Below are 72,089 nucleotides of genomic sequence, written 5' to 3'. Positions count from 1 at the left end.
AACTATTGACTCCATTTTAGAATAAGGCTGTAACGTAACAAAATTTAATAAAACAATAAACCTTTCAATGTAGTTTTTATGACGTGCACGGTGCACCCATAAAGACTGGTAGCCTTAGTGTGTAGCTTCTTGTTTATGTTAGCCAATCAAAGCGACAAAGAGGCTCAATGTGTAGCAAGTGGAGTGAGAGTTCACTAATGCAATGCAAGATGGAATAAATTACAGAATTAAAAGTTAGCGAAATGAGAGAGTAGGCTACAACGAGCAACCAACCGGTAGGTAGTTGTTTTATTGGAATGGGGTTGGGGAGAAAGCGCGGCATGTGGCCTCAATTAGCCTAGCTAGCTATAGCTACTCCAGTCAAGACAGGCACTGTTATATGGGATGATAAATAACGTCGCTGCTACAAGTCTTGGCTGTAGCCGAGTAGCCTTGGCATCTCTCTCTCCCTCCATCTGTTTGCTCCCATCTCACCCCCTCCGTAGCGGCAGCATTAGAGCGCCAGAGACTCTCCCTCGCGCAGCAGTGCTCAGGTAAAAAAATATATATAATTGCCCAAGTAAAAATAAAAATATATACTAATAACATATTTCGAATATCCGGATATCCTACAAAAATGAAGGTAATTTTGGGGGGAAATGGATGTCTGTCTATTCACTCTTTGTGTATCACACCATTTTTGGGGTGTTTAGTGTTAAAGTAATGATCATATGACACATGCTGTAGTAGGCTACATCCAAGCTCGAGTCAGTCAAATCTGCAGTGGCATATAAACGAGCTGTTTCTCCAATACATCCCTACCTGAAATTTGCAATGCCAACATTCTGTTTACATGGCATGTGAAATGACTTGATAACCTTTTTCCAATACATTTGTATTGTATTTAGGAACAAAAAATGCACCTCCAAACTAGCTTTTCAGGTGTTTGTGAAAGGAATGACAGGCGGAGTGCATTGTTAATGTGTTGCAATTCTATTTGTGTTACAATAGAATTTGTTATTGTGTAATTATTGTGTATCCAACACGTGTTTAACATGTACATTTCCGTTATAGGGATTTTGTAAAGGTTTTGTGAACTGTAAATAGCAGGGAGCCTCACTCCCCACACAGGTTGTTTTCACACCTAGCTTTCACTGGTTTTTAGAAGAAAACATACCTGTTCTCAGGCAGTAGTTTCAACAAAGATACAACATTTATACTGCCATATGAATAAGTATGTTTGAATATGGAATATGTTTGAAAGCAATAGTAATCACTTTCTGCTTCTCCTGTTCCAGGAATGAGGACCGCATGGAGGGTTCCGAACGGACATGCACTAAAATGGATAGTATTGAAGCCACGGAGGAGCAGTACGTTGCCAGCTATGCCTTTTTCCGTAGGATGTCTCTGAGAAAATACCAAATTGTTTTTGATATCATTTCACATTTTGGTCATTTAGCAGACACACTTATCCAGAGCAACTTACAGTCAGTGCATTGAACTGAAGGTAGCTGGGTGAGACAACCATGTGACAGTCAGGAAAATACAAGTTAAAGACTGGGGCGGCAGGTAACTTAGTGGTTAAGAGCGTTATGCCAGTAACCGAAAGGTCGCTGGTTGTAATCCCAGAGCCGACTAGGTGAAAAATCGATGTGCCCTTGAGCAAGGCACTTAACCCTAGTTGCTCTGGATAAGAGCGTCTGCTAAATGACTAAAATGTAAAGTGTTAGTGCCAGACAGGAAAATACAAGTTAAAGTGTTAGTGCCAGACAGGGAAGGAAAATACAAGTTAAAGTGTTAGTGCCAGACAGGGAAGGAAAATACAAGTTAAAGTGTTAGTGCCAGACAGGGAAGGAAAATACAAGTTAAAGTGTTAGTGCCAGACAGGGAAGGAAAATACAAGTTAAAGTGTTAGTGCCAGACAGGGAAGGAAAATACAAGTTAAAGTGTTAGTGCCAGACAGGGAAGGAAAATACAAGTTAAAGTGTTAGTGCCAGACAGGGAAGGAAAATACAAGTTAAAGTGTTAGTGCCAGACAGGGAAGGAAAATACAAGTTAAAGTGTTAGTGCCAGACAGGGAAGGAAAATACAAGTTAAAGTGTTAGTGCCAGACAGGGAAGGAAAATACAAGTTAAAGTGTTAGTGCCAGACAGGGAAGGAAAATACAAGTTAAAGTGTTAGTGCCAGACAGGGAAGGAAAACAGTTAGTTTTGTTTTCCTGTTGTCACATAAGCTAATGGCCATTGGTCACGTCCGTTCTTCATTGTACATAGACATTATACAATCGGACATCTTACCTCAAGAAAGGATGCCAGAATCCATGCCAGTAATGTAGTCTAATTATGTTACCCAATTTACTGCTTTGACCCATTCATTTTCTCTCCTTACGTTGCTGCTGTGTCAATATCTATTCCTGTGTTCAAATCAAATCAAATTGTATTTGCCACATGCGCCGAATACAATAGGTGTAGACATTACAGTGAAATGCTTACTTACAAGCCCTTAACCAACAATGCATTTTTTAAAGTAAAAAAAAAAGTGTTAAGTAAAAAAGATAAAAGCAAATAACTAAAGAGCAGCAGTAAAATATAATAACAGTAGGGAGGCTATATACAGGGAGGTACCGGTGCAGAGTCAATGTGCGGGGGCACCGGCTAGTCGAGGTAATTGAGGTAATATGTACATGTGGGTAGGGTTAAAGTGACTATGCATAAATAATCAACAGAGTAGCAGCAGCGTAAAAGAGGGGGGGTGGGGCAGTGCAAATAGTCCGGGTAGCAATGATTAGCAGTTCAGGAGTCTTATGGCTTGAGGATAGAAGCTGTTGAGAAGCCTTTTGGACCTAGACTTCGCGCTCCGGTACCGCTTGCCGTGCGGTAGCAGAGAGAACAGTCTACGACTAGGGTGGCTGGAGGCTTTGACAATTTTGAGGGCCTTCCTCTGACACCGCCTGGTATAGAGCTCCTGGATGGCAGGAAGCTTGGCCCCAGTGATGTACTGGGCCGTACGCACTACCCTCTGTAGTGCCTTGCGGTCGGAGGCCGAGCAGTTGCCATATCAGGCAGTGATGCAACCAGTCAGGATGCTGTCGATGGTGCAGCTGCAGAACCTTTTGAGGATCTGAGGACCCATGCCAAATCTTTTCAGTCTCCTGAGGGGGAATAGGCTTTGTCGTGCCCTCTTCACAACTGTCTTGGTGTGTTTGGACCATGATAGTTCGTTGGTGATGTGCACACCAAGGAACTTGAAGCTCTCAACATGTTCCACTACAGCCCCGTCGATGAGAATGGGGGCGTGCTCAGTCCTCTTTTTTTTCCTGTAGTCCACAATCATCTCCTTTGTCTTGATCACGTTGAAGGAGAGGTTGTTATCCTGGCACCACATGGCCAGGTCTCTGACCTCCTCCCTATAGGCTGTCTCATCATTGTCGGTGATCAGGCCTACCACTGTTGTGTCGTCAGCAAACTTAATGATGGTGTTGGAGTCGTGCCTGGCCATGCAGTCATGGGTGAACAGGAGGGGACTGAGCACGCACCTTTGAGGGGCCCCCGTGGTGAGGATCAGTGTGGCAGATGTGTTGTTACCTACCCTTACCACCTGGGGGCGGCCCGTCAGGAAGTCCAGGATCCAGTTTCAGAGGGAGGTGTTTAGTCCCAGGGTCCTTTGCTTAGTGATGAGCTTTGAGGGCACTATGGTGTTGAGCTGAGCTGTAGTCAATGAACAGCATTCTCACATAGGTGTTCCTCTTGTCCAGGTGGGAAAGGGCAGTGTGGAGTGTAATAGAGATTGCATCATCTGTGGATCTGTTGGGGTAGTATGCAAATTGGAGTGGGTCTAGTGTTTCTGGGATAATGGTGTTGATGTGAGCCATGACCAGCCTTTCAAAGCACTTCATGGCTACAGACGTCAGTGCTACGGATCGGTAGTCATTTAGGCAGGTTATCTTAGTGTCCTTGGGCACAGGGACTATGGTGGTCTGCTTGAAACATGTTTGAATTACAGACTCAGTCAGGGACATGTTGAAAATGTCAGTGAAGACACTTACCAGTTGGTCAGCACATGCTCAGAGTACACGTCCTGGTAATCCGTCTGGCCCTGCTGCCTTTTTGAATGTTGACCTGCTTAAAAGTCTTACCCACATCGGCTACGGAGAGCGTGATCACATAGTCATCCGGAACAGCTGGTGCTCTCATGCATGCTTCAGTGTTGCTTGCCTCGAAGCGAGCATAGAAGTGATTTAGCTCGTCTGGTAGGCTTGTGTCACTCGGCAGCTCGTGGCTGTGCTTCCTTTTGTAGTCTGTAATAATTTTCAAGCCCTGCCACATCCGACGAGTGTCAGAGCCGGTGTAGTACGATTAAATCTTAGTCCGGTATTGACTCTTTGCCTCTTTGATGGTTCATCAGAGGGCATAGCGGGATTTCTTATAAGCGTCCGGGTTAGAGTCCCGCTCCTTGAAAGCGGCAGCTTTCAGTTGCTCACTCGTTTGCTGTATTAGCCAATTAGAGCATGAGTTTTATTTTCTCTCCACCTCTCCCACAATTTCAGTTATTTGACTGAAACAGCTGTTAACTGAGTACACATGAGGACATCATTTCCAACCACCCCATAGGAGAATGTCCATTATAGAGTATAGGGTTCAGCTCTGCAGTATATTGTGTGCTTATTATTTGCGTGATATGTAATATTGTTGGATTTCAGCATTCAACCGGATTTACATAATATAGCCTGTCTGGCTGCTCAAACAATTGTAAGCCAAATACTGTTCTCACACGGTTGTGGCCATGACACCGGGTTCCACCTGAGGCTCTACCTTGGAACACTCATTCTTCATGTTGTTCTTGTTCTAGCCAGATGGATTTATGTCCCGATCACCTGGTCCTACTGTAATAATGGAAACACTTCAGAATGTTTTGTCGATTAAGACATGAAAATAACAGAAAGGCCTGCACATGATTCCTAATTACCACCTTTAATGACACCATTTCAATGGGTCCCTGTAGCCATGACTCTCAGGTCAAATAAGTCCTGACAAAGATGCTCCCGTTCAAACTGTTGTCATGGTAATTAGTAGGGCTGGGGCTGCCAGGGACTTCACGATACGATATTATCACCATACTCAGGTGCCGATAGGATATGTACTGCGATTGTCACGATTCTATATGTATTGCGATTCGATACTGCGAGTTTTGATCAGTCATGGAAATGAAAGTGCTGAAAACATGTTGGCTCACTATTTTAAAAGAAGATGGAGAACAAGCTATTGGATGAAAAATACCAGTGTTTCGTATTTATTGTAATTTTGTTTTTACAAATGCATACTTGGAGTCAAATATCGTCCCAAAATAATATTGCGAGATGTAACTGTATCAAATAAATGTTTTACCCCATCACTAGTAATTACCAAGGTGTTCCACTAGTATATAGTCAGCCAAATGGAATGGTTGGTTGGTTGCAGTGGCTAACCAAAGTATGGATTGCAGTCTCTTCATGTCTGCTTAGACTGATATATGTTTGCCAAGTGCTAGCCATTTGAAAATGTTCACGCTATAACAATGAATTTCTCCAAATCACTCCACCTGGCTATCAATCTTCAGGTGGTTGAGAATGACTACTTGCAGACGTGTCATCATCTTACAGTATGTAACCCTGGATTGTAAACTGTCATGGTGAAAACATATTGATGCAACGGTAGCTAAGATGGGGAGAGGACTGGCCATAATAAAGCGCTGCTCTGCCTTCGTCATACTGCTATCAATAAAACAAGTCCTACAAGCCCTAGTTCTCTCACACCTGGACTACTGCCCAGTCGTATAATCAAGTGCCACAAAGAGGGACATAGGCAAATTACAATTGGCCCAGAAGAGAGCAGCACGGCTGGTCCTTAAATCTAAACAGCACTGACATCAATGACATGCATGTCAATCTCTCCTGTCTCAAAGTAGAGGAGAGATTGACTTCATCACTACGTGTCTTTATGAAAGGTATTGACATGTTGAAAGTACCAAAATTGGGAAGAAGTGAAATAATAAAAGAAGTATGGGGAATAACAGTTCTGACACTGGTGCTGACAAGCACACTAATTACCCTGTTCCATTTTAAACCATATTGGTGCCCGTCAAGTTGCCAGGTTGTTCCCACCTAGCTAATATGGTAACATAACATGACTGATCAAGGTTGTTTGTTATCAAACAAATGATTAGGCTAGTTGGCGCCCCGTGACATGGTTTATAGCCTATCAAATGATTAGGCTAGTTAGCGTCCCGCAACATGGTTTATAGCCTATCAAATGATTAGACTAGTTAGCGCCTCACAACATGGTTTATAGCCTATCAAATGATTAGACTAGTTAGCGCCCCGTGACATAGTTTATAGCCTATCAAATGATTAGGCTAGTTAGCGCCTCACAACATGGTTTATAGCCTATCAAATGATTAGACTAGTTAGCGCCTCACAACATGGTTTATAGCCTATCAAATGATTAGGCTAGTTAGCGCCTCACAACATGGTTTATAGCCTATCAAATGATTAGACTAGTTGGCGCCCCGTGACATGGTTTATAGCCTATCAAATGATTAGACTAGTTAGCGCCTCACAACATGGTTTATAGCCTATCAAATGATTAGACTAGTTGGCGCCCCGTGACATGGTTTATAGCCTATCAAATGATTAGACTAGTTAGCGCCCCGTGACATAGTTTATAGCCTATCAAATGATTAGGCTAGTTAGCGCCTCACAACATGGTTTATAGCCTATCAAATGATTAGACTAGTTAGCGCCTCACAACATGGTTTATAGCCTATCAAATGATTAGACTAGTTAGCGCCCCGTGACATAGTTTATAGCCTATCAAATGATTAGGCTAGTTAGCGCCTCACAACATGGTTTATAGCCTATCAAATGATTAGACTAGTTGGCGCCCCGTGACATAGTTTATAGCCTATCAAATGATTAGACTAGTTGGCGCCCCGTGACATAGTTTATAGCCTATCAAATGATTAGACTAGTTAGCGCCTCACAACATGGTTTATAGCCTATCAAATGATTAGACTAGTTGGCGCCCCGTGACATAGTTTATAGCCTATCAAATGATTAGACTAGTTGGCGCCCCGTGACATAGTTTATAGCCTATCAAATGATTAGACTAGTTAGCGCCTCACAACATGGTTTATAGCCTATCAAATGATTAGGCTAGTTGGCGCCCCGTGACATAGTTTATAGCCTATCAAATGATTAGGCTAGTTAGCGCCCCGTGACATAGTTTATAGCCTATCAAATGATTAGACTAGTTGGCGCCCCGTGACATAGTTTATAGCCTATCAAATGATTAGACTAGTTGGCGCCCCGTGACATAGTTTATAGCCTATCAAATGATTAGGCTAGTTAGCGCCTCACAACATGGTTTATAGCCTATCAAATGATTAGACTAGTTAGCGCCTCACAACATGGTTTATAGCCTATCAAATGATTAGACTAGTTGGCGCCCCGTGACATAGTTTATAGCCTATCAAATGATTAGACTAGTTGGCGCCCCGTGACATAGTTTATAGCCTATCAAATGATTAGGCTAGTTAGCGCCTCACAACATGGTTTATAGCCTATCAAATGATTAGACTAGTTAGCGCCTCACAACATGGTTTATAGCCTATCAAATGATTAGGCTAGTTGGCGCCCCGTGACATAGTTTATAGCCTATCAAATGATTAGACTAGTTAGCGCCCCGTGACATAGTTTATAGCCTATCAAATGATTAGGCTAGTTGGCGCCCCGTGACATAGTTTATAGCCTATCAAATGATTAGACTAGTTGGCGCCCCGTGACATGGTTTATAGCCTATCAAATGATTAGGCTAGTTAGCGCCTCACAACATAGTTTATAGCCTATCAAATGATTAGACTAGTTGGCGCCCCGTGACATAGTTTATAGCCTATCAAATGATTAGGCTAGTTAGCGCCTCACAACATAGTTTATAGCCTATCAAATGATTAGGCTAGTTAGCGCCTCACAACATAGTTTATAGCCTATCAAATGATTAGACTAGTTGGCGCCCCGTGACATAGTTTATAGCCTATCAAATGATTAGGCTAGTTGGCGCCCCGTGACATAGTTTATAGCCTATCAAATGATTAGACTAGTTAGCGCCTCACAACATAGTTTATAGCCTATCAAATGATTAGGCTAGTTGGCGCCCCGTGACATAGTTTATAGCCTATCAAATGATTAGACTAGTTGGCGCCCCGTGACATAGTTTATAGCCTATCAAATGATTAGACTAGTTGGCGCCTCACAACATAGTTTATAGCCTATCAAATGATTAGACTAGTTGGCGCCCCGTGACATAGTTTATAGCCTATCAAATGATTAGACTAGTTAGCGCCTCACAACATAGTTTATAGCCTATCAAATGATTAGACTAGTTGGCGCCCCGTGACATAGTTTATAGCCTATCAAATGATTAGGCTAGTTGGCGCCCCGTGACATAGTTTATAGCCTATCAAATGATTAGACTAGTTAGCGCCTCACAACATAGTTTATAGCCTATCAAATGATTAGGCTAGTTAGCGCCCCGTGACATAGTTTATAGCCTATCAAATGATTAGACTAGTTAGCGCCTCACAACATGGTTTATAGCCTATCAAATGATTAGACTAGTTGGCGCCCCGTGACATAGTTTATAGCCTATCAAATGATTAGGCTAGTTAGCGCCTCACAACATGGTTTATAGCCTATCAAATGATTAGACTAGTTGGCGCCCCGTGACATAGTTTATAGCCTATCAAATGTGTCCCGCAATCCGCGATAGAAAAAACAACAACATACCTCCGGTAATATGGGCCATGAATAGAAATAAGCTGTTTTCTCCATAGTAATGGTGGAACCATGAGGGTCATGAAGCTTATGGAACCTCATACAGTGTGTAGGCTTTTGTTCTTTTCATGTTTGTCATTAACCCAGTACCTACGTTTTTCAAGGATGTGTGTATGACCTATGACCACTACTATTTCTGTTGCCAATTGAAACAGCCGGTGGAAACCGTGTTATGCATCTCTGGAGAAAATAAATTCATCTGTTGTGTGTTTTGTTTTGTATTGTGAGAGTCCAGACTGCTAACACTGGGTTCCTGGTATCCTGTGTTTAGGCAACCCACTCTAGACGAGGTGGTGGCCTGGGCCCGTAGCTTCGAGCTGGTGATGCGCTCCTCAGAAGGCAGGGAGATTTTCAGAGAATTTCTGCGCTCTGAGTACAGCGAAGAGAACCTGTTGTTCTGGCTGGCCTGTGAGGAGCTGAAGAAGGAGACGGACCCGACAGCGATCGATGAGAAAGCCAGGATCATCTACGAGGACTATGTCTCCATTCTATCGCCGAAAGAGGTAGGAGGCATCAGGTTGGAAGCAGGAGTTTGACTGGTACCTAGTATTACTCAGTATCACATTGTTGCTTGATTTAGCTTTAGAGTTACTTTAGAGTAGCACTTTCGGGACTTCCATTGGTTCCGTTGTGGAAAATGAAAGCAAGTACACCAAGTATTTTGACTATATTTGACATGCATGTATTTGACCCAGGTCTGATTCCAAGACTTATTGAAACCCCCATCTCAAAGTGGGTGAGGAGGAGGTGGGAGGTGAGCTTATCTCCATTGATAACATGACCGAGTGGCTCTTTGTGTGATAGCATTGTCACTGTTCTCTTCCCCTCCTCTGCCCCCAGGTGAGCCTGGATTCACGGGTGAGGGAAGGCATCAACCTGAGCCTGGCGGAGCCCAGCAACATGATGTACGAGGAGGCCCAGCTGCAGATCTACACCCTGATGCACAGAGACTCCTACCCCCGTTTCCTCAACTCCTCTGTTTACAGAGACCTTCTGGACAGCAAGAGAAGCTCCTGCCTTGACACCTAAAGTAACCCTCCCCCAACAAACAAACAAAACAGAAAGACAATCAGGGGCCAGAACTGGGTTAGATATTTTCCTTTTTTGAAAACCAGAAAATAAGAAATAGTTTAAGCAATTTCAAGTGTCTGCTCGCGGGCGGTCCTGAGGGTTAGTTCCTGGTTTAACTGCAGATCAGAGCTCCTCAGGCTACTGTTACAAAGAGAAACAAAAGGAAGGGTAGACCCATTGTTCCTGTACTGGACTTTTGAGAGTTCTCCTTTTGCTCTGTCTCTTTCGCTCTCTCTCTTGGTCTGTATTTTTCTCTCTCAAATTCTGTCCCATGCCTCAGACTTTTTTACAGTCCAAAAACAATGCCCTTTTTAAGATGGCTGTAGAGCTGACCGTAGTGAGCAGGAAAATCACTGACTTTGCATGTAACAAGGTAATGGAATTCGCTCTACAGTAGCTTGGTATGTTAGCAGTGGACAACAAAGGCTCTTGAATATGAGATGTATTTTCTTCTGTTCTAGGGATTACCTTGTCAAGCTCTTTATGTGTTATGTGAAGGGAATATTGATATTTGCCAATTAGCTTGCAGTCTTTGATTTTGAGAAGGTTGAACGTTTTACAGCAGTGTTAATTTCAAAGCACTTGCCTTCTTTCCAACTCTAAAAGAGAAGGCAACTAAATGTCTAATGAACATGACTTTCCACGGGAAATCACAATGCCTTGACGTGAAAAAGGCGGCACAAGAGCTGCTTGTTATGGCAACAACCACAGTTTAGTAAACACAGTACTACCTGTCCTACCCTCACCATCTCACCCTGAGAGAAGCACAGGTTATGTCAGAGGTTGGAATCATTGCTGGAGAAAAAAGAAATAGAACATTCAATTCGCTTCAGTCAATAAATCATGAAGACTTTAAAGCTCTCGAGAATGAAAGAGAACCGTTTACTTTGTAGTTTTTCTACGTCGTATAATATAAATGGTAGTAATCAAGCCTTGGTTCAGAAGGTCAAGTATGAGATGGTGGTATGTCTGATGCATAGCCATGAGGTCTAAGAGGGGTCTGCATTGCAGAGACATGGAATGATGAAGTAAGCCTAAACGACTTCTGGTTTTAAAGCTGTAGCTAGTCCTAGACTGAAGGAACAGCCCTACCGAGAGCAGAAGAGGCCTGGTGGAATCATGGGTTTTCTATAGAGGTGGTTTGGAGGTTTGCAGTCCTGTTCACCAGATGTGCGTCTGTCTTTAAAGGGGCAATCAGCAGTTACTACATCAATGTTTTGACTTATAAATTACTGATATATACCCATTGATAGCCTATCAAAATATAACTTCTAAATGCCTCATGAGCTTAGTCCAACTGTCGTACCCCATCAGAACCCAAAATAGAAGGTTGTTTTACTCAAATGTTTGCAAACAAAGTAAACAAACACTGTATAGCCTCAAAACATGGTTCAATCTATAATGTTGATATCATGGATGGTCAGTCCTTGCATCCATAGCTCTGTTTATGAATTTGAGAGTGGTTACATTCCTCCAGCCCCATCCCTCAGCTTTTTACAAAACGGGTGGGGAGATTGCTTTGCTATTATATCTACTGCTGATTGTCCCTTTCAGCCTGGCTAGCGAGGCACCAGTAAGATGCTTGGAACTTCAGTGAGCCCCATGCCTTTAACAGTCTCTGCTTTCCAGGGATGGCAAAGTGAGGTGAATAGAGATTTTGGAGACGAGTCGTTCTTTTTCCTACAATTGCCGGCATGCCGTCCAGATACACACGTATCAAAACATTTAAAATATGGTATAGTTAAAGGTAGACTCAGCGACATGACATTGCCACCGTAGATATTGCGATGAGCGTGATGCAAGACGTTCTCCCACACAGTCACACACAGTATCTGTGCATGTGCACGGGTTCACTTCACGCTCTTACAGTGTGGTAGCCAGGGGACCAAAACAGTGGGGAAGTTTATCCTCGCGCTTCAACGCTCTTAGTTGTTGCGGACATTGACCCACTATGTTGTTTACTTTCTCCGTCTACATCATATCACTGAGTCTACCTTTAACGTTCCATGAACATATAGGTCTAAAATATATATATTTAATTCACATTTTGTGCCAAAAAAAGTTTTACATGGACAAATTATTGCAGGCCTTTGTCACCTGTTGATGTGCAGAGGTCAGTGAGTAAAGTATATTGTGAGTTGTGTGTATTATCACCACTGGTGGGTAATGATATTCAGGTGTCATGGAAACCACTCTTCTATAAGAACATCATTCTGCGATCAGGTTTTCATACCTGAAGTTCATGTGCCAAGGCCAGTTTTAATAAAGCCCATATACTGTAGGTTATTGAAGTGCAATTGGATCACATGTAGAGTATTTCCATTTTCTATTCATAAAAATGAACATATAGCATAGCCTAATGATATCAGCCATTTTGAACATCCAACTATATTCTAACATTCCCTATATTTAGTTCACATTCAGCTACCTTTATAGATATATTTTAACAGTGTTTGCATACAGTGCAGAGAACATTGATGTTACATTTTTAATGAGTGATACAGTAAAAGTGATCCAGCATGCACCACAGTGGTTAGTTAGAGGATACCTTTTATGTAACTCTATTAATGACAACTCACATTGACATTTTACAAATAAATGACCTGCTCAGTTTAGATGTTATTTCAGCTGTAACTTCAGAATGTTTGACCAACCAGACACTGAATTTATGGTGCAATCAAACCAAGTTTACATTCGTACGGTGAGCAATCGTCCTGCAAGAGAAGCCAATAGTGGATTTTTTTTTTTGGGGGGGGGGGGGGGGGTAGGAAAATGGTTCTGAATGATTGACAATGAGCATTTTATGATGGGTGAAGAGTAGTATTGTGTTCTCTGGGTTTACTGTCCTGTCTTGACTCTGAGTAACTGATTATTTTCACTCCATGGAAAGAAATGATTGTTCATTTTACTGGCATTTCAAAAAGGATTTAGCTATTGATGACGAGGTGGTATCTTATCTGTTCAAATGTTGACTTTCAATTCAGAATGAATGGCTTTCAAAGGTGGCAGAGGTTTGTTGACAGACAAATATTTTAATCTAAAGTGTCATATTTAATGTGATTAGAGAAGCATAGGCCTTATCTGCTTTGTTTCTCATTTAAGAGTTTCATTAGGGTTTTCACTACCTCTCATATTGGTTCATTTATTTCACATTTGTCAATGTACACTTTGTTTTTAGATCTACTTGAAGCCTAACACTGTAAACAAAATGTGCACAGAAAATATATATATTGAGCGTTAAAGGACCATTAGCCTAGTTGACTTTTTTGTTTGTTTGTTTGTTTAATTGTGTTCAACTGGAAAAATATTTTTTAGATATATAAAGAATTCAGGAAATACACTGTTTAAAGGGCTAATCTCATTTTGCCTATGCAAATATGTTACTGTTGAAATGTGGGAAAGGGTAGGTTAAGTTACCTTTTAGCTAAGTTTGATGGAACATGGTTTACATTGCCCTTTGCTGGTATTCTTCAATCTTATTCAGCAAAAATGTACCGTTATTTTTGTTTCTATATAAATATATAACAAGTAATATACAGTGAAAATAGTATATGCCTTCATGATGAAAAAAACAACACTTGATAAATACAAATAAATATGTGTGTTGTCAGACCTGTGGCTGTGTTATGAGATGACAGCTCACTCTGTAAAATACACCTGTTGACTGATCGACTAGTCCGAGACTCCTTCATCCATAGAGGCTTTATTATCCATTCACAGTGTTTTCTTTCAGGCTCATGAGCATCTCTTTATCCAAGGAGCCATTCAATGTCATTATTGCTGTACGTAACCAATAGTCATTTGCAGTCCAACCGTTTCTACAATCAAGGGGCAGTCTCTTCCTGTTGTTTCCAAGGGTTCTTCGTAGCCACATTCACAAAGGTTGAAGGGCTATTTTAGGAACTTTAACAAATATGTTAAAATCACAAGAACAGAAACATCTACCTCTTGGTTGCTTTCCCAATGAACCCGATGTAGAAGAGCCAGGTTATCATGGTAAAACATTAGATATAAGGGTGCAGCATTTCATGACTGCACACAACATTAATAACACCTTAATAACACATGAATAATGATATTTTGAGCTTAACTAATATTACTACTGACTGGCTGAATTAACATTCTCAATAATTATGTTCACTAATAACAAGACACCTGAAATGTGATGTCAATTTTCCCTTTTAAGATTGAATGTGCTACTACATCACTATATCCAAGCAGGGCATAATGGTGACTAGAGCCATGACTGAGCGACAACCAAAAAACAGGTTCTCCGATGTCCACTGGGTTAGCTTTATATTGAGATACTGAGAGAGCTTGGGTACTTGCTTTCAGAGGGCCATGCCTATAAACACCTGTCTTATTCGTTTGCTCATTCCTCAAACATTTTGTATTTTCTTTTATAAGCGCTAAAACTGTTTTAATTATTCTCTTTCCTCAAACTCCAACATAACCATTTTATGTTCACGAGGGGACATTAGTGGTGACTCACGGTCACCCTGCCACACAAACATTGATTGAAATAAATGCTATAACAATAAATCCTATAACAATAAATGCTATAACAATAAATCCTATAACAATAAATCCTATAACAATAAATGCTATAACAATTAATGCTATAACAATAAATGCTATAACAATAAATCCTATAACAATAAATGCTATAACAATAAATCCTATAACAATAAATGCTATAACAATAAATCATATAACAATAAATCATATAACAATAAATCCTATAACAATAAATCCTATAACAATAAATGCTATAACAATAAATCATATAACAATAAATCATATAACAATAAATCCTATAACAATAAATGCTATAACAATAAATGCTATAACAATAAATCCTATAACAATAAATGCTATAACAATAAATCCTATAACAATAAATGCTATAACAATAAATCCTATAACAATAAATCCTATAACAATAAATCCTATAACAATAAATGCTACAACAATAAATCATATAACAATAAATCATATAACAATAAATCATATAACAATAAATCCTATAACAATTTATAACAATAAATCCTATAACAATAAATCCTATAACTGAACATGCCTTGCTGGGTTTGTGCAGTAGTATACAGTACATCTCTTTTTTTCTGTTGTCAAAATAAATTGTAGAATGATTTGGGGTATTGGCAATACCAGAGTCTTCTGTCACAGGTATATTGTATGCATCCATATTTGACAATCAGGCAGTATAGTTGTCCAAACAAAGATACTAACTCAATACTGGCTTTTCATAAAATTACATGCAATTGACTTACTTCACCTTTGAGTTTACAGAGAGACTGTGTTTTACAGAGTATGAAGCTAAGTGTCATCTACCATGTCTTCAGAAATGCTGCCTCCAATGCATTGTCCACAACAATTAAACCATTTAGAATTCTTCTGTAAAATTGTCTCAAGACCAACACTCACAATAAGGCATATGTTGATTACTTTCCCACATTACAGTGTAATCATGTTGACAAAATGATATTGAAATAATGTGGGAACAGCATTAGATTCCACCTGTTTGTCTATTGACCACACCGATGCTGTATTCTATTCAGTGTCATCCATACCTTACTCCCATCTCATCTTTCAATTGATTTCCAATGTCCATTCATCTATAAAGATACAGTACATTGATGAGGCTTTTCAGGAATGACCAAAGAAACAAAGGCTATTTTCAACCCCAAAACATTATTGGTCAATATTACCACCACAGGTGTCCGTCAGTGATTCAGACCATGATCTCAACTGAGAAACTAATGTTTTAGTTTTTTACCCACCAGAGCACTAACTGCTAGACTAGTTAATCAGGTATTGTACTATTCTGATTATTTACTGTCTGCTTAACTGAACACCATTAGTTTAACATGATCCTGTAGGCTTAAATCTTGTTCCCGGTCACAAAGGTCTATTATATAGTCCTTTTGGCTCCCATTCAAACTATTATTTTGCCCACGGGGAATGTGTATCCAGTCCTGACGCTCTGTCTAAACAGGGAATGTGTAACCAGTCCTGGCGCTCTGTCTAAACGGGGAATGTGTATCCAGTCCTGACGCTCTGTCTAAACAGGGAATGTGTATCCAGTCCTGACGCTCTGTCTAAACAGGGAATGTGTATCCAGTCCTGACGCTCTGTCTAAACGGGGAATGTGTAACCAGTCCTGGCGCTCTGTCTAAACAGGGAATGTGTAACCAGTCCTGGCGCTCTGTCTAAACAGGGAATGTGTAACCAGTCCTGACACTCTGTCTAAACGGGGAATGTGTAACCAGTCCTGGCGCTCTGTCTAAACAGGGAATGTGTAACCAGTCCTGAAGCTCTGTCTAAATGGAGAATGTGTATCCAGTCCTGACGCTCTGTCTAAACAGGGAATGTGTAACCAGTCCTGACGCTCTGTCTAAACTGGGAATGTGTAACCAGTCCTGGCGCTCTGTCTAAACGGGGAATGTGTAACCTGTCCTGGCGCTCTGTCTAAACATTAATTATCCCTGCTTGTGATGCGGTTTTGGAAACGTTTGGAACTTTACTTTCATATAATCTAGATTTTTTTTTTACAAATACCAAAGATTACACTTACTGTACAGCATTTTAACAGAGTTGCAGCCAACAGTATTTTTCAGTTAAATACTTTTCTTGCTTCCTCCTCCTGTTATAAACAGGTGTTCACAATGCTGGATAGTTAATTAAAACAGGTCGTCGCCTCTCACATAAACAAGCCAGAAAATTACTGTAACATCGCAGTGTGGGATCCATGTTAAAAATGTGTATAGTAATTTTACCTTATTTTTTTATGTTGGGACTGGTTACCTATTCTCCGCAAGCAAAATAATAATTTGGACGGGTTCCCAAGGGCTGTATTAAAGCACTTTGTGACTGGGAGCAAGCCATAATCATGAGATTAGTTGTATGGTAGTTGCATGTCTGTTCACTGTAAGTGGCAGGTTTTCTCCATAATTTAATGTTCTTCTCCGTAATGTTGTCTAAGGTTTCTGCCCTTATGTCCTTGCTCTTCTACATCTTCCATACATCCCTTACCTCACTTTATGGAACTGGCTGTGACCAGACAGAGAAACCGTCATTGCTATAGAACGGCATAGATATAAACCGGTCTCTCACTCCAGATAGAGTTAGCAAAAGAGTAGGAAGGAGGATCCTCATACACACGTTTTACCTCAATCAGAGGCATTCATGACAATTGTGTCTTGCTTTGGGGTGATGGGGATGACTTTGTACAGGTATTTGTAGAATTTATTTTCAACGTACACAACTGGTGAGGCAATCGGAGCATATTGATTGATTTAGAATGCCAGAACCTTCTTTTCACAATGCCTTTGTAGATACCATCAATGAGCTGGAATTAAAACAACTATTTTAAAGGTCACTCAAGTAATTAAAAGTGACATTTTATATTCACATAATTGTTATTTGCCATAAACAACAATGAATGAGTATGTATTAAAGTACTGCAATATGCAGACAATTAGTAACGCTAGAGAGATTATTTTACTTCTAGTATATTTCACTAATATTGACAATATAAATAAATCAGTCTTTTTTTTGTGTATTCTCATCAATTGCCTGAATGACTTAAAGTAACTGTCCAGTGAAAATCGAACTTTTAAAAGTTCATATTCTATTAACTCGTACCCAAATAATGTTGTTGACTTATCCATCCATGTTGTTGACTCGTATTTGCGGCCAAAGCATAAATTGGAGGAAAAAAATATTGTAAAAAAATAACACCTCAAACACTCAAACAGCCAGTTTAAAAAATGCTTGTTATTTCTTCATAGAGGATGAGCTGGCAAATCAGCGGTCTACTCGCATTAATATCTTTTATGACCGGTATACACCCTCACCATGCTGTTGTTGGGGTACGCCCACACCATTCCACTTACTTAATAAAAAAAATTGGAAGGAAAACTATTTCACTCATATTGTAATTCATTATAGGTCATATTTCATAGAAATCTGGAAACACTGGACAGTTACTTTAAATCCTCTCCATACAGTATTCATGAGATTAGGTTATGGTAGTGTTACGAAGCCAGCTAGCTAGCCTACTGATTGCTACACTCGCTAAGTCTAGGGTTCCTAGGCCTAGCTAAATGGTCTGTAACCTGATTTTAATGTGTTCATTTAAGACTTGGCGAGTGTAGCAATATCATTAGGCTAGCTATCTGGTTTCGTAACACTAGTCAGAGTATGTGGACCTTGTTGTATATGCGTGTGCCCAAGGAGACAGCAACTTTACCTGGGTCCAGGGCCTGCTCCGTCTTGACTTCTTGGTTGTCCAGCCCAAGCAGATTATTGTTGTTCAGTTTATGGTGATAAAAATACATATTTACAAAAACGCCTGTCCAAAACTAAGAACACTAAAGACTGGCCGGCCAAGAAGCACCTGTCCACCTCTGTACCACTGATTGTCGATCCCTGGCCCAGTTGGCCCAGTTGCTGCTGCCACCTGTGGATGGGGAGTGGAAGTGGTAGTCTGCTGTCTAACAATGAACTAGCCCCCATATCATAATAGTAGGTCACTTCAGATGATTTGACAGTATTTAGTTGTATGACTCTTATCTAAAGGCCATTTACCACGTGTTTGGGAACGTTCAATTGAACTCTCGAGTGCATCAAGAGGGATTGTTGTGCGATAGCGTTGATGATTGTGAATGCTATAGCTATCTCTTTTAAGAGTGTTGCCAGGGCAAGTCAATAATGACTTCTACAAGTCACATTTGCTGTATATTTCCATGTAACAACTTATCACGCAGGCTGTTATGTGACTGTTTCTTTTGTCTTGCAGAGCTGTTGAAAGATCTCGCTATGGATTAGTAATGAAAGCAAATATATGACATGAGTCATGTACATATTTAGATGCTTCATATATTCAAGAAAGAGCGTGACCAACATTCAAGCTACAAAGTGGCTCCAGTAAGTAGTAGACACCCTTTAGTGACCCCGAAGTTTGACATTATCTGTGCTATTGTAGCTGCTAACTTTCACAGTGACAGATATCATCTTCAAAAGGTGCATAGCCTACTATAATTGGAGGGGTTGTGTTTAGGAAGTCATGAATGGCGTCAAGCATTTTGTCAGTTACTGTTTTCCTCTTTCAGCATGACAGTATTAATGACAATTTATGACAAAATCACAGCAGGCTATTGGTTTAAATAAGCACTGGGTTGCCTGATATTCTAGGTGGTTGTTATAAGCTAACATTTCTACCTGATATAATTTGGTCATGTAAATCTAATTTTATTCTATGGAGTGCATGTGAAGTTGCCAAACGTTCTCCTGTTGCCTAGAGTTGCTTTCTCTGCTAGAATGTGCCAAAACATTTACAGGAGACTGAAATGGCCCTCTAGACATGTAGGGAAAGAGTAACTTTGTTTTTAACAAACACAGAATAGCTCGTTATAAACCCACCCTGTTCACTTCTCTGTTGTTGGGCCATGTGAAAAATGCAGAAAATGTATCTGTCACTTTTCCTCCTCAACATTTATTTTTCACGCTAAACCTTGACATTAGTCAACTCCATTTGTCATTTGAGATAAAACATTCAAGTTATGCATTAAACATATTTTAAGAAAATGCATATAATTAACAAGTACTGAAACATTATGGGGTCTTTGTTAGAATTGTTGTCAACATTTTGTAATATTTCAGAGAACCTGTGCTCCCACCCTAAATAGAATTGAAAAATAGATTTTTAAAAGAGTATGTGGTATATCAGGTAATGCTGAAATTGTAAAGTTTGTGTTGAATAATGCAATTCACATTAACTGTTTTTATTGTTTTCTATTGTTTTATTTATTTATTTTAACTGGTCTATATTTAATTAATTTTATAACTCAAAAGACAGTGTTTATTCATGTTTAACTTATATTTTTTAACATATGGTCACCTTTATGTTAGAAAATGTGAAACTGTGGTAAGCATATGGATGTAAAGTTCAGTCTTTTTCTTTGTTTACAAAACAACATTTTGCGTAAGAAACAAGTCCAATCTATTGTAGCTGCCCTTGAATATCTATGTGTCATTTAAATAGTGCTGCTAGAGAAAGACATTCTAAATGGAACATCTTACAATAAACACTTTTTAGACTTTTTCCCATACGTGATGAGTTATTTTGAACTAAGTTTTCCCTCCATATGGTATCACTGACTAGGACTGAGTAGTACACTACTGTACATTGTATACTGTATGTGTGACATGCTAGTGGACTAATCAGTACCAGAAGTACTGTACAGTAGGCATATTCTACACTTACTAAATCGGTCTGTCTGTCTCACTGTATGTGTCTCACTTTCTGTGTCTCACTGTCTGCCTGTCTGTCTATCTGTCTCACTGTTTGTCTGTCTCACTGTCTGTCTGTCTCACTGTCTGTGTCTCACTGTCTGTCTGTCTCATTATTTTTTTTTTAGGAACTCCGTCATGGTCTCAACTTACTGTTGAGAGTTAGAATAGTAGAATACATAAGGTGACATTTCTAAACTTGGTCGTGCATCAGCAGTTTTTCTCATTATGTAACCTACCCTCTCCACTTTATCAGCAAACTGTTGTCTAAAGAGCATGAGCACATCGGTGTTGTTTATAATGGGAGCCAAAGATTCACAGTGTGCAGCAGTGGAGGCTGCTGAGGGGAGGACGGCTCATAATAATGGCTGGAACGGAGCAAATGGAATGGCCTCAAACACATAGAAACCGTGTGTTTAATACCATTCCACCTATTCCGCTCCAGCCATTACCACGAGCCCGTCCTCCCCAATTAAGATGCCACCAACTTCCTGTGGTGTGCAGAACAAACAAGGAGGTGGGCAGAGCCAAGCACAAGCTAGCGAGTTCCTATTCACAGGTGTTTGCATATTTCCGTTAGGGAACCCCTACTGCAGCGTTTCCCAAACTAGGTGCCCAAAAATGGGGTCACGAGAGAAACTCAAGAAAAATGTTAAATGGTTAATAGAACCGTGATTATGTAAATAACCTCCGATATCTGCTAAATGCGGTTGTGACAAACAGAGCTGTTTTCTTCCAACAAATGTGTCTAACTTTTGAACAGTTGGAGTTCTAAGCTATTGTGACCCTGTTCCTGAAAGCTAAGACTCTCAGGACTCGTTAGAACAGAGTATTGAAAGCAATAATGGTGTTCTTTTCTACACAGAAGATAATGCACAATTATTGGCTGCTAATCTTCTGAAATACCCAATACCTTTCTGATGCATTAAAGTCACTTCAAACCATACTGTTTTCAGATTGAAATACTGTCAAAAGTACTGTCAGACTGATTTGTAATAGACTGTCATAGCCGCAAATAAAAAGTTAACATTGGCTGTTGATTTCATCAAAATAAAAATTCAAAATGGGGTCACGGGTCAAAAAAGTTTGGGATCCCCTGGCCTAATGTCTTGCACTAAAACAAAAAATTTGGCAAAGGGTCAAGTCGACAAAACTTTGTAGAAGTAACAGATTTTAGTTTTGGGAACCGAAAACTGTATTGAGATTGGATGTTTCGTCTATGAGAAAACTAGCAAAATGTCCATTTCATCTTGCTCCATCTCTGCCTGCAACTGGACATACTCTCAGCACCATATTTGGTAGTGAGTGGAAGTACCAACCGGATGCTTCCGGGTTTTCACCCCATGTGATCCATGTGACCCACCCATGACAAAGGGAAGCACAGCCGCGAGCTGCCCAGTGACATAAGCCTACCATATGAGCTAAATCACTTCTATGCTCGCTTCGAGTCAACTAACACTGAGGCATGCATGAGAGCATCAGCTGTGCCGGACGACTGTGTGATCACGCTCTCCGTAGCCGATGTGAGTAAAACCTTTAATCAGGTCAACATTCACAAGGCCGCAGGGCCAGACGGATTACCAGGACGTGTACTCCGAGCATGCGCTGACCAACTTGCAATGCAAATAGTCTGGGTAGCCATTTGATTAGATTAGAGTCTTAAGGCTTGGGGGTAGAAGCTGTTTAGAAGCCTCTAGGACCTAGACTTGGCGTCAAGGTTTAACTCGGAAAACAAACGGTTAAAACTTACACAGACCGTCTGAGCATCTTAAAAACGTATTTCAATATACCATCAGTTTACTACTGTAACATGCAGTGATGAGAATTCTGTTCTCTCAGTCAGGAGCCTGGGCTTTTGTGGTAGATGGTAGAGTTCTCGTCTCTGGACCGCAGGATCGTAAGATTGCGTTCCGCTACATTGGTGACCAGGGTGTGATCCTTTGGATACGTCTGGGGCCTGGGCACATGAATGCTCCTAGAGAGGCCTCAGAGCAAGATGTATAACACTAAACCTCCTCCAATTCGTATGATATTGTGTGACTGCTATTCCATTCGTAACGTTATGTAACATATACTAAATGGAGGGATACAAAGAAACATCCCAAATATACAAGTTGCCCTGAGGTCAGGTTGGACAAGGAGGAAGGGAGGTTTAGTATTACTAGGAAACATCATCAAGAGACTGGTGTTGTTACTCTTGGCCATCTGCTCACCTATTACCGCGAATGCGACCTGGAAAACAACACCCCCTGCGATTAGCATTTCCCCCTGAAAATGCTTACTGCCTGGCCCCGTTTGCCCAGTAACTCGATCGCTAGCTAAAACAGCCCCTTGTAAACCGATAACAACATGTTAGCAAATCGCCCCCTCTGTGTCAGCACTAACAAGTGTTCTAGATGGCCAGGGAGCATGCTCTTTCCACTGGTCCTGACAGGGCAGAAAGAGGAGTAGGGAAAGCTGGGACTTCTCCTCCTGAGGCAATGTGATAGAGATGGAGCCTGTATGTTCAAATCAAATCAAATTGTATTTGTCGCCGAATACAACAGGTGTAGACCTTACAGTGACATGCTTACTTACAAGCCCTTAACCAACAATGCCGTTTTAAGAAAGAATACCAAACAAAACCACACAAAAATACAATATAAAATAATACGAAAAAGTAACAAATAATTAAAGAGCAGCAGTAAAAATAACAATAGCGAGGCTATATACAGGGGGTACGTGTACCGAGTCAATGTGCGGGGGTACCGGTTAGTCGAGGTAATATGTACAGGCCTGCTAATGACTGGGGGTTCCGGGAGGTACCTGACCGTGCACACACACACACACACACACACACACACACAAGTGAGGCGTCGTGAGACTGACAACTGAACCCAGCGAAGGCCGCTCACAATGGTAGCCGTGAAGACACAACACCAGGAAACCAATTACTCCATCGACAGACTGTGGGCAATTTGGGAAGAATGTGGGGTGGGTTTTTTAGGTTAATGCCTCCCTGCTCTTCCCACTCACAACTCCGAAAGCATCAACACTGCCAGAACTACAGTAAATAAAGAGTATCTGAATGAATAGATTCTCTGTATTTTCTAACTAGATCATGTGAAATAGACAGTTAACCTGAACTAGAAGCCTGGTGTGTGTCTACCATTTACACTGATGGGATAGATTCAATCGGATCACCCCTTTTCAGCAATTTTATTTTAATTGTTGTGGCACTTTTAACCCCCTTTCCTCCCCAGTTGGTAGTTACAGTCTTGTCCAATCCCTGCAACTCCCGTACGGACTCAGTAGAGGCGAAGGTCGAGAGCCATGCGTCCTCCGAAACACGACCCTGCCAAGCCGCACTGCTTCTTGACACACTGCTCGCTTAACCCAGTCGGAGGAAACACCGTCCAACTGGCGACTGAAGTCAGCTTGCAGGCGCCCGGCCCGCCACAAGGAGTCTCTAGAGCGCAATGGGACAAGGACATCCCGGCCGGCCAAACCCTCCCCTAACCCGGATGACGCTGGGCCAATTGTGCGCCGCCTCATGCTCATGGGTCTTCCGATCGCAGCCGGCTGCGACACAGCCTGGGATCGAACCCGGGTCTGTAGTGACGCCTTAGACCACTGCGCCACACGGGAGGCCCGGGTATGCACCATTTAAAGGCAATGTTTCCACATTCATGGAGCTGCATATGTCAACTCAATTGGAAATTACCTTTAAATGTAAATCGCGCTATAACACGGATCTCCTGCAGTCTGGATTGAATCTAAGCCGATGGCTTGATGCCAAAAAGGTTTGTGTTTTGTTCTTTCTCCTTTCATTTATGGGCATTATGATGTCCCAATAAATCAGCTCTATTTTTGTGAGGCATTTGTTGGTACTCTCAGATAGTCCTGGGACTGAACATGCTGCGGAGTGAGGCATGTGTTGGTACTCTCAGATAGTCCTGGGACTGAACATGCTGCGGAGTGAGGCATGTGTTGGTGCTCTCAGATAGTCCTGGGACTGAACATGCTGCGGAGTGAGGCATGTGTTGGTGCTCTCAGATAGTCCTGGGACTGAACATGCTGCGGAGTGAGGCATGTGTTGGTGCTCTCAGATAGTCATTTGCTCTGGAAGTTCGTGGGTTGCAGAGGCTGCTGTGTCCTCCTGGCTCTTATCCGTACCCTGTGTGCAGCCTTTATCATTTGACGCTGTGTTGTCTTTCGTGCCATTGGGAGTGTTGGAGTAGGTTGCATCTACAGTCTCGTAGGGCTCTGATGTCCACTGGAAAAACATAGAAAATAATGTATTAATACAATCTGAAATCTGATGCATTATACCAGCTAAAAAGCTAATTTTTGTAGAGGTTCTAACTCATGTCTGATAAGTGTCCTCAATCAACTGTTGACATTAAATGCCTACATAGATAACCACAACATTGTTAAGTGGTAATATAGTTTCATGATAAGCGGTAATATAGTTTCATAAATATATTATGTGGCTGGAGCTCTGACTTCTACCTGTGTGGGTCTGCTGGTGGACCGGCAGGAGGGTCCACCCATGGCGATGTTGACACTACTGGACGACTGTGTGTCCGTGGTGTTGCCACCCTCGGCCGCCGACAGGCCAGAGATGACAAGGCCACTGGAGAAGCTCCTCTTGCCGAACAGCAGGCTGAGGGTGGAGCTGGAGGAGGACACCTGGCTTGAGCGGTGGTGGGCTGCAGCCTGGAGCTGGGAACTCAGCTGGCCCCCGGCCGTGGAGAGCCGTGGCACCTGGGAGAAGACTGAGGCGATGGAGGTGTTGAAGGACAGCTGGCTGTTGGAGAGGTGCTGCACCTGGCCATTGGCCGAAGCTGACACCTGCTGATTATCCAGGATGGGCCCTGACTGGCTGGTGACTGGAGGCCGCTGGCTCTGGGGCTGCACTGAGCGGCTCCGGTACTCTCTCCTCCCTGGATGGATGCACATACAGATAACACGACCCAGTCAGTGTCAGAACCTAACAAGGCAGAACCGTGAACATAGCTGTCTGAACCTAACATGGCAGAACTATGAACATAGCTGGCAGAACCTAACATGGCAGAACTGTGAACATAGCTGGCAGAACCTAACATGGCAGAACCGTGAACATAGCTGGCAGAACCTAACATGGCAGAACCGTGAACATAGCTGTCAGAACCTAACATGGCAGAACCATGAACATCGCTGGCAGAACCTAACATGGCAGAACCATGAACATAGCTGACAGAACCATGAACATAGCTGGCAGAACCTAACATGGCAGAACCATGAACATAGCTGGCAGAACCTAACATGGCAGAACCATGAACATAGCTGTCAGAACCTAACATGGCAGAACCATGAACATCGCTGGCAGAACCATGAACATAGCTGGCAGAACCTAACATGGCAGAACCCTGAACATAGCTGTCAGAACCTAACATTGCAGAACCATGAAAATAGCTGGCAGAACCTAACATGGCAGTACCATGGACATAGCTGGCAGAACCTAACATGGCAGAACAATGAACATAGCTGGCAGAACCATTAACATAGCTGGCAGAACCTAACATGGCAGAACAATGAAAATAGCTGGCAGAACCTAACATGGCAGAACCCTGAACATAGCTGGCAGAACCAAGAAAATAGCTGGCAGAACCTAACATGGCAGAACCCTGAACATAGCTGGCAGAACCATGAACATAGCTGGCAGAACCTAACATGGCAGAACAATGAACATAGCTGGCAGAACCTAACATGGCAGAACAATGAACATAGCTGGCAGAACCTAACATGGCAGAACCATGAACATAGCTGGCAGAACCTAACATGGCAGAACCCTGAACATAGCTGGCAGAACCTAACATGGCAAAACCATGAACATAGCTGGCAGAACCTAACATGGCAGAAACCTGAACATAGCTGTCAGAACCTAACATGTCAGAAACTTGAAACTTAGCTTTCAGAACCTAATATGGCAGAACCCTGAACATTGCTGGCAGAACCATGAACATAGCTGGCAGAACCTAACATGGCAGAACCATGAACATAGCTGTCAGAACCTAACATGGCAGAACCATGAACATCGCTGGCAGAACCTAACATAGCAGAACCATGAACATAGCTGACAGAACCATGAACATAGCAGGCAGAACCTAACATGGCAGAACCATGAACATAGCTGTCAGAACCTAACATGGCAGAACCATGAACATCGCTGGCAGAACCTAACATAGCAGAACCATGAACATAGCTGACAGAACCATGAACATAGCAGGCAGAACCTAACATGGCAGAACCATGAACATAGCTAGCAGAACCTAACATGGCAGAACCCTGAACATAGCTGTCAGAACCTAACATGGCAGAACCATGAACATAGCTGGCAGAACCATGAAAATAGCTGGCAGAACCTAACATGGCAGAACCCTGAACATAGCTGGCAGAACCATGAACATAGCTGGCAGAACCTAACATGGCAGAACAATGAACATAGCTGGCAGAACCTAACATGGCAGAACCATGAACATAGCTGGCAGAACCATGGACATAGCTGGCAGAACCTAACATGGCAGAACCATGAACATAGCTGTCAGAACCTAACATGGCAGAACCATGAACATCGCTGGCAGAACCTAACATGGCAGAACCATGAACATAGCTGACAGAACCATGAACATAGCTGGCAGAACCTAACATGGCAGAACCATGAACATAGCTGGCAGAACCTAACATGGCAGAACCATGAACATAGCTGTCAGAACCTAACATGGCAGAACCATGAACATCGCTGGCAGAACCATGAACATAGCTGGCAGAACCTAACATGGCAGAACCCTGAACATAGCTGTCAGAACCTAACATTGCAGAACCATGAAAATAGCTGGCAGAACCTAACATGGCAGTACCATGAACATAGCTGGCAGAACCTAACATGGCAGAACAATGAACATAGCTGGCAGAACCATGAACATAGCTGGCAGAACCTAACATGGCAGAACAATGAAAATAGCTGGCAGAACCTAACATGGCAGAACCCTGAACATAGCTGGCAGAACCATGAAAATAGCTGGCAGAACCTAACATGGCAGAACCCTGAACATAGCTGGCAGAACCTAACATGGCAGAACCCTGAACATAGCTGGCAGAACCATGAACATAGCTGGCAGAACCTAACATGGCAGAACCCTGAACATAGCTGGCAGAACCTAACATGGCAGAACCATGAACATAGCTGACAGAACCTAACATGGCAGAACCCTGAACATAGCTGGCAGAACCTAACATGGCAGAACCCTGAACATAGCTGGCAGAACCTAACATGGCAGAACCATGAACATAGCTGACAGAACCTAACATGGCAGAACCCTGAACATAGCTGGCAGAACCTAACATGGCAGAACCCTGAACATAGCTGGCAGAACCTAACATGGCAGAACCATGAACATAGCTGCGCAAGGTTCTACTTAGACGTGTAATGCTTTCATGGTAAGGAAACCAACTAAATGTTGAAACTTGGGTGAACTATCCCTTTAAACGTATCATGTATTGCATCTGTCAGGAGCATGCATGTGTGCCTCCTATAGAGAACCAAACCTGTAGCGTGCTGCCTATTGGCGTGAGAGGTCCTGTTGGGCCTGGCCTGGTACAGACTCAGGCTCTGGGAGGTGATGGAGTTTGGGTTGTGGCTCAGAGAAGAGGAGCCCCCTGCACAGTCCACATCCTCCATGTTCACACCACTGTTACAGCTGGTCAGGTTATCCTTCCGCACCCTGCAACACAACACACACACAGCCTATGTTACCTTTCTATACACCTTAACAGCTTTATTAAAATGGAGTGAAAACATTTAACTATAACTGAAGGGCAATGAATCTGGATTAAAAACTCTCAATCTGATCTCAAATGAAAACATGTCCCTATAAGTAGTTTACAGTGCAGGCCACGCCTCACACTAAACATAAAAGGCCCATAAGCCTAACAGTAGATGGTACAGTTGAAGTCGGAAGTTTACATACACTTAGGTTGGAGTCATTAAAACTTGTTTTTCAACCACTCCACAAATGTCTTGTTAACAAACTATAGTTTTGGCAAGTCGGTTAGGACATCTACTTTGTGCATGACACAAGTAATTTTTCCAACAATTGTTTACAGACAGATTTTTTCACTTATAATTCACTGTATCACAATTCCAGAGGGTCAGAAGTTTACATACACTAAGTTGACTGTGCCTTTAAACAGCTTGGAAAATTCCAGAAAATTATGTCATGGCTTTAGAAGCTTCTGATAGGCTAATTGACATCATTTGAGTCAATTGGAGGTGTACCTGTGGATGTATTTCAAGGCCTACCTTCAAACTCAGTGCCTCTTTGCTTGACATCATGGGAAAATCCAAAGAAATCAGCCAAGACCTCAGAAAAACAATTGTAGACCTCCAAAAGTCTGGTTCATCCTTGGGAGCAATTTCCAAACGCCTGAAGGTACCACGTTCATCTGTACAAACAATAGTACGCAAGTATAAACACCATGGGACCACGCAGCCGTCATACCGCTCAGGAAGGAGACGCGTTCTGTCTCCTAGAGATGAACATACTTTGGTGCGAAAAGTGCAAATCAATCCCAGAACAACAGCAAAGGACCTTGTGAAGATGGACAGGTACAAAAGTATCTATATCCACAGTAAAACGAGTCCTATATCGACATAACCTGAAAGGCCGCTCAGAAAGGAAGAAGCCACTGCTCCAAAACCGCCATAAAAAAGCCAGACTACGGTTTGCAACTGCACATGGGGACAAAGATCGTACTTTTTGGAGAAATGTCCTCTGATCTGATGAAACAAAAATAGAACTGTTTGGGCATAATGACCATCGTTATGTTTGGAGGAAAAAGGGGGTCGCTTGCAAGCCGAAGAACACCATCCTAACCGTGAAGCACGGGGGTGGCAGCATCATGCTGTGGGGGTGCTTTGCTGCAGGAGGGACTGGTGCACTTCACAAAATAGATGGCATCATGAGGAAGGAAAATTATGTGGATATATTGAAGCAACATCTCAAGACATCAGTCAGGAAGTTAAAGCTTGGTCGCAAATGGGTCTTCCAAATGGACAATGACCCCAAGCATACTTCCAAAGTTATGGCAAAATGACTTAAGGACAACAAAGTCAAGGTATTGGAGTGGCCATCACAAAGCTCTGACCTCAATCCTATAGAAAATGTGTGGGCAGAACTGAAAAAGCGTGTGCGAGCAAGGAGGCCTCCAAACCTGACTCAGTTACACCAGCTCTGTCAGGAGGAATGGGCCAAAATTCACCCAACTTATTGTGGGTAGCTTGTAGAAGGCTACCCGAAACGTTTGACCCAAGTTAAACAATTTAAAGGCAATGCTACCAAATACTAATTGAGTGTGTGTAAACTTCTGACCTACTAGGAATGTGATGAAATAAATAAAAGCTGAAATAAATCATTCTCTCTACTATTATTCTGATATTTCACATTCTTAAAATAACTAACTGACCTAAGACAGGGAATTTTTATTAGGATTAAATGTCATGAATTGTGAAAAACTGAGTTTAAATGTGTTTGGCTAAGGTGTATGTAAACTTCCGACTTCAACTGTAGTTATTCAAATTGCGCTGGATGCAGCTGAACACGTCGCAGCACTTTGGCCCTGTAGGGTTTGGGAAGAGTGGTGCTGTCACAGAAGAAAAAGCCCTGATTGGATTCCATCCATAGGGGAGCAGAGCACTAGCAGACTGGCTGATAAAGGAGCCCCCTCTGTTTCCCCTTGGCCTGCCTCCAGCAGCCAGAACTTACCGCAGCCACTTGGACAAGAGCCAGGTCTTGATGCTGTCCAGGCTGAGAGGGCCGCCCCAGATGCTCCTCAGCTGCTTGTGGGTGCCCATGTAGGAGGTGGTGAGGGGGGACACGTACATGGGGTAGCCCAGCGGCTGGTCGCACGACGAGTTGATCATGTTTCGGAGGGTCTGCTTGGAGTTCTGGATGCTGCCGCGCTCCGGGTTGCGGTTGCGTAAGAACACCAGCTCCTGCTGCTGGCCGGCCCACAGGCCCCTTACACACTCCTTATTGATCTAGAAGAGAGGAGAGGATGAAGAGGGTAGTATTACTGACATCTGAATACACATGACACGCAGTCCAAATCCACATTTCTTTACTCTGATTAAATCACCATTTTAATCAACTGGATATGGCAGAACCATTTGGATCAAGTTTCTTTATGTATTAATCAAACCAACAACTCATACACCCCACACTTCTAAAGCTAAACTCTATCAATATGTAGAGTTGATCAGAATCACGTAATCTCATGTTCCAGACAGCTTGAACAGACAACAATGCTGAATCATTCCAGTTTGACCTATAGTACCATAGCCCCTTCTGTAGATATGAGATGACTGGATAGATGTAAGAAATATGGTAATAACTTCATCTTAGAAAAAACGCCATATTTATCCAATCCTCTCAGATCTACAAAGGTGGCCACGGAGTAGGGGCTTGGAATTCAGCATGTGTTCAGCTCAACTGTACAGGTCTAGGATCAGGTTCCCCTTCCCCAATCCTAACCTTAACCATTTGTGGGGGAAATGCAACACTGACCCAAGATCAGCGTCTAGGGGCAACATCACCCTACACCATTCATCCAACACCCACCTTGATGACCTTGAAGCTGAGGTGGCGTTTGTAGAGCATGATGATCTTGTACTCGTCCGTGCCGTCGTCCACCATGTGTCTCAGTGTGAGCAAAGTGTCCCGGCTGGACAGAACCGCCTTCCTCCAGGCTGGGTCACTCTCATGGCAGATCACCAGACTGGCCTTGTAGTTACTAATGGCCTCATACAACATGGCTGGCTCCTCTGTCTCCTCCAGACATGTAAAGTGGTCCTGAGAGCAACCAAGGAACAAAGCAGTAAGTATATCGGTGTGAGTAAAAGTTTTATTACAGGGATTAACTGAACCACTTTAAGGACGGGATTCAATTAACGGAGCATTGTCGACAACTTTTTGACCTTTAATATGTCATTTACACTTGAGCCTATATCCGCAGCGTTTACAGCACAGGCAGCTGGTGGCACCTTAATTGGGGAGGACGGGAATGGAATAATGGCTGGAATGGAATAAATGGAACGGTAACACAGTTTCCATGTGCTTGATACCATTCCATTATTCCATTACAGCCATTATTATGATCAGTCCTCCCCTCACCACTGTGGTTTACAGTGAATTGCACCTTTTAAAGGCAATTTTTCAGACATTTGCGGGAATCGTATTCATAATAAAAGCAGCTCAAGGGTAAATTACCTTTAAAAGTCAAGTGCAGTGTACTTATCGACAATGTGCCTTTGATTGCCTCCTGGCTTATATTTGCAGCTCCACTGTACATCAAGATACACGTGCAGTCCACTGAGAAAGCACAGGAAGAGCTCAAGGTTAAATGTACAGTTACCACCATATTCTACTTCAATAAGGGAGAAAGAGAATGGTATTGTCTTCAAAGTAGGCTATTGTGAATACCTGATGGAGCTTGAGACTCATCCTCACGCCTGGGACCACCACTTTCTGCAGCAAATCCATGTCCGTGAACACCCACTCATCTTTAGTGGCGATACGGAAGTCTCCTTTGAACAGAGTGTTGAACCCATACAAGAACGACTCCAAACTGAGTTAGAGAAAAAGAGAAAGGGGGAATTGTCAAGGTGTTTATCACATTACAGCAACAGAGGGGTAGAATTTAGACTCACGTCACGTATCCCTGTGATACTACAGAGAGCTATAGCTGCCCCCTTATGGAATATCAATAAACTACAGCTCATTGTGGCTTGATGTGTTAAATCATCCCTGGAGGGAAATAAAACCCCATATATAACACAACATCCCTGGAGGGTAATAAAACCCCATATATAACACTACACAACATCCCTAAAGGGTAATAAAACCCCATATATAACACAACACAACATCCCTACAGGGTAATAAAACCCCATATATAACACAACACAACATCCCTGGAGGGTAATAACACCCCATATATATCACAACACAACATCCCTGGAGGGTAATAACACCCCATATATATCACAACACAACATCCCTGGAGGGTAATAACACCCCATATATAACACAACACAACATCCCTGGAGGGTAATAACACCCCATATATATCACAACACAACATGCCTGGAGGGTAATAACACCCCATATATATCACAACACAACATGCCTGGAGGGTAATAACACCCCATATATAACACAACACAACATCCCTGGAGGGTAATAAACCCCCATATATAACACAACACAACATCTCTGGAGGGTAATAAAACCCCATATATAACACAACATCCCTGGAGGGTAATAAAACCCCATATATAACACAACATCCCTGGAGGGTAATAAAACCCCATATATAACACTACACAACATCCCTACAGGGTAATAAAACCCCATATATAACACAACACAACCTCCCTACAGGGTAATAAAACCCCATATATAACACAACACAACATCCCTGGAGGGTAATAACACCCCATATATAACACAACACAACATCCCTGGAGGGTAATAAAACCCCATATATAACACAACACAACATCCCTACAGGGTAATAAAACCCCATATATAACACAACACAACATCCCTGGAGGGAAATAAAACCCCATATATATCACAACACAACATGCCTGGAGGGTAATAACACCCCATATATAACACAACACAACATCCCTGGAGGGTAATAAAACCTCATATATAACACAACACAACATCCCTGGAGGGTAATAACACCCCAAATATAACACAACATCCCTGGAGGGTAATAACACCCTATATATAACACAACATCCCTGGAGGGTAATAAAACCCCATATATATCACAACACAACATGCCTGGAGGGTAATAACACCCCATATATAACACAACACAACTGGAGGGTAATAACACCCCATATATAACACAACACAACATCCCTGGAGGGTAATAACACCCCATATATAACACAACACAACATCACTGGAGGGTAATAAAACCCCATATATAACACAACACAACATCCCTGGAGGGTAATAACACCCCATATATATCACAACACAACATCCCTGCAGGGTAATAACACCCCAAATATAACACAACATCCCTGGAGGGTAATAACACCCCATATATAACACAACATCCCTGGAGGGAAATAAAACCCCATATATAACACAACACAACATCCCTGGAGGGTAATAAAACCCCATATATAACACAACACAACATCACTGGAGGGTAATAACACCTCATATATAACACAACACAACATGCCTGGAGGGTAATAAAACCCCATATATAACACAACACAACATCACTGGAGGGAAATAAAACCCCATATATAACACAACACAACATCACTGGAGGGTAATAACACCCCATATATAACGTGAAAGGAATTCATATTTGACAGCTATGGAAGGTTCACCTGTTGGACATGTTGTGAGATGCTGTCCCCAAGGATCTCCTGCCCAGCACAGACAAGGCATAGCACAGAGTGACCAGAGGGGAGTCCTCGTCACAGTCCACAGGCTGGCAAAACACAAGGGTCAAAGTACATCAGTGTTCACATCCTCTGAAATGACCAGAAGCAAGGAAACCAAAAAATGACTTGGGCATGGAGTTTTCCTGACAAGGAAAAATGAACTAGACAAGGCCCTGGAATTTTCCTGACTACATGCATGACTGTACTGTGCATTGCAGTCTCACATCTCCACTCACCTCCTCCATTTTGTTGGCACAGTACAGGATCCATTCCAGATAGATGTTACAGAAGCTGGCCCTGGTGACGCCCTGGAGGCAGTGGACGTAGTCCTCGTCTATCTTAACGCTGAACACGGCCGGGTCTCTCTCTATGTGGTGCCACTTGGTGTAGGACACCAGAGCCTCCATGATAGAGGGATCCTTGATCCACGTCTGTAGCTTCAGGGACTGGATCAGGTAGTAGATTATGCTCTAGAGGTGAAACATGAGGGAACAATGACAGAGAATTGATGATGAAATATATCTTTTTATGGCCTACTCCTTTTTGCTTGCATAAGACGAAGCTCAGACTTAACTGCTTATGAAATAAAACCAGTAATGAATTACAAAGATGTTGAAAGTAAAAAAATAAGTGAATATTATACTCCTTAGATCATAGGTTAAATTCAAATTCAAGTCTTTATTGTCTGTTACATTTCCATAAGAAGTCAAAAGGTCTACAACCTTCAGATAGTAGGTGATGAGCAGTTTGTGCAGGTCGTACACCTGCAGCATTGTGGCAGCGTTGTTCTCGCTGATGCTGTAGCCCTCCAGCAGGTACTTGGTGGTGGTGACCTCCCAGGCCAGCCATCGCAGGTTGAAGGCTGCGTTGCAGGACAGGAAATGTGGCAGGTGGCCCGGCTCACAGCAGCAACAGGAATCGTCCTCCTCCACCCCCTCAGTGATGGCCTCTACCTCCCTCTGCTGGCAGTATGTACCTAGGGAGGAGGAGAAGGGAAAAGGGGATACATAGTCAGTTGCACAACTGAATACATTCAACCGAAATGTGTCTTCCGCATTTAACCCAGCTCCTCTGGAATCAGAGAGAGAAGGAGCACAGACCATCATGTTCATGGTGATTGTATGCCTGTGGTCCAGATGTGGAGCTTATGATTATTAGAAACAACTTTTAAAAAAACTTGAATATAAACACAGCAAAAAAAGAAACGTCCCTTTTTCAGGACCCTGTCTTTCAAAGATAATTCGTAAAAATCCAAATAACTTCACAGATCCTCATTGTAAAGGGTTTAAACACTGTTTCCCATGCTTATTCAATGAACCATAAATAATTAATGAACATGCACCTGTGGAACGGTCGTTAAGACACTAACAGCTTACAGACGGTAGGCAATTAAGGTCACAGTTATGAAAATTTAGGACGCTAAGGTGGCCTTTCTACTGACACCAAAAGAAAGATGCCCACGGTCCCTGCTCATCTGCGTGAACGTGCCTTAGGCATGCTGCAAGGAGGCATGAGGACTGCAGATGTGGCCAGGGCAATAAATTGCTATGTCCGTACTGTGAGACGCCTAAGACAGCACTACAGGGAGACAGGACGGACAGGCCTGTACTCTGGTGCAGGATCGATTTGGAGGTGGAGTGTCCGTCATGGTCTGGGGCGGTGTGTCACAGCATCATCGGACTGAGCTTGTTGTCATTGCAGGCAATCTCAACGCTGTGCGTTACAGGGAAGACATCCTCCTCCCTCATGTGGTACCCTTCCTGCAGGCTCATCCTGACATGACCCTCCAGCATGACAATGCCACCAGCCATACTGCTCATTCTGTACGTGATTTCCTGCAAGACAGGAATGTCAGTGTTCTGCCATGGCCAGCGAAGAGCCCGGATCTCAATCCCATTGAGCACGTCTGGAACCTGTTGGATCGGAGGGTGAGGGCTAGGGCCATTCCCCCCAGAAATGTCTGGGAACATGCAGGTGCCTTGGTGGAAGAGTGGGGTAACATCTCACAGTAAGAACTGGCAAAGCTGGTGCAGTCCATGAGGAGGGGATGCACTGCAGTACTTAATGCAGCTGGTGGTCACACCAGATACTGACTGTTACCTTTGTTCAGGGACACATTATTAAATTTCTGTTAGTCACATGTCTGTGGAACTTGTTCAGTTTATGTCTCAGTTGCTGAATCTTGTTATGTTCATACAAAAATTTACACGTTAAGTTTGCTGACAATAAACGCAGTTGACAGTGAGCGGACGTTTCTTTTTTTGCTGAGTTTATATACAGTACCAGGCAAAAGTTTGGACACACATATTTTCTACATTGTAGAATAATAGTGAAGACATCAAAACTATGAAATAACACATATGGAATCATGTAGTAACCAAAAAAGTGTTAAACAAATCAAGATATATTTTATATTTGAGATTCTTCAAAGTAGCCACCCTTTGCCTTGATGACAGCTTTGCACACTCTTGGCATTCTCTCAACCAGCTTCATGAGGTAGTCACCGGGAATGCATTTCAATTAACAGGTGTGCCTTGTTTAAAGTTAATTTGTGGTATTTAATGTGTTTGAGCCAATCAGTTAGGGGTAGTATACAGAAGATAGCCCTATTTGGTAAAAGACCAAGTCCATATTATGGAAAGGACAGCTCAAATAAGCAAAGAGCAATGACAGTCTATCATTACTTTAAGAAATTAAGGTCAGTCAATTGGGAAAATGTCAAGAACTTTGAAAGTTTCTTAAAGTGCAGTCGCAAAAACCATCAAGCGCTATGATGAAACTGGCTCTCATGACCGCCACAGGAATGGAAGACCCAGAGTTACCTCTGCTGCAGAGGATAAGTTCATTAGAGTTACCAGCCTCAGAAATTGCAGCCCAAATAAATGCTTCACAGACTTCAAGTAACAGACACATCTCAACATCAACTGTTCAGAGGAGACTGCGTGAGTCAGGCCTTCATGGTGGAATTGCTGCAAAGAAACCACTACTAAAGGACACCAATAATAAGAAGAGACCTGCTTGGGCCAAGAAACACATGCAATGGACATTAGACCGGTGGAAATTTGTCCTTTGGTCTGGAGTCCAAACTGGAGATTTTTGGTTCAAACCGCCGTGTCTTTGTGAGACGCAGAGTAGGTGAATGGATGATCTCCGCATGTGTGGTTCCCACCATGAAGCATGGAGGAGGAGGTGTGATGGTGTGGGGGTGCTTTGCTGGTGATACTGTCTGTGATTTATTTAGAATTCAAGGCACACTTAACCAGCGTGGCTACCACAGCATTCTGCAGCGATACTCCATCCCATCTGGTTTGCGCTTAGTCAGTCATTTGTTTTTCAACAGGACAATGACCCAACACACCTCCAGGCTGTGTAAGGGCTATTTGACCAAGAAGGAGAGTGATGGAGTGCTGCATCAGATGACCTGGCCTCCACAATCACCCGACCTCAACCCAATTGAGATGGTTTGGGATGAGTTGGACCGCAGAGTGAAGGAAAAGCAGCCAACAAGTGCTCAGCATATGTGGGAACTCCTTCAAGACTGTTGGAAAAGCATTCCAGGTGAAGCTGGTTGAGAGAATGCCAAGAGTGTGCAAAGCTCTCATCAAGGCAAAGGGTGGCTACTTTGAAGAATCTAAAATATAACATATCTTTTGATTTGTTTAACACTTATGGAAGTACTACATTATTCCATATGTGTCATTTCATAGTTTTGATGTCTTCACTATTATTCTACAACGTAGAAAATAGTAAAAATTAAGAAAAAGCCTTGAATGAGTAGGTGTGTCCAAACTTTTGACTGGTAGTGTATATGGCTCTGGGTGTGATATAGTGCTCCTCATTGTGTTGCTGTATATTAGTCAGTATCTGACCTCTGAACAGCCTCTGAGCTGGAAGGTGACCAGGCCATTGCCGATCTCGATGAGGTGAACGAAGGCGTTGAGGTAGTCGGAGGCCAGGATAAAGCAGTCTCCAGAGCTGTAGTTCCCCCAGCGGCCCAGCATCAGGTCACCACACAGAGAGTGCTGCAGAGAGCGTGTCAGATACTCATAGAAGATGGAGTTCAGGTTGTTGTCGTCACATCCTGGGGGAATAAAAGTTTATGTAAAATACACTGATTGACATGACCAACAAAACAACATGTATTAACCATGAGAAGATCATTGTCGAGTTGAGAAATTCAAAATCAGCTTCTCTGGTTAATGTTTATTAGGGGGGAAAACATGTTGATATTTATACAATAAACTTAATATTTTACCTGTCTCTTTATCAACCTGAGATACAAGTCTGCTATTAGAGTTGTCAATGCGTTTGGTGCTGCAAAATGGTACAAAACCAAGATTAGGGAGACATTCATTTACATACAGCAAACAATGTCTAACATACGATAAGAGAGTATTCTGGTTTCTTCTTCGGACCTGTGTTAGTTATAGTTAAAATAGTTATATAAATCCTCATTAATAACTCAGTGACTGGAGTAGAGGTTCTATACTCTGTTTGTCTCCGCCTAGACCACTTCGCTCAGTCAGCTGAGTGTATGACATCTTCTCTGAGACAGAAATGTCCTTATATGGATGTCAATAGGGGCTCTAGGAAGCCACTTGCGTATTTTCTGAGCAGATTAGAAACAGACTAACAATTAATTATTGACAGTGACCTCACTCAATGGTTTGGTCATAGACTCAAACTGATTTGGACGTCCCTTGTCCCCCTCTTTATTCATAATGGACTTTCTCTTGTCCCATCTCTGAGGCTGGACACCTTGGGGGTCAGTCGACACACTGTGGTGGTTTAAGGGCATACTGCGAGATTCAGACAATTAAGCCGTTTTTCTACTTACCCAGTGTCAGATGAACTCATATGCTACCGTACCTGTAGACTTCCAGTCATTGCTCTAACACTAGTTACCATTTTCTCGCGAAACTACCTTTAACTTCCTTCATACTGCATGCAGAAACATAAAAATGGTATCCACAAGTTCACCTAACTCTGGGGAAGTAGATAAACGGTTTGCCATAATCTTGCAGTATCCCTTTAAGGTACGTGCTTAAAGGGCTTAATGGTGCTTTATCTCATGTTGCGGGCAGTGAAAGGCCATTACTTGTAGTTCCTCTCCCAGAACTTGACGGGCCGCGGGTAGGAGGTGATGAAGATGGCGCTGCCCAGGAAGGGGCTGAGAGGGGTGTAGAACAGAGTTGTGATGAACGTCTGCAGCAGCAACATGGCTGAGTCTGAGCTGCATCATGAAGGAGAACCCCCACAACCAAGGAACAACCACCAGGTATTAACAGGTTTACCATACTCACATACCTGCTGTCAAATTTGCTGTTACAGTTTCAGTCAGAGCAACGTCAAAACATATGTGGAAACGTGTAGTTCATACACATGCCAAAACCGAAGGATACGAGGCACAGCGAAGGGCTGAGCGAATGCGTGGAAGGCACTGCCCCATGCGATCTGCCACGGTGCGATGTAGACCATGATGAAGTGGAGCTTGTGAAGCAGATCACTGAGCTGTAGAGGAACAAAGACCTACTGTGAGTCACTGACAGACAACAAATAGTTCTTTTTTAGATCAGATCCTAAAAATAAATCAAAGATAATCAAAAGAAAGAAGGCCACTCTACAGAGCAGCTGTGTTCGCTGCTTCACAGACCCCAAATAATGCTACTGTAAAAATGTTTATCAACTGTAGGAAGTTTGGGGACCGCAGCCATAGTGAGTTGCATTCATTTCCTATCTTATCGTATTCAGAGGTCTGTCATTGGGAGAGTGTGTACCAGTCTCTGGTCACGTCACAGACTGACCTTGTGGAAGACAATGGACATAATAAAGAAATCCAGCAGAAAGGTTTCAGAGGCTCTGCTGCAGTCAAACTCGAAGAAGATGACAGTGAAGATGAGAGTGACGAACTGGAAGCTGGGACTGCAGAAGGAGGCGCGGAGGAGTTTCATCCCAGCAACTGTCATCAACAAGACATCACAGCTGGAGCGAGACACAGAGACCTGAGCGACTCAGGCGCACAGGCGGGACACAGCGGAGCAAAGCAAAGGGGTGACATGGAGGGGGAGGGTGGCAGGGGAGACAAATGCACCAATACTAGCTAATACTGTATATACATCACACTTTCTTCCCTAGCAAAGGTCATGCATAGTGATATTTGTGATATTTCTTTGATTGATGAATGTACTCAGGGTTTTGTTGCACCTCCAACATGCACAGTGGGGAGTGGTGGAGACCAAGGTTATTATAGTAAACGAAAACTGAAACTAAAATGAAAATGAATCATGAAAAAACTATTTTGTAAACTGAAATAAAATCATTAACAAACCCGTTTGAAAAACTAAAACGATACTGAAACTATTATCTTTGACTCGAAAACTAACGCAAAAAAAAATAAAAACCATCATGAATTATGTTCAGTTTTCTTTTTGTTTTCTTTTTTACTTTGGGCAAAAATCTAATGGGGTTTTCAAGCTTCTTTCTAAAGGGGTTTTCAAGCTTTTTTTCTAATGGGGTTTTTAAGCTTCTGAATCTGGTGGGTAAATGCTGCCAGAAGGTGGCGATGTTTCAAATAGGCCAAACATCACTATCACTAGCTATCACTAGCTAACAAGGAAGAAATCCGGTACATTCTGTCCCTAACACTAAAACTGAAAATAAATATTATCAAAACAAAATACATTTTTATTAAACTCAAACTAAGTAAAAACTAGTAAATCAGGTTGAAAAACTAATAGAAATAAAAATGAATATAAAAACACAAAACTATAATAACCTTGGTGAAGACTGTATAGTATAAACCTGTGAAGAACTGTGTGTTTCTGGAAAACGTTTCCCCAGGCGCTACATGAAGACTGGCATTTTAAGTTAATCGAATAAGTGTGACAGAGGCAAGTTTAAGGTATTTCACACTGTCTACCTGGAAAAACATTAACTCTACATTCTAAACTGAATGTTAGACAGATTATCTAAACAAACTGGTTTTAAACTAAAAATGGTTCTTAGAAGACCTGCGTCAAATACTTGATTTAGTCTCGGTACAATGGAACCACTGGAATAGTTCCAAAAGTAGAAACTAAACCAAGCTAAACCAAGAGCACATCAAATACTGGATTTGTTCTGACATTCGTGATTTATTGTTTTTGGTTTTTGATTATTATAGTATTTGTGTCCTTGTTTGACATTTTTGATGCACTGTAGGAGCTATTAACACAATAATTTCGCTGCACCCCCTGTAACATCTGCCAAACTGTGTACGCGACCAATAAACTTTGATTTGATTTACTTTCTATTTGACCCAGGTCTGGGTTTTGGTGTCAAGGAAAGGAGGGTGTATGTGTTGTTTTTTATTAAAATCTTTAAGAAAGATACTCACTGGATGCCTAGCTTCTTTCGGTGACTGAGTGAGAAGCCATCATTGGTGAGCGCACTCAGAATGATGGCTGGGTAAACAACGTATTTCTCAAAACACAGCAGGCCCATGTACAGACGCTCAAACCACATCAACTGAGCATCGTCTGGAAAATGAAATCAACTTTAATCACAAAACGTAAGAGCTGTTCATTATATTTGCAGCATTTGACACATCTTTATAGTCATTCTTGGCTTGTGAATATGGATCAATGACTACACTGCATGGCTTGGTTTTGGATTTGAAGAGGGGGAATGAAACTGATTTAATTGGGAAATAACCTAAAGGCAACCTCAGACAAAGATGAAGGCACAGGGAGGAGGTGTTCACTAAATTACTGAACCCACATATGTGTATAGAACTATAGGCTATTAAATGTAGTGTTTCATCAAATGTTCTATAAAATATGTCTAAAGAGACAAAACGCTGTAGGAAGAAAACATTTCAAACATCCGATAAATAAGCCAAGACTGACCTCTGGGCTCAAACTGGGAGTACTCATTGCTCTTTAGTACTGGGTGAGAGATCCAGAGCCAAGGGTGGTGCTTCCGTAACTGAGGTATGAGATAGTGGGTGAAAAAGCCCACCGTCCCTGCCAGAGCATACAGTACTATGGTCACAAAGGGCTGTGGAGAGACAGAGAGAGAGGGAGAGAGAGGGGGAGCGAGAGGGAGAGAGAGGGACAGAGGGAGAGAGAGAGAGGGAGGGGGGAGAGAAAGGGGGAGAGAGAGAAAGGGGAAGAGAGAGAAAAGGAAAGAGAAAGGGAGAGCGAGAGAAAGGGGGAGAGAAAGGGGGGAGAAAGAGAGAGAGAAAGGGGGAGAGAAAGGAGGAGAGAAGGAGGAAGAGAAATGGAGGAGAGAAAGGGGGAGAGAAAGGAGGAGAGAAAGGAGGAGAGAAAGGGGGAGAGAAAGGAGGAGAGAAAGGGGGGAGAAAGAGAGAGAGAAAGGGGGAGAGAAAGGAGGAGAGAAGGAGGAAGAGAAATGGAGGAGAGAAAGGGGGAGAGAAAGGAGGAGAGAAAGGAGGAGAGAAAGGGGGAGAGAAAGGAGGAGAGAAAGGGGGAGAGAAAGGGGCAGAGAAAGGGGAGAGAAAGGAGGAGAGAAATGGGGAGAGAACGGGGGAGAGAACGGGGGAGAGAAATGGGGAGAGAAAGAAGGAGAGAAAGGGGGAGAGAGAAAGGAGGAGAGAAAGGGGGAGAGAAAGGGAGAGAGAGAGAAAGGGGGAGAGAAAGGAGGAGAGAAAGGAGGAGAGAAAAGGGAGAGAAAGGAGGAGAGAGAAAGGAGGAGAGAAATGGGGAGAGAAAGGAGGAGAGAAAGGGAGAGAGAGAGAAATGAGGAAAGAAAGGGGGAGAGAAAGGGAGAGAGAGAGAAAGGGGGAGAGAAAGGAGGAGAGAAAGGGGAGAGAAAGGAGGAGAGAGAAAAAGGAGGAGAGAAAGGGGGAGAGAAAGGGAGAGAGAAAGGGGGAGAGAAAGGAGGAGAGAGAGAAAGGAGGAGAGAAAGGAGGAGAGAGAGAAAGGATGAGAGAAAGGGGGAAAGAAAGGAGGAGAGAAAGGGGGAGAGAAAGGAGGAGAGAAAGGGGGAGAGAACGGGGAGAGAAAGGGGGAGAGAAAGAAGGGGAGAAAGGCGGATAGAGAGAAATGGGGAGAGAAAGTGGGAGAGAGAAAGGAGGAGAGAAAGGAGGAGAGAAAGGGGGAGAGAAAGGAGGAGAGAAGGGGGGAGAAAGCGGGAGAGAAATTAGGAGAGAAAGGGGGAGAGAGAAAAAGGGGGAGAGAAAGGGGAGAGAGAAGGGGGAGAGAAAGGAGGAGATAATGGGAGAGAGAGAGAAAGGAGGAGAGCAAGGGGGAGAGAAAGGGAGAGAGAGAAAGGAGGAGAGAAAGGGGAGAGAAGGGGGAGAGAAAGGAGGAGAGAAAGGGGGAGAGAGAGAAAGGGGGAGAGAAAGGGGGAGATAGAAAGGAGGAGAGAAAGGGAGAGAGAAAGGGGGAGAGAAAGGGGGAGAGAAAGGGAGAGAGAAAGGGGGAGAGAAAGGGGGATGAGAGAGAACGGGGGAGAGAAAGGAGGAGAGAGAGAAAGGGGGAGATAGCGAAAGGGGGAGATAGCGAAAGGGGGAGAGAAAGGGGGAGAGAAAGGAGGAGAGAAAGGGGGAGAGAAAGGGGGAGAGAAAGGGGGAGAGAGAAAGGAGTGGAGAAAAGGGGAGAGAGAGAAAGGGGGATAGAGAAAGGAGGAGAGAAAGGGAGAGGAAGAAAGGGGGAGAGAAAGGGGTGAGAGAAAGGAGGAGAGAAAGGGGGAGAGAAATTAGGAGAGAAAGGAGAGAGAGAAAGGAGGAGAGAAGGGGAGAGAAAGGAGGAGAGAAAGGGAGAGAGAGAGAGAAAGGAGGAGAGAAAGTGAGAAAGAAAGGGGGAGAGAGGGAGTGCCTGGGTGGTTGACTGAATACCAAACCGATGCAAAAACGTTTAATTTACGACACCACAGTAATTTTTCCCGATGAAACAACATTGTTTTATGACACAAACAACATTTATGACACATAGTTTAGGGATGGTGTTTGGCGGTAGGAAACCCACCTTTAGGGACAGGAAGACAGTGCTTGAAGTAATAGCAAAGGTTAAAATGTAGGCAATGGAGCAGACCACAAGATCCGAAAGAAGAATCTCCTTCTGCAAAAGCAAAAGCAAATCATCCAATATCACAACGGAATGTAATAATGTGTTAAAGTCAAACTAAAACAGGAGACAGCGTTTGAGTGGAACAAATCCATTTAGAAGTAGAGGAGACAATGCAAGTCTCTTGACTTACCACTGAATTCATGAGCTTCTCAGGAAGAGGGTCCTTGATGTCTTCTGAGTCTTCATCCTCTTCCTCACTGTCCACAAGAGTGGGCATCAGTTTGGACTTGATCAGAGACCTGTCATGGACAACAAGGAGAATGTCTTTGCACTAACACCTCTCATACAGTCAGCATGTTAGCAGGCATAACAATAGGAGGAGCAGGCGGCTTACATCAGTACAGTCGGGTCACTGTTCTGCCCACTCAGATGGTAGGAGAGAACCACCAGCAAGCCACAGAACCCAGAGAACAAGGCTGGGGTGTGCTGTTCATCCCAGGGCTCCTTCAGAATAGAATATAATCAAATAGAAATATTGATAATGGCACCTAAACAGAACATCTATTTTAAAATGTTGAAGGCCAACCATCCTCTATAAAAACAGAGAACTGCAAATGGTTGCCTCATTCAGGCCTAATATTTGTAAGGATGAATATGGACACGTTGCATTGCTGCAGGCATAGTGGCATACCTTTTTCCATCAGAGAGCCTTCTTAAGGCTATTTGTAACGTTTGACTTAAACCCCTCTTACCAGCAGATTGGAATACTAAATCATCACCCAAGCAGAACAGTGCTTTCATTAGCCTGGAGGAAGAGAGAGCTGCTACCTAAAAAGCTATTTGATTTCTCATGCTTGACTAAGCTGCCTCTGCAGCAACAAACTGTTCTGTCGCAGTGCAAAGCATATCCTTCACGTAAACATATACACACATCTTTACTCAACAATTAATTCAATCCTACCTTCAGAGCTCCAAAACAGAACCCGTACAGCAAAGATAATGCCGTCAGACTACGGAATATGCTGTATACTGCTGAGTGGAGTCCAGATGCAGCTGACACAGGAAGTGGACACACAGGCATCAGGTTGAGGCGTAAGACTTTGGTGGTACAGTATGCATTGAGTTCATGATATTATGAAGATCAAAGTAAACAGAGAAGATACTCACCTGTTCCACCAAATAAATGAATGTCTATTTGTTCTAGCAGGTAAATCATAAAGGTGTTGATTTGTGGGAACAGGCCAACGAGAAATGTGATAGGAAAGCAGAAGGTGAGGCCTGTGGAATATGAAACAGACAGGACTTTAGAACTAAGCTTTTTCTAATGAAAAAATAAAACACCTCATTTAAATTCATTTCCTTGAGATGGCTAGAAATGGTCATAGAAATGATTTACTGTATGTGACTTACCCACTAAAATGTCTCTCAGGAATTTGAGAGCATCTGCTAATACTATGGGGATGCCATATACAGTGGACACAGGCAGGTCCTTCCTTCTTAACATCTGTTCCAGAATCCAAATAAGGCCACAGAAAATGCAGAAATAAGTTGCCCGGCTATAGGCAACAATCTGATTGTGTCCCTGGAAAACATCAAGAGGGGAGAGAAATGAAACAGAGAAACCTCGAACCGTCTACTTGGAAAAAACGTAGATAATAAACAACCAGAGAAAATGTATCTTCACACTTTTAGAATATGTTCCATTTAGACTCACATGTGTTGGCGAGGCTGCATCAGGTTGCACACTCTGTAATACAAACAATTTGTTCAAAGCTTTATTAACGTGATTAACTGATATACAGTCAATGACTGACAGAGAAATGTTTCCATCAGTAATGTGTCAGATAAGAAGTACTTAGCTAAAGCTTAATTTTCATTGTTACAGTGGAGTATGTGGTGGGGCAGTGAAAATGACACGTTATTATCACAACCTATCACTGATCTGAATTCTGTCAACACAGATAAGCAATGATTACAATTGATTAGGCCTTATCCCTTGTTACAAAAATAGATACCTTCCTTACCTTTAACAACGAGAACTGGCAGCTAGCGATGACCACGCAGAACTGGAAAACCCAGATGTCTTTGAAGCAGCCGTGGTTGAGCAGGATAAACCCCAGGAAGGCCATCAGGAAGGCCAGGAACACAGCCACTATGTTCTCCACCACATCCTGGTTCCTAAGGGCAGAGGGCAAAGGTCAAAGTAAAGTATCCATCAACTAGTTGATAAATCGCTGAGAGATGGAAAAGGAAAAGGAAAGATAGGAGCCTTTTCTCTTACCTGTCCAACAGCGCCAACAAGGTCAGCCGGTCATACAAGATGTTTACCCACTTCCCAGGAAAAAGCTTAAGCTTGTAGTTCAGCTTACGAGAAGGCTTTTCCTGTGTGGAGGTCTCTGACGACTCATCAATCGAGTCCTCCTCCTGTCAGAAGTGGAATTCAGGTTGCAGTGTAAAAGCAATCTCAATAACACTTTAATTTCTTTAGTCATAAGGGTTACATAATATTGACATAATGGATGAAACAGTCATGACTGTTGGTTTCAGCTTATGACAACTTACTACACACTGTCAAGACACAGATAATGTTTAGATCTGTTCTCATACAGTTACAACATTTAATAATAATAATAATAATAATATGCCATTTAGCAGACGCTTTTATCCAAAGCGACTTACAGTCATGCGTGCATACATTTTTTGTGTATGGGTGGTCCCGGGGATCGAACCCACTACCTTGGCGTTACAAGCGCCGTGCTCTACCAGCTGAGCTACAGAGGACATTAATAATCATCAGTGTAATTCACCCAGTGTATTTCCTGTCCATCAGTCAACTCCCAGCCATGTGCAGCTGTCATTATATCCCTTAACGGCCATCCGATAACTCAAACCTGGTGTGTGTGTGTGTGTGTGTGTGCTGTGTGCTGTGTGCTGTGTGTGTGTGTGTGTGTGTGTGTCTGTGTGTGTGTGTGCTGTGAACCATAAACCTTAGCTGCCGACTTTGTCCCCAATCATTTTCGGAGCAAAACTATTTCTTTTTTTGTATTATATATTTTTTTATTGTTGGACATAAAACAATGTAAAAACACCAGCAAATCAGCTCCACGTGATTTGAATTTTGGAAATCTGTTACAAAGTATTCCCACACATAATAGAGAGATATACACTACCAGTCAAAGGTTTGGACACACCTACTCATTCAAGGGTTGTTCTTTATTTTTACTATTTTTTACATTGTAGAATAATAGCGAAGACATCAAAACTATGAAATAACACATATGAAATCATGTAGTAACCAAAAAAGTGTTAAACAAATCAAAATATATTTTATATTTGAGATTCTTCAAATAGCCACCCTTTGCCTTGATGACAGCTTTACACACTCTTGGCATTCTCTCAACCAGCTTCACCTGGAATGCTTTTCCAACAGTCTTGAAGGAGTTCCCACATATGCTTAGCACTTGTTGGCTGCTTTTCCTTCACTCTGCGGTCCAACTCATCCCAAACCATCTCAATTGGGTTGAGGTCGGGGGATTGTAGATGCCAGGTCATCTGATGCAGCACTCCATCACTATCCTTCTTGGTAAAATAGCCCTTACACAGCCTGGAGGTGTGTTGGGTCATTGTCCTGTTGAAAAACAAATGATAAGCCCAAACCAGATGGGATGGCGTATCGCTGCAGAATGCTGTGGTAGCCATGCTGATTAAGTGTGCCTTGAATTCTAAATAAATCACAGACAGTGTCACCAGCAAAGCACCCCCACACCATAACACTTCCTCCTCCATGCTTTACGGTGGGAAATACACATGCAGAGATCATCTGTTCACCCACACCGCGTCTCACAAATTTGGACTCCAGACCAAAGGACACATTTCTACTGGTCTAATGTCCATTGCTCAAGCAAGTCTCTTCTTCTTATTGGTGTCCTTTAGTAGTGGATTCTTTGCAGCAATTCAACCATGAAGTCCTGATTCACACAGTCTCCTCTGAACAGTTGAGATATGCCTGTTACTTGAACTCTGTGAAGCATTTATTTGGGCTGCAATTTCTGAGGCTGGTAACTCTAATGAACTTATCCTCTGCAGCAGAGGTAACTCTGGGTCTTCCATTCCTGTGATGGTCCTCATGAGAGCCAGTTTCATCATAGCGCTTGATGGTTTTTGCGACTGCACTTGAAGAAACTTTCAAAGTTCTTGACATTTTCCCGATTGACTGACCTTCATGTCTTAAAGTAATGATGGACTGTCATTGTCACGGTTCAGACAGACGACCAGAGGACCACAATTGCGTCACACCAGAAAGTTTATTAAACTTCAGGGGAAAAGGGAAGTAGGGAGTGAATGAAGGCTCCAGGGGTAACAGGGATCCCGTCCAATGCGCTGGGTCTGTGCCCCCCCCAGTGGCAGCGATGCGTCCTATGAAGCCGGTGGTGGGTGGTCCAGAAGTCCTGGGGGGGGGAGACACAGACACAACAGGGCGGAATGAAACCAGGCAGCAGTACAGTTCAAGGGAAATCCAAAATACGTAGTAGCAAGGCAGAAGGCTGGTCAGAGTTACCGGGATTGAAGAGTAGTCAGGAGTCGTAATGGCAGAAGCAGGTCTGGATCTCCTGAGGCAGAAGAGTATCCAAAAAACAGGCAGGTCCGGGGTCACAAAACCAGGGAGAGCCAGAAGCGCGAGCAAACAGGTTCCGGGTGTGAGCTTTGCAGACGATCTGACACCGGAGAGCTGAAAGACAGGGCCTTAAATACTGGGAGAGGTAGTGGGTAATGCAGCGCAGCTGGCAGAGTAATTAGAGCAGAGCAGAGCAGGGACAGGTGGAGCTAGTTAGGCTGAGTAGAGAGAGTGGTGAGCAGAGTGGAAGAAAATTAAGGTGGTAACCCGGTGGAGTGAGAGGCCCATGACAGAACCCCCCCCCCAAGGGACGGCCCCAGAAGTCCCAAGAGCAACACCACGCCGGGCGGGAGGAGGGGAGCCGGAGGAGGGCTAGAACTCCTCCGAACGGTCCGAGTGAACGTCCTCATCCTCGGAGGAAGCCGGAGGGCCGTGGTCGGGAGATGGGACAGGTCCCGAGACAGGATCAGGCACAGGACAGGAAGCCGAGCGGGCCGGACGGTTAGGGACCCCTCTGGGGCGGCCCCTACGGATTGCAGGTTGATCAGGATGCCGTTGGTGGAAAGCGGTGATGAGAGTCCTATCCACAATCCGACTAGCTGGCACCCAGGTCCTCTCCTCAGGTCCATAGCCCTCCCAGTCAATGAGGTACTGGAGACCCCTACCCCTCCGTCTGGACCGAAGCAGGCGGCGGACGGTGTAAACCAGACCACCATCGACGAGCCGTGGAGGAGGAGGACCAGGCGCAGCAGGGACCAGCGGACTCTCATGGATGGGCTTAATCTTAGACACATGGAAAGTGGGGTGCACCCTCAGGGAATTAGGCAGTTGGAGCCGGACAGCAGTTGGGCTAATCACTCTTATGATAGGGAATGGGCCAATGAACCGAGGTGCCAGCTTCTGCGACTCCACCCTGAGTGGCAGGTTCTTCGATGACAACCACACCCTTTGACCAACATGGTAGGTGGGAGCAGGAATTCTCCGACGGTTGGCCCCGGTAGTGTAGCTGGCAACGGATCTGAGGAGTGTGGCTCGGGCTTGTGACCAGGTGCGGCGACATCGACGGGCAAAAGCAAGTGCAGATGGGCAAGTAACCTCCTCTTCCTGGCTGGCAAATAGAGGAGGCTGGTATCCATAAACACATTGGAAAGGGGACATACCGATGGCAGAGCAGGTCAGAGAATTGTGTGCGTACTCCACCCATGTCAATTGCTGCGACCAGGAGTGGGGGTTGCGTGAAGTCATGCATCGCAGTGCCTTCTCGAGCTCCTGATTAGCCCGCTCTGACTGCCCATTGGATTGGGGATGGAATCCGGAAGTCAGACTGACTGTGGCTCCCAGCAGGTGACAGAACTCCTTCCAAAAAGCGGAGGAGAATTGTGGACCACGGTCAGAAACTACATCCTTAGGCAGTCCGTGGATCCGGAAGACGTGTTCCAGGACCACCTGGGCGGTCTCCTTGGCGGTTGGGAGCTTGGGGAGGGGAATGAAGTGTGCCATCTTGCTGAAACGGTCAACGATGGTGAGAATGACGGTCATGCCACTTGAAGGGGGCAGCCCCGTGACAAAGTCAAGGGCGATGTGAGACCAGGGACGTCTGGGCACAGGCAGGGGCTGCAGCAATCCGGCTGGGGGCTGGCAGGACGACTTGTGTAAGTGGAATGGTGGACCCCTCCAGCCAGTGACGCCACTCCTCCAAGGCAAGCTTCACAGCCAGCAGCTCACGGTTCCCTATGTCGTAATTGCACTCAGAGGGGGACAACCGACGTGAGAAAAAGGCACAGGGATGGAGCTTCCTATCCTCCGCAGCCCACTGAGAAATCACAGCACCAACTCCCACATCCGAGGCGTCCACCTCCACAATGAATTGCCGGTCCACATCAGGCATCTGGAGGATGGGAGCGGAGGTGAACCTCACCTTGAGGGTACTGAAGGCTTTGTCGGCTGCTGGGGTCCAGGTGAAGGGTTGCTTGGTGCTGGTTAGAGCAGTGAGAGGGGCAGCAACGGTACTGTAGTTCCGGATAAACTTCCTATAGAAGTTAGCAAACCCCAGAAACTGTTGCAGCTTCTTTCTGTTCTCCGGAACTGGCCATGAAGTGACTGCTGATACTTTGGCAGGATCCATTTGGATACTTCCCTCTGCCACTATGTACCCCAGGAAGGCCACTGTCTTGACGTGAAACTCACATTTCTCTGCCTTGGCGTAGAGGGAATTCTCCAGAAGACGATGAAGGACTTGCTGGACATGGCGGGTGTGTTCAGACAGGTTTCTGGAGTAGATTAAGATGTCATCCAGGTAAACGAAGACAAACTTGTTTAACATGTCCCGCAGTACATCATTCACTAGAGCCTGGAACACAGCAGGAGCATTGGTGAGGCCAAAAGGCATAACCAGATACTCGTAGTGGCCTGTTGGTGTATTGAATGCGGTTTTCCATTCATCTCCCTCCCGGATCCGCACTAGGTGGTAAGCGTTTCTGAGATCCAACTTGGTAAAAACAGTGGCTCCCTGGAGCAACTCAAAAGCAGAGGTGAGCAGAGGCAGAGGGTAACGGTTTTTCACTGTGATGTCGTTGAGTCCCCTGTAGTCGATGCAGGGGCGAAGAGATCCGTCCTTCTTCCCCACAAAGAAGAAGCCAGCACCAGCAGGAGATGAAGATGAACGGATTAATCCTGCGGACAGAGAGCCATTGATGTAGTCCTCCATGGACTTTCTTTCAGGAGCAGACAACGAATAAAGACGACCCTTTGGAGGAGCTGTTCCAGGGAGGAGGTCGATGGCACAGTCGTACGGTCGGTGAGGGGGCAGAGATGTGGCTCTTGCTTTGTTAAACACCTCTCTGAGACCATGGTAGCATTCTGGGACATTGGAGAGGTCAGGAGCGGAGTTAGTAGGTACTGGCCGAGGGGGTAGTGCGGCAGCAAGCAGGCAGGTTCGGTGGCAGTCCTCTCCCCACTCCCTGATCACCCCGGTCACCCAGTCGAGCTGAGGGTTGTGCCGGCGGAGCCATGGGTAACCCAGGATGAGGGGTTGGCCTGGAGAGGGGAGCAGGTGAAACTGGATAGTTTCTTGATGGTTTCCGGACAGACCCATCGAGACCGGGGCCGTGACATGAGTGACCGATCCGAGTAAGTGTCCGTCCAGTGCCCGGGCAGGAATAGGAGGTGTCAAACGGAGGTTCTCCAGTCCCAGTTGGCGTGCCAGCTTGATGTCCATTATGTTGGCTTCGGCGCCAGAATCCACCAGAGCAGCCAGGGTGTGAGTTGAGTCAGAGAGGCGGAGGTGAACTTGCAGCAGGGGTTTGCGGTCGGAGGACTGGATGGTCATTGAACTCAACCGGACTCCCCCTATGCCCGGTGAGCTTCGGCCCTTTAAAGGGCAGGTTACCACACGATGTCCATCACCTCCACAATAGAGGCAGAGGTTTGAGGTGAAGCGGCGCTGGCGCTCTGCAGGAGTGAGGGAGGCTCGCCCAATCTCCATAGGCTCAGACTGATCAAGCTGACCTGGGTGAGTGGCAGTAGATGACAGGAGCCCAGTCGGATCTCTCCGAATGCCGGTAGTAGGTGGACCTTGGCGCCCCCTCTCACGACGACGGGTCTGTATCCTTCTGTCGATCCTGACAGTCAGTGCGATGGCTTCATCAAGAGTGGAAGGCAGTTCATGGGAGACCAACTCGTCCTTGATATAGTCAGCCAAACTATGGAAGAACGCGTCCACCAACGATGGTGTGTTCCAAGAACTTCGTCTAGCCAGGGTTCGGAAGTCGATGGAATGGTCTGCGACTGTACGTCTGCCTTGTCGAATACTGAACAGTTCACGAGACGCCTCTGCAGTGGGTGAATCCAGGTCAAACACCTTCAGCATCTCCTCAGCAAACAGGTCGAAGGTTGCACATGCGGGGGTTTGACGTTCGAACTCTGCTGTTCCCCAGAGTCGAGCTCGGCCCGTCAGGTGAGTGATGGCATACCCAACTTTAGCCCCCTCCGTGGCGAAGGTCCTTGGCTGCAAGGAGAACTGAAGTCGGCAGCTAGTCAGGAATGGCCGGACCTGGGTTGAATCGCCGTTGAACCGCTCGGGGTTTCCAATCTTGGGTTCCGGGGCAGCGGCTGCAATGACCGGGGCAGGTAACTCGGGGGCTGGGCTGGTGGGCAGACTGGCTGGGGTAAGGTTGGTGAGGAGTTGAATGATCATGGCGAGTTGTTGTTGCTGCTGCTGGAACTGCTGCTCATGCTCATCGGTTTCCATGTCGGGGAAAGTGTGCGCTGAGTCCATAATGGTCAGATCGTACTGTCACGGTTCAGACAGACGACCAGAGGACCACAATTGCGTCACACCAGAAAGTTTATTAAACTTCAGGGGAAAAGGGAAGTAGGGAGTGAATGAAGGCTCCAGGGGTAACAGGGATCCCGTCCAATGCGCTGGGTCTGTGCCCCCCCCAGTGGCAGCGATGCGTCCTATGAAGCCGGTGGTGGGTGGTCCAGAAGTCCTGGGGGGGGGAGACACAGACACAACAGGGCGGAATGAAACCAGGCAGCAGTACAGTTCAAGGGAAATCCAAAATACGTAGTAGCAAGGCAGAAGGCTGGTCAGAGTTACCGGGATTGAAGAGTAGTCAGGAGTCGTAATGGCAGAAGCAGGTCTGGATCTCCTGAGGCAGAAGAGTATCCAAAAAACAGGCAGGTCCGGGGTCACAAAACCAGGGAGAGCCAGAAGCGCGAGCAAACAGGTTCCGGGTGTGAGCTTTGCAGACGATCTGACACCGGAGAGCTGAAAGACAGGGCCTTAAATACTGGGAGAGGTAGTGGGTAATGCAGCGCAGCTGGCAGAGTAATTAGAGCAGAGCAGAGCAGGGACAGGTGGAGCTAGTTAGGCTGAGTAGAGAGAGTGGTGAGCAGAGTGGAAGAAAATTAAGGTGGTAACCCGGTGGAGTGAGAGGCCCATGACAGTCATTTCTCTTTGCTTATTTGAGCTGTTCTTGCCATAATATGGACTTGGTCTTTTAGCAAATAGGGCTATCTTCTGTATATCACCCCTACCTTGTCACAACACAACTGATTGGCTCAAACGCATTATGAAGAAAATAAATTCCACAAATTAACATTTAAGAAGCCACACCTGTTAATTGAAATGCATTCCAGGCGACTACCTCATGAAGCTGGTTGAGAGAATGCCAAGAGTGTGCAAAGCTGTCATCAAGGCAAAGGGTGGCTATTTGAAGAATCTCAAATATAAAATATATTTTGATTTGTTTAACACTTTTTTGGTTACTACATGATTCCATATGTGTTGTTTCATAGTTTTGATGTCTTCACTAGTATTCTACAATGTAGAAGGGGGGGGGGGGGGGGTAACGTCACTTGGAAGATGTTGTGTGGGGGAAGGGGAGGAGGAATGGGTGGAGAGGGAGAAGGGAGGGAGAGAAAGGGGTGTAGTCACCTGGAAGATTTCGGGGTGCGTTCTCCGAGGCCGGAGCCTGCGGCGCTGGAAGGGGCAGTCTGTGTGTGGGCCCGCCAGCCCGTCCTGGCACTCCGAGGAAGTGGACAGGAGATCACTGGGTACACGACAAGGATGACATGGAGAAGCACATTAAGTTTTAAAATACTAAAATGTCAAATATGGTTAGAACACAACAAGAACGTTATACAAATATTACATATCAAATAACTTAGCCTTAGCACCACATGTTGCCTGTGATAAGTTCAGCTCCCAGGGGAAGGTTTAGTGCTCTCTCAGCATACAGTTTACGAGGTCTGTCTCCTGGAATAGAGAACAGACAGAACCTCATGTTTAAAACACCTACCTGATGTGACGTAAGTCATATACACTATGTTATAAAATAGCTGGGCAATAACAAACAATTCACTACCACATTATCCAAGGTTTGTAACGAGTTTGTAGTCTTCAGTGAATTTACCCCAATATTTTGCACTTACTGTGGACTGTATGGAACTTATAGGCGTCCTCCTTGTTAGTGGCCTCTGGTCTTCATATGACCTGGAGCATGGAGCTCTCTGACTGAGATGTTTGGGAGGGCAGGGAGTCGTAGTCTGGCTCTTTATCCTGGTCTGTCTGGGGACTGAGAGTAGAGGACAAACTGTACAACGATCAAAACATTTATTCATTTCCAATAAAGATCAGATTAAAGAACAAAAGAAAGTCAATTGTGATGATGACCTTTTACATCTAAGAGACATTTGAAAAGGTTTACCTGTCTGGAGACACAATGGGGATCCGTGTTTCGGGGGTCATGTGGAGGGTGTCTGTTGTGGCCAGAATATTGGGAGGGATTGGACGCTCCTGCTGGCTCTCTGTCTCTGTGTTAGCGTCAGTGACGTCCTCTGAAAAAACAACATCCCTTTTCAATTTGACCAGCAAATTATTATTATTTTGCACAACAGAGACAATAGGTTCTCTCCTAAAATCATATTTACATTTACATTTTAGCAGACACTCTTATCCAGAGCGACTTACAGGAGCAATTAGGGTTAAGTGCCTTGCTCAAGGGCACATCGACAGATTTTTCACCTGGTCGGCTTAGGGATTTGAGCCAGCGACCTTTCAGTTACTGGCCCAACGCTCTTAACCGCTACCCTCTTATATGCCACCCTCTTATATGTCTACATTTACAGTGCATTCGGAAAGTATTCAGACCCCTCCATTTTTTCCACATTTTGTTACATTACAGCCTTATTCTAAAATTGATTAAATAAAAACGTTTCCTCATCAATCTACACACAATACCCCATAATGACAAAGCGAAAACAGATTTTTAGAAATGTTTGTAAATGTATTACAAATAAAAACAGAAATACCTTATTTACATAAGTATTCAGACCCTTTGCTATGATACTCGAAATTGGGCTCAGGTGCATCCTGTTTCCATTGATCATCCTTGAGATGTTTCTACAACTTGATTGGAGTCCACCTGTGGAATATTTGATTAATTGGACACAATTTAGAAAGGCACACACCAGTCTATATAAGGTCCCACAGTTGACAATGCATGTCAGAGCAAAAACCAAGCCATGAGGATGAAGGAATTGTCCATAGAGCTCAAGACAGGATTGTGTCGAGGCACAGATCTGGGGAAGGGTACCAAAAAATGTCTGCAGCATTGAAGGTCCCCAAGAACACAGTGGCCTCCATCATTCTTAAATGGAAAAAGTTTGGAACCACCAAGACTCTTCCTAGAGCTGGCCGCCCGGCCAAACTGAGCAATCGGGGGAGAAGGGCCTTGGTCAGGGAGGTGACCAAGAACCCGATGGTCACTCTGACAGAGTTCCATAGTTCCTTTGTGGAGATGGGAGAACCTCCCAGAAGGACAACCATCTCTGCAGCACTCCACCAAGGAGGCCTTTATAGTAGAGTGGCCAGACGGAAGCCACTCATCAGTAAAAGGCACATGACAGCCCGCTTGGAGTTTGCCAAAAGGCATCTAAAGACTTTCAGACCATGAGAAACAAGATTCTCTGGTCTGATGAAACCAAGATTGAACTCTTTGGCCTGAATGCCAAGTGTCACGTCTGAAGGAAACCAGGCACCGCTCATCACCTGACCAATACCATCCCTACGGTGAAGCATGGTGGTGGCAGTATCATGCTGTGGGGATGTTTTTTAGTGGCAGGAACTGGGAGACTAGTCAGGATCGAGGGAAAGATGAACGGAGCAAAGTACAGAGAGATCCTTGATGAAAACCTGCTCCAGAGCGCTTAGGACCTCAGACTGGGGCGAAGGTTCACCTTCCAACAGGACAACGACCCTAAGCACACAGCCAAGACAACGCAGGAGTGGCTTCGGGACAAGTCTCTGAATGTCCTTGAGTGGCCCAGCCAGAGCCTGGACTTGAACCTGATCGAACATTTCTGGAGAGACCTGAAAATAGCTGTGCAGCGACGCTCCCCATCCAACCTGACAGAGCTTGAGAGGATCTGCAGAGAAGAATAGGAGAAGCTCCCCAAATACAGGTTTGCCAAGCTTGTAGCGTCTGTAATAGCTGCCAAAGGTGCTTCAACAAAGTACTGAGTAAAGGGTTTGAATACTTGTGTAAATGTCATATTTCCATTTTGAAAAAAAATTGAAAAACCTGTTTTTTCTTTGTCATTATGGGGTATTGTGTGTAGATTGATGAGGGGGAAAAAACAAAATGTGGAAAAAGTCAAGGGGTCTGAATACTTTCCGAAGGCGCTGTATATGAAGACCCCCCCATGAAGATACATTTCAGGGAAGACAGGGAACCATGCATATGGCTAGACTAACCTTCCTTCATGGCTCTGGCTCCCTCTTCAGTCACCTCCTCTGGTGGGTTTCCACTGGCTCCCATGGTGCTGTTAATGGACTCCAGCAGTGACACAAACTCCACAAAGTTGGACTCGTTGGGGATCTGGCCCTCCTTGGCCTCCAGGTCTGACTTGGACGAGGTCATGGTAGTCTGTCTGTTCTGTGATCTGTCCGCAATGAGGACTGCATCCTTCCCACTGTCCATGCTCAAGCCTCGCACGTGTGTCCTGCCCCCCAGGCCGTAGTTCCTGAACGTAGACGGGATTCGCAGGAAGCCATCTGCATCCACATTGAGGTCAGGAGGGTCGTTCTCGTCAGGGTGGGAGTGGACGTCGATGCCAGAGGACCTGTTGTCGGCTGTGGTCAACAGGGGGCTGGGGTGTTCCAGGTCTGCCTCGTTGTAGTCCCGGCAGTCCAGAACGGCAGAGTCAGAGCTCATCAACTCTTTGGTGATCTGGCCGTCTGGGCTTGGAGTCTGCAGCTGAGCAGGGTCAGGCTCAGATAAGGGTTCCCTTTCATTCTCTGCACCACTCCATTCATCATCCTCAGGCGAGTCAAAGGTGATAACAGGAATTTTGATGAGGCAGTCGCCAGCAGCCCCTCCATGGTGGTCGATGCCTATCTGTGCCTGGGCAGACTCCAGGATGCTCTGTTTGACCAACTCCTCCAGCTCCGCAGCCGTCTGGGCATCACAGCTCATGGTGATGATGATCTTGACCGTGTCGTTCTCGTCCAGGCGGGCTAATGGGTCAGAGTTGTCCACCAAGACAACAGCGATCTCGTCCGAGCAGTATGTCTCCTCTGGCTGGTCTAGAGAGCTGTTGTTGGGGTCCTGTTGGGGCTGTTTTTCCTGCTCTGTTTGCTTTCTTCTCTCTTCATCACTCCCCTTGGAGGAGGGCAGTCCCTCATCAGCAGTCTCCCTACCAGCCACATGCTTCTGCTCCCCCAGCAGGAGAGGGGCGGCCTGGTCAGGGTTGGGGCTAGACAGGTCCTCTGGGGAGAGCTCCTCCTCAGGCTGCAGGCTCTCTGTGGGTTGTTTCTCCTCAGGGATACTGTCAATATGGGCTGCAACATATATACTACTGTTACAAAGAGCATATTGACAGGAATTTAGAATGACTCATAAATACAAAAAAATTACGTCTCAGTCATTACAATTTCTGCTCTTAACTAACAATAAAGGATATTGATCTTCTCAGCAACACTTTGCAAAACCACCATTTACTGGAAGCTGATGGCATGCTTATCTGAGCCTATTTGAAGCAATAATGTGCTAGGCTAGCATAATGAGTGCTAATCAATCTATCACTACATCCATACAATGCATTCCAGGAAGAACATTTCATTCTCAAAGTGAGATTTGAGAATAGAAAACCCATTTCCTGCTATAGGGGGAAATTAGATCAGTTTATAAAACATATGAGAGTACAGTACCTTCAGTATTCTTTAAGTCTTCTGATTTTGGGCACTCCTGTAAGGGCAAGAGATGATGGTGGAAAGAAAAATGGGGAAAATGGTGCTCATTAAACTAAAAAAATTATATTTAAGCAATAAGGCACGAGGGGGTGTGGTATATGGCCAATATACCACGGCTAAGGCTGTTCATAGGCACGACGCATCGCGGAGTGCCTGGACACAGCCCTTAGCCGTGATATATTGGCAATACACCACAAACCCCCAAGGTGCCTTATTGCTATTATAAACGGGTTACCAACGTAATTAGAGCAGTAAAAATATATGTTTTGTCATGCCCGTGGTATACGGTCTGATATACCACGGCTGTCAGCCAATCAGCATTCAGGGCTTGAACCACCAGTTTATAATCCATAATATACTAATATAAACACAACATGCAACAATTTCAATGATTTTACTGAGTTACAGTTCATATAACGAAATCAGTCAATTGAAGTACATTCATTAGGCCCTAATCACTGGATTTCACATGACTGGGCAGGGGACGCAGCCATGGGTGGGCCACCCACTTGGGAGCCAGGGCCACCCACTGGGGAGCCAGGCCCAGCCAATCAGAATGAGTTTTTCCCCACAAAAGGGCTTTATTACAGACAGAAATACTCCGCAGTTTCATCAGCTGCCCAGGTGACTGGTCTCAGACGATCCCGCAGGTGAAGAAGCCGGATGTGGAGGTCCTGGGCTGGTGTGGTTACATGTGGTCTGCGGTTGTGAGGCCGGTTGGACGTACTGCCAAATTCTCTAAAACAACGTTGGAGGTGGCTTATGGTAGAGAATTGAACATTAAATTCTCTGGCAACAGCTCTGGTGGACATTCCGGCAGTGAGCATGCCAATTGCACGCTCCTTCAAAACTTGAGACATCTGTGGCATTATGTTGTGTGACAAAACTGCACATTTTAGAGTGGCCTTTAATTGTCCCTAGCACAAGGTGCACCTGTGTAATGAGCATTTTATTATCCCCAGCACAAGGTGCACCTGTGTAATGATCATGCCGTTTAATCAGCTTCTTGATATGCCACACCTGTCAGGTGGATGAATTCTCTTGGCAAAGGAGTTATGCTCACTCATAGGGATATAAACAAATTTGTGCACAAAATTTGACAGAAATTAGCTTTTTGTGCGTATGGAACATTTCTGGGATATTTTATTTCAGCTCTTGAAACATGGGACCAAGACTTTACATGTTGCATTTATATTTTTGTTCAGTATAATATAGTATTAGAATGAAGCTCAAGAGTAGTTTAAATGGTACACTAACCACTCCAATCAACCCAGGGTCCGTCTCTATCTGTTTCACTGTAACCTGGATGACTGGACTCTGCCTGTTTCTGGTCAACATTGTCATGGCAACACTGTCAGGAACCGTGCTGCTTTTCCTATTTGGAAAGATGTAGAGAGTATGTAGTCATCTGTGGTAGTTCCTTTAACATAGGATGACTTCATGTTTTTCAAGACAAAAGCACTACTTCAAAGCTATATATACTTTGGAATATATTGGTTATACATTTTGTTTTTATAAACATGCTCACCTTAATGTAGCTGGAAGACATGAATCTGAGACGTTGCTATTATTCTCTGCACCTTGGATGACATCAGAGAGACTGCTTGGGGGCACAACGTCGCCTTTATCAAACATCGCATGGAGGCGATAGTTGACCATCTTTATGGTGATGAAGAAGATGGTGACTGAGGTGCAGTATATACTAAGTGCCATGGTGGTGGGCGGAAGAGTCTGAGGATAGAACACACTAACTCCCTCAATATCTCAAAACACCTACAGTGGGGAGAACAAGTATTTGATACACTGCCGATTTTGCAGGTTTTCCTACTTACAAAGCATGTAGAGGTCTGTAATTTTTATCATAGGTACACTTCAACTGTGAGAGATGGAATCTAAAACAAAAATCCAGAAAATCACATTGTATGATTTTTAAGTAATTAATTTGCAATTTATTGCATGACATAAGTATTTGATCACCTACCAACCAGTAAGAATTCCGGGTCTCACAGACCTATTAGTTTTTCTTTAAGAAGCCCTCCTGTTCTCTACTCATTACCTGTATTAACTGCACCTGTTTGAACTCGTTACCTGTATAAAAGACACCTGTCCACACACTCAATCAAACAGACTCCAACCTCTCCACAATGGCCAAGACCAGAGAGCTATGTAAGGACATCAGGGATAAAATTGTAGACCTACACAAGGCTGGGATGGGCTACAGGACAATAGGCAAGCAGCTTGGTGAGAAAGCAACAACTGTTGGCGCAATTATTAGAAAATGGAAGAAGTTCAAGATGACGGTCAATCACCCTCGGTCTGGGGCTCCATGCAAGATCTCACTTCGTGGGGCATCAATTATCATGAGGAAGGTGAGGGATCAGCCCAGAACTACACGGCAGGACCTGGTCAATGACCTGAAGAGAGCTGGGACCACAGTCTCAAAGAAAACCATTAGTAACACACTACGCCATCATGGATTAAAATCCTGCAGCTCATGCAAGTCCCCCTGCTCAAGCCAGCGCATGTCCGGGCCCATCTGAAGTTTGCCAATGACCATCTGGATGATCCAGAGGAGGAATGGGAGAAGGTCATGTGGTCTGATGAGACAAAAATAGAGCTTTTTGGTCTAAACTCCACTCGCCGTGTTTGGAGGAAGAAGAAGGATGAGTACAACCCCAAGAACACCATCCCAACCGTGAAGCATGGAGGTGGAAACATCATTCTTTGGGGATGCTTTTCTGCAAAGGGGACAGGACGACTGCACCGTATTGAGGGGAGGATGGATGGGGCCATGTATCGCGAGATCTTGGCCAACAACCTCCTTCCCTCAGTAAGAGCATTGAAGATGGGTCGTGGCTGGGTCTTCCAGCATGACAACGACCCAAAACACACAGCCAGGGCAACTAAGGAGTGGCTCCGTAAGAAGCATCTCAAGGTCCTGGAGTGGCCTAGCCAGTCTCCAGACCTGAACCCAATAGAAAATATTTGGAGGGAGCTGAAAGTCCGTATTGCCCAGCGACAGCCCTGAAACCTGAAGGATCTGGAGAAGGTCTGTATGGAGGAGTGGGCCAAAATCCCTGCTGCAGTGTGTGCAAACCTGGTCAAGACCTACAGGAAACGTATGATCTCTGTAATTGCAAACAAAGGTTTCTGTACCAAATATTAAGTTCTGCTTTTCTGATGTATCAAATACTTATGTCATGCAATAAAATGCAAATGAATTACTTAAAAATCATACAATGTGATTTTCTGGATTTTTGTTTTAGATTCCGTCTCTCACAGTTGAAGTGCACCTATGATAAAAATGACAGACCTCTACATGCTTTGTAAGTAGGAAAACCTACAAAATCGGCAGTGTATCAAATACTTGTTCTCCCCACTGTATATTGACCAAAAAAGTATAATAATTCAAAAATACTTTCTTCTTCTTCATCACAGTCGGCAGAGTGCATCCCACCCTTTCGTCAATAATATGATAACAAGTCTGAAACATAACCCTTCATCTTGGGTGTAGACTTAACACCAGAGGAGCTATTTGGGGCTGTAATGTTACGTATGTAACATTATGCTCAAACAGCCAAAGGCAATCCTAAAAAACTATTGCCTGAGGATGATCTGATTGAGAAGTCAATGCTCCACCCATTTAATGTGGTGATGTGGCCCCTCAGCTACATACTGAGAAGAGTCATCAGACAATTCAATCTATCAATAGAAACGAATATGTGCAATAGTGCATGGTGTTCATGATGTTGAAACACCAGGTATGCTATAGGCCTACATGAAATCATGAACAGTAAAGCCTTGGGTTTGTGACTTGCTCTGATCTATAATTCAGAGGAACAGTTAGCCTTTGTAATCAAACTCTGAGGACCAAGTCAACCAAAACAGTGACATATCAACCAAAAACAATTCATTGACAAGAGCTATTCTATCTTACTTCTATAACTATTTTTTTGAAAAATCCAGAGAATAGAAATGCAGGCTGTTATAAAGTGATACAATCTCACATTCTATGATATAGAGAATAAAATAAGAACATGAAATAGAGGACAAAACCAATCTGCTTGAAATGGGTTCGCGGTGCGACATATTACACCATTACATGAGAATGACAGTACTCTTTCACTTTAACATCTGCACAAATAACCAGAAGGCTTTTGGTCTTCAGAAAAGTTAATATGTTGTTTGACCTTTTTTATCAAGTTAATTGTAAATAAACTGTGAAACAATCATTGTGGGGGTTTTCTTAGATCAATACTAATTGAAACCACTCATTTATTTAAGCAGACAAGAGGTACTATTCTGAAACACAGTAGGTCTGAGAAGAGTATAGCATTCCTGCAAGATAATAGATGCAATTCCATTATGATGACAATAAAGGGACACATTAAAGAGACCACATCTGGTGGCCGAAATAATTTTATAGGCTATCTTGACCAAATTATACCAAACCCAAACAGAATTCATGACCTAGACCTACTAGACACTAATTTGCTCAGATGTAAAGGAGTGCCTGCTGTAGGCTTACTATCACATCCAAACGGGAGAGACGGGTTAGGTGTGCTTTTCTCCGCTTTTTCATCACTGTGGCAGCCATAGATCCCGCCACTGGGATACATGCTAGCCTACAGGATTCAGAGAAAAATGCGATGTCGTGTCGCGTCGGCTGTTGGTGCTCATTGCTGTCAAACAAAGGAGTCCGCTCATACTGAACCTTTGATCATGTTTATTCATATCACAAGCTTTCAGCATGAGTTACAGGTGTCATGAAACACCTGTCCTCGAATTGTAATGGCTGCTCTGACTCCTTCTCCGTCCAGCATATACTTATAAACAATGCAAAAAGATGGGTGGCTCCCTCTTTCGTCCAATCACCTATCCCCCCTGGGGCGTCACCCTACAACTGCTACTTTTGAACTAAGATAAACATATTTTCTTTGTCCCTCTAGAATAGTCATAATCGTCATACACGACATATCCCCCCTTCGAGACTAACTAAAAGTCTCGAAACCAAACAGAATAGGATTATGACAAGTAACAATTTATCTTATTGAGTATCTTTAACATTAAACCAAAAACATTTTATGTATACAAATTATAAATACAAATTATGTATTACACATGCAAATATGTCTATATTTCATTGCAGACACTGGAATGTAGTCCACTACACTTAATCTCCTCCCGTAGTCTCGACTTCCAATGCATTGTTGATGATGGAATCAGAACCTTTCCACTCCTTCCTGGTTCCATCTCCTCCAGTCATTGTCCTTTCATATTGTCCCTTCATATTGTCCCTTCATATTGTCCTTGTTTGAGTATTTCAATCTCTACATGTTCCCCCAAATGCTTCTGGAAGAAAAGAAAAGACCAAACAGTATCTTTTGCAAAACAAACACTTTCAAATTAAACATCAAGATCAACTAAGAATATAAAAATGATATATATAAATGATGTATGAATCACATTAACCCATTTCCCCCCTTTGATTCATAAAATCATACTAAAATCACACTAATATTGAAAAAAAAATTGAAAAATGATCAAATCATCAAAAAGGATATTTATCCATCCAGTTCTACTTGTCCATCTTCATCCAGATCAGGAACAGTCAACACCGGCATCTGAGTGTTGTCTCCAGGCATCACTACTCCAACCTATCTCAATATCATAGCTTTCTCAAAGGTCAGTAACAAATTACAAACATCACACACAGTGTTATCAAAGCTGCTATTAAAATGTAATCCATCACTGCTCCTACTGGCCTAACTGATCTTGCAACCAAGTCTTCGCTGACCATCCAGCTCCTTCAGATCTACCAAATGCATCCCTTATATTCTTCAATGCATATATAACCCTAGTGATAATATCTGAACTATCTGGACTCAAAGTATAACTAATATTATCAATATGATCTTCCCAAATGTTACACCATACCATGGAAAAAGTCCCCCCTTCTCTCTTAGACTTATCCTTCAATGATAGGCTTGAAGACTATGACATGTCGCCATGTCTCTTTTCATCCTATTTCCAAACCTAGCTTCAGATTTATCTGTGTCCGGTGCTACCCCTCTTTTAATGGTAAAAGCCTCATATGGAAGCTTCAACGTTGACATGTAACAACATCCTATCCATCCATAGGGTAAGAATATATATGCTTTATCACCACAAACCCTCTAAATATCTCTAACATTCCCAATAGTCACATTGTCAGGCAAAAGCTAATCTTTTAACCATCAAAGTCCTGCTTTTCTTACTAACTGGAACATAAAAAGTAACATTATATTTCTCATTACTACCCTTAAGGTCATGCATACCCAAAGTTATCATATACTCATCACAATCTGATATTCCCATAAACATACCCCTTACAGAACAAAAACAACTTTTAGCCCTCACTGGTTTCACCTCCAATGCTTCAGGGTTCGCTGTTACCTGATTTTACTTCCCATCTAACAAATTCCCATAGGGTAATTCATTTATCCAAGAACACCTAAACCTAGGCTTAAACAAATGTTTTGACAACGACATTACTTTATCTGTCAATGCTCGTTGCTGATACAACAGCCATGACAAAGCATAAGACTGACACACACATGATAGCGGTTGAGCGACCGTCTCTAAAATGGAACCCCACGTCTCTGGTGCTGGAATTCTCAACAGACATGGACCCTCAAGATTCCTCACTGATCTTACAGAATGAGCTAGCTGGAACCAAAGATTCCTACCTGCCCAGCTATCTTTAATTTTCACAACAGAAGAATCAAACTACATGCATTTATTTTCTCTCTTCCCTAACGAGCGGTACTGATCAGATACCTCTCCTTGTCTGTCATTAAAATCAAAGACCTCATCCTGTACCTCCATGATAGTATCCTTCACTATTTCAGATGAATCTATATTGACTCTCTATCCGTATCATAAACCCCTGAGTCTCTCTTGCTACCTCCTTTAATTTCAGAAAAGTTGTTGTCTGTGTCTGTGTCATACTTCCTACATTTGTCATTGCCATCGTATCATTAATCCCTTTCCAAAGTTACCATTAAAGTAGTTGATTTAGTTGATGTATTAACCTTAATTATTTCTAGTGGGAAAGCTACCGATATCCTATGTGCATTATTTACTGTTGGAGTGACTACTGTAACATATTCTTCCTGAACTCCTTTGGTGACTGTGGAAACTTCAACAGACTTCAAATCTTCCATTATAAGCGTCACTTTACGAATTACATAGCCCTTTAACCAATAATTCTTAACCGGAACAAATTTTAATGCTTGCACTAGATAAGTATATTCTCCCTGATCTTTCTCTGTAACATTATGCAAAATAAGTGAACAATCACTCATAACCTACAAACTATACCTCCTTTGATTAGGTGCAACAGCTTCTACATCTGGTCCTGATAACAATACTTCTTCTCCATAATTATCTCTCCATGTGGGAGGAACGTCCCCATCCTAACCCTAATAAGTCTTTTTCCCCCTAAAATTGGTGCTGGAGCTATTGGTTCCCTTATAATCAAATGCGATATATTTATGGCTTTAATAACTATCAATGTTGAAAGAGTTAAATTGCTTCTCACTGTTGTTATAATAGACTGAAGTGTTGATGTCATTGTTGTTACTTCATCCATTTTCCCCAAAGCTTTGAACTCTTTGCTTGTACTTCCATCTATCACCACTAGTGTCACTTTTTCAACTCTCAGTCCTACCTCTAATCCCTGACTTTCAAACTTTTGATTATAAAAAATACACCCACAATTACCTTGATCTTCCTGCTGGGAACTGTAATATAGATACTCAATCACCCTCAATATTCTCTTATCATTTAGCAACGCATCTGCTCCTAACAGATCTAAACTCCTACCATATTTATCTTCCCACTAAACTCTAAAAATGTCCTTCACCATTGTTCTCTCTCTCTTACTATTAACTAACATTGAAACTTAGCTTACTGTCTTAGAGTTCCTTCAACCCTAGTTCTCCTAACTTTTTTTAATCTAATCTTTTCTCCTAACCTTTAAAAACCGTTTCCACTGATTTATTCACAAAATCCTTTACCACCAATTTTTAGAATATGTGATGACTTCTTTACACACAGACTTGGCAAACGACTAAACACCTTTTAGCCTAGCCTGAAATCTCTTGGTGTAAGAATGTAACCCAGAATAACAGTCACCCCTTTTAACTTTATTTTCCAGACAGATTGTCTAATAGGCAGTCTAATAGATTATCATCCTTCCTATGATATTATCTTTTTAAGCCAATATAATTCCCAAAAACCCTATTCTTTTTAAAATCTTCTACCAGACAGCCGTCTAGTGTACATCTTATTGTACAGTTCAATTTACACAATGCATCTCTTTCCAACAATGCAATAGGTATATGTTCTAATATTAGTATGTCTATTTTAATTTCTCTTTGATTTTTATAGCAGAGCTCAATTGGTTCCTTAAGAGTAATTAGCTGTTTTACTACCTCAAATCCCTATCCTAATTAGTTAATTTTACATAGTGAGATGTTTAACCTCTTTAGGCTGAACACAGATACGTTTTTCCACTATTCCCCATTATTTCTCATAGTCCTTTGTTTTCACTTCAATTGTTAGATATTTTCTCTTCTTCTCTAATCGGTGCTATCAGCTGACACCCCCCTTCGTATCTTCTAGGCTCTAGACTCTTTGCTCCGGCCCCCTGTAGGGGTTCACCGGTCCTCCAGATGATCTTGACTGGCTTCTGTATCTTCCTCTGAAATTCCCTCTGATGTTTCCTCCTGACTTATTGCACTCACAGGTAAAGTGACCAACCTGTCCATAATTATAACAGTCTTCTGAAAGTTGCTGGAAGTGTAGCTGAAATCTTCCTCCTCCTTCTAAGCCTTCTCGTCCTCTTCCTCTCCAATTCTGTGTCTATCCAGAAACTGGCTGTGGATATGAAACACCTGGTACCCCCCTTGGCTGGTACAATTGTATTTGATCTTGTTCAGTTGAAGCTGTAACAGTGATTGTTGATTTGGTTCACTCTGATTCTTCATAACCAAAGCTTCTCTTCTCCACCAGTTGTATGATTGAGTTTTCTGAGAGTTTCTTGGTCCTGTTCTTTCTTGGTGTTGACATATCAGGATTCTTCAACAGCTTATATTCTAAGTTCTGTCCTCGAAATATCATCTCCCATCATCTTCTTACTTTTCTTCAGCTTCTTGGCCTCAATGTATTCTTCTCCTCCAATTCTTGGGATCCGTTTCTCAGCAGTTTTTCTTCTCTTCTGTATCTTCATCCTCATCTTTCCGAACCTCATTCTTCTCTTAGTTTCCAGACATCTCGGTTTTTCTTACTTCTGGAGTTTTGGATTCATCTTCATTGTCGTTTCTGCTTGTCCTCTATCTATTATTCGTTCATCTTCATCTCTGATGCAATAATCACCCTCCTGGATGATCCCTGGAAGCTGAGGATAAACATCCCTAAGGTCTACTTCCTTCTCATAAGGTGGGGGTGTTTTTGCTGAATCCGTATGTGAGAAAGGTGTACTAACTTCTGCCCTTAGTTTTTCTGTCGCCTTTTCTTCCCTTCTTCTGATCTGCCTTGTAAATTGACAGAAGCACTTTCATGATGTTGATGACGTCAGGGCTAAGAGTCCCTTCCACTGGCCATGGTTGTTCAATGTCAGGCCAATGTTTGTTCCATTTGCCGGATAACCTCGCAATACCCTTAACTAAAGGATTACTATTTTGTACTATATCAACAGGTGTAATCACCTTCATAGCCTTGCTGTCCTTTCTCCCCATTGTAACAACCCTTTTATATTCCTTTATTGTGAATTATTTTATTTTAGACTATATAGCCTTTAATTATTAATATATATATATTTTTTAATCAATCAACAAAAATATGAATATCAAAAAATTCTATTAAAAATTTTATTCAACAAATATTTTTAATTAAAATAAAAAATCAATTAAAGAATCAATTAAAACGTATGAATAATTAAAACCAATTTTTTATTTCTATATCCTATCTTACCAATTTATCAATTAGTGGCTATCTTAGCACAACCCATCAGGAAAGAAAATGCAAGTAGTCCACTTCAGACTACAATCCTAAAAACAAAGCCTCTAACCCTACCATCACTACAATTCCCATAAACCCCCTTGCTCTATAAGCACCTAATTATCTTAATTTTACAGAATAATGTCAGTCCTTGATTCCCAACACAACTCCAATCAACCCCCAAGTGATGCACCGAGCCTCCCAAATGCAATTTTTAATGAATCAGTATTTGCAAAGCCTATGTGAAATTGTCATAACATCAAACATCCTGTAGGGGAAGATTTTGCAAACAGACCAGTACCAAAACCTTTTGACTGATCCTCTGTCGCGTCACGTGATGTCACGTCAGCACCCCCTCTCTTTCTCTCTCCATTGTTCCTCTCATATGACAAAAGAACAGAGACACAAAAAGATTTTAGTAGTTAATGCAATCACTGAGTTATTTCAACCATATTTAATATTCCTTCGTTCACATTCGCTCTAAGAATCAACTCAGGACTAAATAGATCAATAACATTTTTATTTAATTTTTATTTATTTTAATCGTCATTTAATTTAATTTATTATAATCCGTCAACATATATCTAATTTATCAATTCAATAGGTCACAAAACAAGTTTCATCTTTAACCAACAGCCGATGTAACAACTAGAAGATTTAATTCATTTTCAAATCTTTCCTCTTTGTTCCCTCGTCTGTGTTTCTCTGTCTCCCCCTGCAGCACAGCCCAACAGAAATATGACACTTTACCCACAATCCCCTTTGTTGTAGTTTTAGTACCGTAACCCAACGTCTCATAATCTCGTGCCATAAACTCCAACTCCCACGTTTTGTAGTGTAGTGTCGTAAAATTAAACGCATGCGCAAATACATTTAACTATACGATTCCCAGACAATAGAACGCTAGCATTCCGCTACAACCTCACTATTTTATACCTTATAATCGAACAATTACACTTAACAGAGCTCACATTTGCGTAGAACTCTGAATTCTACACACACAAACACATTTAAGAGTGTTATTCCATCGCAATGGGACCCCTAAGGACACCCGTTAGCATGTAGCACGCAACACAATTAGCATTTAGCCTTAGCCTTTAGCATTAGCCTTTATGTACAATGTGGCATAAAACATGTAAAAAGAAACCCTGCATTGTGCCTAAATTATTTTCCGTTTATCCCCTTCTAACTTTATGCTGCCGTGAGATATGGATATTATATGAGCGGTTACCCCAAGCAGATACCCCGTCGGCTACAAGATGAGAATAACTTACAATATAACCGTCCACCTCATAGTTCCCAGAACTAACCTGAAACACCGAATGCATAATCAGGATTTATGGCCCATCCTATGATGGCCCCCATGGGGTCTTATCAGATTCACAATGCCCTAATTGCATACGTATCTCTGCCTTTAATCATCTGCCTTTATTATATCTGCCTTCAATTGCTGTACAATTTTAGAATAATTATGACGGACCCTTAGTCGACCGCAATAGCACCACATCAGCACAATCCCAAGTAATTTACATGGTACACCTTCACCAGCGCACATTCACAAGCCAGCCAAACAACTAATGCCCAATAATTTGTGAGGAATCTCACCTTTTTTAGCCGGCTTGAGCGGTAGTCACCTCGCTGCTTATGAATGAAACAAAGGGAAGTTGCAGGCCAATCTCAGCGGAGCCTCCATTATGTCGTGTCGTGTCGGCTGTTGGTGCTCATTGCTGTCAAACAAAGGAGTCCGCTCATACTGAACCTTTGATCATGTTTATTCATATCACAAGCTTTCAGCATGAGTTACAGGTGTCATGAAACCCCCGGAGAGCAGTGTCCTCGAATTGTAATGGCTGCTCTGACTCCTTCTCCGTCCAGCATATACTTATAAACAATGCAAAAAGATGGGTGGCTCCCTCTTTCGTCCAATCACCTATCCCCCCTGGGGCGTCAAACCTACAACTGCTACTTTTGAACTAAGATAAACATATTTTCTTTGTCCCTCTAGAATAGTCATAATCGTCATACACGACAGCGACAATTCAGTTTTCTGCCAATTCAATTGATTAATAAATAAGCGGAAACGTTTCAGTGCTGAAAAATAAAAATATTGCTCTAAATAAAATATGAGAATGGAATGTTTCTCCAAGAGAACCGTGTTTGTCAAATAAAAGGGCGCTTCGTGATGCGGCGGCGCATTAAAACCTTATAGCCTGGGCCTTCGATTTAATTTACTCACCAAATGTAGTGATAGTGGCAACATAAGAAGTAATATCCACAAATAGAGGTGACAGGAGTTATTGAATTTGTTCTGGTCCGGGTCATGGTACCATCCTCCGGTCAATGATGCCCAAACCCCTTGACGCAAAGTCTGTACCACTTGCGAGCCCATCCTCCTCTACTGCGATGGATTCTACAAACGTACCACGATGTACAAATGCATATGTAGCACATTTACTACGCTGCTGCCATGTTGAAAATGTAGGCCTTCTGGCTCTATCAAACTATCATTCGCGATTTACTCGCCGCATCATTCCATCCGAATGTCAGGTCTCACATGGTGGACCGCTGTCTCTCATCCTCTCTTTGTCGGTCCAAGATGCACGGCTCTTGAGAGAGCACGAGCAGCAGCCTCTCCTCCAGTTATACAGTGCTGCATCACTAACCCTCACATGAGGTTTATGAGCGGATCCTGAATCGAATTGAATCGACCCTGCAGTTATTGACATAATTTCACATTTAAAATTGACTCTGAATCAAAAGAAAAGGTTTTTATCTTATTTGGGAAGGACATTATTTAAACAATATTGATTATTGAAAAACAATTATTATTCTGATGATTGAATATAAAGCATAAATAGGCCATGAATCATGCAATGTCCCCATGGAACATGTCAACATGTCAGTGTTGCAAATCAAAATAAACCCATGAGTTCTTATAACAATAACAATAGGCTAACATTATGTCTTTAATATACAGCACCAGTCAAAAGTTTGGACACAACCACTCAAATCAAATCACATTTTATTTGTCACATGCGCTGAATACAACAGGTGTAGACCTTACAGTGAAATGCTTACTTACAAGCCCTTAACCAATAATGCAGTTTTGAGAAAAATAAGTGTTAAGTTAAAAAAAAGATAAGTACAAAATAAAACAAGAAGAAAAATAGAAGAATAACAAATAATTAAAGAACAGCAGTAAAATAACAGTGGCGAGGCTATATACAGGGGGTACCGGTACAGATTCAATGTGTGGGGGCACCGGTTAGTCGAGGTAATTGAGGTAATATGTACATGTAGGTAGAGGTAAAGTGACTATACATAGATAATAAACAGAGAGTAGCAGCAGTGTAAAGCAGCAATGCAAATAGTCCGGGTAGCCATTTGATTAGCTGTTATGGAATCTTATGGCTTGGGGGTAGAAGCTGTTAAGAAGCCTTTTTGACCTAGACTTGGCGCTCCGGTACCGCTTGCCGTGCGCTAGCAGAGAGAACAGTCTATGACTAGGGTATCTGGAGTCTTTGGCAATTTTTAGTGCCTTCCTCTGACACCGCCTGGTATAGAGGTCCTGGATGGCAGGAAGCTTGGCCCCAGTGATGTATTGGGCCGTACACACTACCCTCTGTAGTGCCTTGCGGTCAGAGGCCGAGCAGTTGCCATACCAGTTGGTGATGCAACCAGTCAGGATGCTCTCGATGGTGCAGCTGTATAACTTTTTGAGGATCTGAGGACCCATGCCAAATCTTTTCAGTCTCCTGAGGGGGAATAAGCATTGTCGTGCCCTCTTCACGACTGTCTTGGTGTGTTTGAACCATGATAGTTTGTTGGTGATGTGGACACCAAGGAACTTGAAGCTCTCAACCTGCTCCACTACTGTCCCGTCAATGAGAATAGGGGCGTGCTCAGTCATCCTTTTCCTGTAGTCCACAATC

General features: G+C 43.3%; 2 protein-coding genes across 2 annotated transcripts in view; one reads left to right on the top strand and one right to left on the bottom strand.

The window, feature by feature from the left end:
* The window catches only part of LOC311125675 (regulator of G-protein signaling 17-like), a gene marked incomplete at its 3' end in the record, with an annotated part of 22,334 nt that extends 12,460 nt beyond the window's left edge, over nt 1–9,874 (top strand). The window contains exons 3-5 of the mRNA XM_084158427.1: nt 1,278–1,349; nt 9,117–9,348; nt 9,686–9,874. Of these exons, the coding sequence (XP_084014553.1) occupies nt 1,278–1,349; nt 9,117–9,348; nt 9,686–9,874 (493 nt within the window). The remainder of the gene's footprint in view (nt 1–1,277; nt 1,350–9,116; nt 9,349–9,685) is intronic.
* Nucleotides 9,875–24,314: 14,440 nt separating this feature from the next.
* On the bottom strand, nt 24,315–70,546 carry LOC311130766 (pecanex-like protein 2; the record flags this gene model as incomplete). The annotated part of the gene is given in 35 exon segments (XM_084163559.1): nt 24,315–24,485; nt 24,722–25,155; nt 27,800–27,975; nt 30,016–30,290; nt 30,871–31,101; nt 31,732–31,876; nt 33,675–33,778; nt 33,968–34,201; nt 34,454–34,707; nt 37,609–37,812; nt 37,987–38,045; nt 38,830–38,959; nt 39,134–39,242; nt 39,536–39,713; nt 41,107–41,248; nt 41,618–41,768; nt 43,700–43,792; nt 43,932–44,040; nt 44,136–44,245; nt 44,703–44,794; nt 44,909–45,019; nt 45,152–45,323; nt 45,456–45,488; nt 45,766–45,919; nt 46,023–46,165; nt 53,797–53,911; nt 54,039–54,117; nt 54,294–54,345; nt 54,349–54,454; nt 54,569–54,698; nt 56,617–57,702; nt 58,072–58,108; nt 59,371–59,488; nt 59,642–59,844; nt 70,394–70,546. Coding segments are annotated over 35 exon segments (6,093 nt in total).
* Nucleotides 70,547–72,089: the final 1,543 nt, after the last annotated feature.

Source organism: Coregonus lavaretus (genome assembly GCF_964263955.1).
Source record: "Coregonus lavaretus genome assembly, chromosome: 1".
NCBI lineage: Eukaryota > Metazoa > Chordata > Actinopteri > Salmoniformes > Salmonidae > Coregonus > Coregonus lavaretus.
Note: the sequence above shows the minus strand (reverse complement) of the source record. Positions and strands in the feature narration are given on the sequence as shown.